Below are 72,089 nucleotides of genomic sequence, written 5' to 3'. Positions count from 1 at the left end.
TCCTTTTGTTGCAGTCTATGCTTGTCAAGCTAACATAATGAAACTTGTTTTGGTCAGTGTGTAATCATGAAATACACTCAAATTAATCAGTGTATAATTACAAGGTCAATTACTTCAGGTTGTCTTCTTTTTGTACATCCATGGCATAAAACAGATGTTTACAATTTTGCAGTGCAGATCTGTGCCTGTATAGGTGGCTTTCGTGGGAAAAAAAAAAAAGAAAAAGAAAAAGAAAAAAAAAGTTCAAGTGATTGAAAATTTCTGTGATTCTTTGACTTCATAGTGAACGTCCCTATGAAAAGTTTACACAGTTTTGGAAAAATCTTGCCTGGATGGGGTATTATTTGATAAGCTGAGCCTCTCACTCACTCACAGATGTTTCCTCCCTGGGAGCTCTCATATCCATACCAGGCTTGAGAGGCTTTGTTTTGGTACAAGATGGTAATCGCTGTGAGAATGAGGTTCACAGGAAGAGCTGGGTAGTGAGGGAGAAATAGATGACATGAGAAGAGATACAAGATCATGGAACAGATCCTCCTGGAAGAAGTGTTATGGGACACAGAGGATGAGCAAGTGATCTGAGTGATCATGCTTTGGTAAAGCATGGCTTTACCAAAGTAAGGTCATGCCTGATCAATCTGGTGGCCTTCTATGATGGAGTGACAGCATCAGTGGACAAAGAGAAGGCAACTGATATCATATACTTGGATTTCTGCAAGGCCTTTGACATGGTCCCAAGCCACATCCTTATTTCTAAATTGGAGAGAGATGGATTTGAAGGGTGGACTATTCGGAGGATAATAAATTGGTTGAAAGTTCACTGCCAGAGGGTTGTGGTGAGTGGCTCTATGTCCAGTTGGAGTCCAGTAACAACTGGTGTCCCCCAGGTGTCTGTCTTGGGACCAGTACTCTTTAACATCTTTATCAGTGAGATAGATGATGGAATCAAGTGCGCCCTCAGCAAGTTTGCTGATGACAGCAAACTGAGTGGTGCAGTTGATACAGTAGAAGCAAGAGATGCTATCCAGAAAGACTGTGATAAACTCAAAAGGTGGGCCCTTGTAAACCTAATGAGATTCAACAAAGCAAAGTGTGAGGTTTAGCACTTGGTCAAGATAATACCAGATATGTATACAAAGTGGGAGAATAAATCCTTGAGAGTAGCTCTGCTGAGAAGGACTTGGGGATCCTAGTTGATAAAAAAATGTGAGCTAACATTGTGCACCTGCATCCCAGAAGGCCAATGGTATTCTGGATTCCATCAGAAGAGGAATGGCCAGCAGGGCAAGGGATGTGATTGTCCTACTCTATTCTGCCCTTGTGAGGCCCCAGCTGGAGTACTGCATCCAAGTCCAGGGTCCCCAACACAGGAAAGATGTGGAGCTTTTGGAGAGGGTCCAGAGGAGGGCCATGAATATGATCCAAGGGCTGAAATTCCTCTCCTATGAAAATTAGCTGAAGGAACTGGGTTTATTCAGCCTGGAAGAGAGAAAGCTGCAGGGAGACCTCATTCCAGCCTTCCAGTATTTAAAGGGAGTTTATAAACATGAGGAAAATCAACTTTTTACAAGAGTAGATACTGATAGGAAAAGGGAGAATGGTTTCAAACTAAAGGAGGGAATATTTAGATTAGATGGTCAGAGGGAAGGTTTACACTGAGAGTGTGATGAGGTGCTGGAACAGGTTGCCCAAAGAGGCTGTGGATGCTCTGTCCCTGAAGCTGTTTAAAGCCAGGTTTGATGGAGACCTGGGAAATCTCATCTAGTACTTGATCTAGCAGCTGGCAACTCTGCCTGTGGCAGAGGGATTGAAACTTGGTGATCCTTGAGGATCTTCCAATCCAAGACATTCTATGATACTAGATGTTGTGATCTTTTTCCTATGTTGTTTGATCGAGGAAAATATTTTAAGTATGTCTAGAGTCTGCTATGCGTAATCTAATTTAGAATGTATATATAAGAACTAATGTATAAGAAAAGCCAGTGTAATGCAAAATTGTCTAATGACATTGTCTCTTGTGAGAAAGTGGTAGTATCTTGGCATGCTTAGCATCTATGTAAATTGCAGCTATCAATATTTCCCTTATAAATATTTTGTGTGTCATTCTGCCTCAACTAAAGAGAATAAAAAAGTCTGGGTTTGATGTAAACAGAAAAAAAAAAGGAACAGATAAAATTTAGCCAGTTGAGCTTTTCAAAGATGACTGACACTGCTCAAAATTTCAGATGATATATTTGAGCAACCTCTGTATTTGTAACTTTAATAATTCTATTAAGAAAAAAAAATAGTGGATGCTTTGAGCAATCATGACTCATGAAGAGTGGAGAGAACTGTTCATAGTAAATAAACTATGAAAAATAATTCCTTTTCTTTAGTAAATTTTTGTGAACAGTCCATAATTTTCTCATATTTATTTTAAATCAATAAATTAACTATTCATGTTAGGCTTGTGAAGGGCCTGGATTATATACCCTATGAGGAGCAACTAGAGGAACTGAGGCTGTTTAGTCTGGGGAAAAGGAGGCAGAGGGGAGACTTTATTGCTTTCTTCCAATACCTGAAAGGTGCTTACAGCAAGAGAGGGGTTGGTCTCTTCTCACTGGTGACAGGTGACAGGACAAGGGGAAATGGTCACAGGTTGTACCAGGGAAGGTTTAGGTTGGATATCAGGAAAAACTTCTTTACAGAAAGGGTTGCAAAGCACTGGAATAGGCTCAACCACCCAGGTAGGTGGTTGAGTCATCATCCTTGGATGTGTTTAAAAACCATTTGGATGTGGTACTCAGGGACATGATTTAGCAGAGGGTTGTTAAAGTTAGGGTAGTATGGTTACATTGTGGTTGGACCTGATGATTGTTTAAGTCTTTTCCAACCTGGGCAATTCTATGATTTTATGTACCTTAGTCTGAAAGAACTGGAAATTGGTGGTAATAGTGAACTGTGGGCCGATGACTGTCCATATCTTTTAGCGAGTTTATTTTTATTCTATGGTCAGCTGAATAAAATTTCAGCTCCAGTTTCCAGATATTCATGTCTGTGAATTTTATATTTGGTTGTACATTTAATGTATCATTGAACACTTCCATTAGTAAATCTGTCTACAAAACTATTTGTAAAAATCAAGTTACACAAGTAAAATAAAAAGGCTGAGTAAGCATGTAAGGAATATCTTCTAGAAAATTATGCTAAAATGAACTTTCTATGACAAAACAATTTTAATAAGCCTTGTTCATTCCTGAACTTGCACAAGAATGAACTACTAAATGGTATTAACATTTGGTAAGGTAGCATACACATTTATTATACTGTGATTCCTGATAGAATGACAAGTATTTTGGAGATGTGTTCAAGAGAATGAAGCTTCACTGGTGATAATTTCAGTATTGAGGACTGTAAGTCCCTGGCTGATACTCAACATTCATTGAAAGATAAGTTAAAGTCAATAAAAGATGGAAGAAAAGGGTAACTTTAATGGTTACAAGCATTAAGCAGTTGCCTTGAAGGAAAAATAAAATGCGACTTCATTTAGGAGAAGTCTAAAAGGAAATACAATTCAATTTCACCATAATGATAAAAGAGTAAGATCTGTGAGGTTTATCTAGTAAATTCCTAAAATCTAGAATTTCAGAGCTGTCACTGAATCTAGTGGGAGATAATCTAAAACAAATGGAAAAATATTTTTACTGAATAGGTAGTAAATCTTTGAAAATTGCTGTCATAGGAAATTATGCAAATAGATAGTATCAGCTGTTTCAGAAGGACAGTAACTCCATAAGCAGATATTAGAGACAATATGCAGGGATGTATTCTCAGTCCCATATCATTCACATGCATCAGGTATGGAAAAAGGCAGGTATACAAAATCACATATTCTAGATAAATAACATTATCCAGAGCCACTGTTAGAGAAAAGATATGGGGTAGGACACTGGATGTGATAACATTCTTCAGTGGAATGTTTATCATGTTCTCACTGTACAAGAATTTCCTAATATGCCTAATTCCAGTTGGTACACTTCTAGTTCCTTATATATCATCAATCAGTTACTTGTGATTAGGCAGCATGAGGCAGATATTACTAAAATTTCAAAATCTTGACACAGTAAATTGTTATATGTGTATATTTGCCTTACAGGTTTACTGGGACAAATTAATTTCACAATTCCTTTCCTCATATGAGCTCTCTACAGTTTGTCAGTCCCACAAGCCTGAATCCCTTGCTGTAAGTCTGCTGTTTGTGAAAGATCAAGTACAAATCAAGTGTGAATTCTCCTTCTTGAACAATGTTTCTCTTCAAGGATTGTCCCATTCTCAGCTTTCATTGTTGGGCATGGAAATCATAAATGAACAAGTCCTAAACAGAGTTATTGCAATGATGTAGCTTCCTTTTGTAGTAGAAATGAGAACAGACCAGAGAATTTCTGAACAAAACATGTTCTGACTAAGCATGAAACTGTCATTATTTAAATGCATTTTAAAAACATCATTAGGTCACCTGCAAGCTTCACGCAAGAAAAGAAAGAAGAAAGAAATTGTAGAAATATTTTTTAAGATCACAAGGATTGGATCAAGCTCAGTTATGTAAGCATTTGTAAAACAAAAAGTATTTCCAGGCTCCAAAATTGGTATTCTGTGATTCTATCTCATAGCTGACAGAAAGAGAGAGGAGGACTAAGCTTCCTTTCATGACCTATAATTTCTTCCTCGTGGCTTAATCAGGACAAACAAGGAATGCCAAAAAACGTTCTGCCACCCATTTCTCTTATGGTAGCAGAGGGAAAATAAGAGTGACTAAAAGTCTCAGTCTTCTACAAATTTCTGGTATAGAAATGAAAATCTCAAATATTTCTGAACAAAAAGGTAAAAAAAAAATCCTTTACCTATCACTGAGGAACTGATTAAACCACTCTGCTTGTGACCTGTAAAAGGTATTAATGACATTGCTACTAATGCTGCAAGAAAAACTGTTTCTTTCCTTCCTCAGCCAGGTGTAATGTTATGATGTTTGTGGTGGTGAAGCCCTGAATACAAAACTCCAAAAGTAAAACCTGATCCATGCAGTTACATAAATTTTCTTTCTTGTCACAGAGATGTTTTAAGTTTAAGGCATACATTTAGGCTATGTAGCAGCAGAGATGATCTCTCTGTGTTTATATTTCTTCAGAGAGATATTATAACAAACTTTCAGTACAGAGGTCAAGCATCAAAGACAGTTCCAGGTTGTTGGCATTCATTTGTCTTCTGGGTACAAAAGAGAGCTCTTACTCACTTTGAACATGGAAGAGCTGAAGCAGAGTTTAAATCAGCCTATGTTAGAGGTTAGTTCAAACAGCATGATAGAAATGATAGCACAATAAAACTGGTCTACAAACTGAGGGAACTACATAAAGGCAGCAAATAGTAATGTAGTGTCTGGGGAAATGCTGCCACAAGTGAAAGAAAAATTTCAAAACAATGAAAACTTTTACTCAAAATGTGAATAAACATATGAAGAACAACTCCAATTTCTACTTCAAAATTATTAGCTGAATTAGCAGAAAGCCTTTCTACTATCATGCTAACATGAGAATAAAAAAATGGAGAGTCATTTTTATTGTTAGTGTGTTAATCAGAAGTTGAAATGCATAGGTAACATCTATTTATTTGCATGGAAACTACAGCAGATATAAAGAGCACAATAGCACTACTTGATAGAGAAAACTCTCAGCTACAAAACAGTCTTTTTTAGCACAGTCACAATCAATAGCAATGCATTTTTACTAGCAATGAAAAAGAGCAGATGCCATTTTCTCAGACTGCCCCTCTGCTGCCATCTGTCACACAGCAACAAAATGTAATGGAATGTAATTGGTGGGAAGGTTCAACCTCTACTGCCATACCACCAACATCCACCTCTGATATTGTGGGCCAACAAAAATAGGAGGCATTACTTTTGGAGTAGCCCTCACATTTGGAAAGATGCAGTGAAAGGAGACGGTAAAGAATTGATTAGCCTCTGCCTACAGAAGAGAACATAAATCCCCGTACTGTCTCTTTTTCTCCCAGCACATTTCCTTACTCATCGTCAAGACAGCTCTGGAGCAGAGCAATAGAAACAGGACCATAGTTACTTTTCATTGAAAATAAGATAAATATCTTGTTCCGACCTTATGTCCAGGAATACCTGCATATCTGTGGCTCTGCAGTAGTGACTGTTCTGCTCACAAAGAAACAAAATTGCATCTGACAGGTTATTGGCAATACCAAAGTGTTCACAGGGAGGCCAACAAACACAAAAAGAAGAGCTGAACTCACCCAGCTGGTGAAGTACGTGACTGTTCCTGTATGGATAAGTTTCACCTTCACTTACTTCTTCCACAACACAACACAACACAGACAATGATTTATATGCAGAACACATTTTTGCTAGTACATTCTTCTTTATATGTTTATTGTCATATAAACATACAATTTTTTGTCTCCTCACATAGGATTTTCATGTAATATCTTTTCAATATAGCAGGTATTTTTTTGTTCAGAAAAATTACAATAAAACTTTGTCCTCCTGTTGACTATATGACAGTAGAGTTTTAATTTAACCAGCTCAGGTATCATGAATAAAGTGTTGGTGACATGAGATTGCCATTTTCTGGAATAAATAACGTCAGTGCCCTTCTCTGCTACACACTCATAGTCACTCACTTCAGATCCAAAGTTCACTGCACCATTCTACCAGCTTGTTTATCTCACTAACCTGACAGAAAAAAAATATGCATGAGGAAAAAAACCCAGCTGGATAGCATCTTCTAGGCTACAGAATGCAACTCTCTCATAAGCCAAAAAATGTTGCAGCTGGTTTAATAAAGGAGAACTGTGACCATGTGTCTAGAATCAGGAGAGATAGAAAGGAAGAGTGAAAAGTTGGAGAACAAGAAGCAGGAGAAAACAGAGCAATATCACCCACATCTGTCAGCCCCAACGGTCTGCTACTTGTAAGACCACAGCTTTGGTACATGAACTGCCCAAAACTGTGATGAAGTCTGCTGCAGAGTTTTCACAGCTGTTAGTCAAGAAAAAAAACTTAGGTTGCATTTACAGCTTTCACTTTTTGTATAGATACTGTCCAAGATGGAAGTTATAAGGTCTGTACTCAGTGAGTCAGCAGAGTGACTCGAATCATTGTTCACCATGACACTTCCGAGATTTCAGAGTAGCAATCAGAATTTTTTCTAGACATATTGTATTTCCATTTGTTGAGCTCAGAAACAGTTTATCTGATAAATTATCTAACATTTTGTGAATTTAGTAATGCTTGTTGTTGTTGCAATGTCTGCCACTAATATCACGGTGATATGCCTGATAACTTCACCAAAAACCTAAAGGGAACAAGAAATCCCGGTTAGTAGAAAATCCTGAAGATAGTAGATTTCACTCAAAATCAAGGACAATCTTGCCTTCATAATGAGAAGTAATATGATCACTGGAATATTAAATAAATCTTAAAGTGCTTATCAAAAAGCCAAAAGTTGGCCTCCAGCCAAACTAATGCGTTTGTATTTGCTAAGTGGAGGAAATCACCATAACAGTGCTCCTAGGTTAGGTAATCACCCAAAATATCAAAAGGAAATATATCTGAGCCAGAAAGTTATTGAGAATTTAAAACTGAAGGTCTGAAATCATAAAAACAACTTGCTTCTTCTTGTCCAGCTCTGCAACATCTGAAGTTTGTCATCCAGTTTCAGGATAGGAATAACAGCATCAGATAAATTATTTGAAGCTGATAAATACATATATCAATTAGCCAAAGTAAGGTGAATGGACTGAAATTCACAGCAACTAGTATGCTGAGCACAAAGATACTTAAACTAGTTAATAGGAAACAACAAAGAGAAGAATCTGTCTAAAACTCCCTTTTCTATGGAAGCATGTATCACTGACTTGTTACCTTGCCAACTTTTGCACAGTAGCTTACTTGCTCAAGCTCTTGTCTACAAAATGGAAAAGTTTTTCAGTCAGTGAAAAATGTTTTATCCATTTATCTAAATTATGCATGTATAGAGGTATAACCAGGTAATCTGGTGCTTTGCATAAAAAACTTTCCCTTGTTAGTGAGATACTCTGCAAATCTGAAATCAAAATTAATATGAGAATAAGAATTGGGTGACAGGACAAGCATAACCTGACAAGGTAAGCAGGATATTTTGTTTGAAAAGTACGATTTTAAGTATTATGAAAAATATAACAAAATCAATTTTCTACATTGAGGAATATTAAGCTCTGACATGTGTTTGAAAATTGGCTCACTTGGTCCAGTAGTCATATGAATAATAAGACAGTACTTCAGAAGAGTATCATCTGCACTCAGCTTCAAACCAAATGGCATGCTTCTGTGTTAAAGAGGACAGTACAGCAGCTAACATAGTAGCAGAAACAACGATATCAACACTAAAATAAAAGCTACATGTATAATTTTAAAATAAAGTGGCTATGGTGAAGAATTTATCTACGCAAATAGAACATGTAGTGTTTGAGTGGACAGAAATGAGAAAGATTACAGTTTGCAAGTGTGTCAAAGGAAAGAATTTTAGGGTTTTTTTTATTCAGGGAACAACAGGCCTTTCAGTCTGATCTCAGTTTTGGGGAAGGTGATGGAGCAGATCATACTGAGTGCAGAGATGTGTAGGACACCCAGAGGATCAAGCCTAGACAGCATAGGTTCATGGAAGGCAAGTTCTGCTTGACCAGTGTCATTAGCTTCTATGAGCAGATGACACACCTGGTGGATAAGGGAAAGGTTGTTGATGTCATCTACCCAGACTTTAGGAAATCTTTTTACACTCTCCCACAGCATTCTCCTGTAGAAGAAGGCTTGGACAGGTACTCTTTGATGGGTAAAGAACTGGTTGGAGGGCTGTGCCTAGAAAGTAGCGGTGGAGTTAAAAGCAGCTGGTGTCCGGCCACAAGTCATGTTCCTCAGTGGTCAGTATTGAGACCAGCCCTGTTTAATATCTTTACTGATGATCTAGAGAGGACTGAGAGTGCCTTAGTAAGTCTGCAGATGACATTCAGTTTATCTGCTTGATCGCAGGAAGGCACCTCAGAGAGATCTGAGCTGCTGGGCTGAGGTCAATTGTATGAACTTCAAAAAGATCAAGTGTAGGCTCTTGCATTTTGGCCACAACAACCTCAGGCAATGCTACAGATCTGGGGCAGAGTGGCTGGAAATCTGCAGAAAAAGATCTGGGGGTTAGCTGGCTGAATATGAGCCAGCAGTTTGCCAGGTGGTCAAGAAGGCCAATAGCATCCTGGTTTGTATCAGAAATAGTGTAGACAGCAGGAGTAGAGAAGTGATCATCCTCTTTTATTTGGCACTGATGAGGCTGCACCTCAAGTACTGTGTTCAGTTTTGGGCCTCTCACTACAAGAAAGATGTTGAGATGCTGGGGAACAGACAGAGAAGCTGGTGAAGGGTCTGGAGCATAGGTCTTATGAGGAGCCACTGAGGGAAGTGGGATGTTTAGCCTGGAGAAGAGGAGGCTCAGGGGAAGCATTATTACTCTCTACAGATCCCTGAAATGAGATTGTAGCAAGTTGCAGGTTGGCCTCCTCTCCCAGATAACAGCAATAGGATGAGAGGTAATGGCCTTAAGTTACACCAGAAAAGGACCAGGTTGGATATTAATACAAAATTATTCTCTGAAAGAGTGGTCAAGCATTGGAACAGGCTGCCCAGAGAAGTGATGGAATCACTGTCCTTGAAGGTGTTCAAGAAATGTGCAGGTGTGGCACTCAGGGACATGATTTAGTGGGTATGGTGGTGATGGGTTGATGACTGTACTAGGTGATCTTAGACATCTTTTCCAACCTTAATGATTCTATGATTTGTGAAATATCTCAAGTTCTGTATGGCTAGGATCATAACAATAGAATGAGATTTTAATGTCACGTATCAGGGCATAAAGAAGTTAGTTCTATTGTTCCAAAACGCATGCATCTCATAGGGAAAATTTTCCCATCCTACGACAGAGAATGGAAATCGGTTTTAAAGGCTGACAGCTCTGGAAATTATAGCTCAAACAGAGAAACAATGGGAATGAGTCTATAAGCTGGTCACCATTGCTGAAAAATACAGATCTCACATTTATATATAGACATGAATTAAAAAGAATAAATATCTGCCATTGTACTATAGTAGGAAGGGGAGGAGAAAATGTGGGAGAAATTTGTTTTTCTATGTTTGATTAATCAGTTGTTCAGGTAGGGTGCTTAAAACAGGATATCTGTTCAACACGTCCACAGAAAAAGCATTTTTTTCTTTTTAAATTGTTGATTGATTTATATACAGCAACTCCTACAAATCATAAGAAAATACAGCAATTATTTACTGCTCTAGAGATTATACTACAGTCTAAAGAAATGTCATTTATCTAGAATCTCTAGAGCAGTAAGTAATGGTGGAAGACTGCAACTGATAGCTCAAGACAAATTTGCAAAGAGTAAGAGCAGTTGAGTCAAAAAGACTCACAGTCCTCAGAATGGATGAGGTTAGAAAGGGTACCTGGAAGTAATCTGCTCATACTCCCTTCTTCAGACAGTGATATGTTGAGGTGCAGTACTCAGGACCATGTCCAGGAACCTTCTGAAGACCTCCAAGGAGATTCCACAGCCTCTCTGGGAAATCAACTCCATGGTTCCATTACCTCACAAAAGTTCTTCCTGATGTTCACATGGAACACCTTGTGTTCCAAGTTGTTTCAGTAACATTTCAGGAAGAGATGTGAATAGAATAAACAGTTCATAACATAGTTTGGGCCAACACTGAAATGTGTCCACCAGCAAATACAAAAGGGCATTGCACATTCATTGGAATGATGAACTACATAGAAATCTCTTTGAACCAACAGCCAGAAAACTACTGTGATAAAATGATGCTGGTTAGAATTCTTAGTGATGTGTTATATGAGCCGGAAGGACAATGAAATAGCCTAATGGAGAAGTACTATGACAGTAAATGAGGATGAAATTATCTCATATGTAAGGAGTGTACAGACAAATCAAAAATAAATTTTCACTGTCTAACAGTAAAGTATTAGGCCTCTGGACTAGCTCAGGACACCCATAACCATAGTACTGAATTCCTTTTTTTAACAGTCTGGTTTTACATATTTCAAACATTCCAGAAACACAATATAGCTTGTAAACAGTTATTATTTTTGCATTTGATTAGGAATAGAAGATGTAAATGACTGGACCTTTAAGAGGTTTTAGCAAGAATTTGGAGTTGACTACTATGTCATGCTGAGGCTCCTGCTATATGACATGGATTGTTTAGGAAAGAAAGATCCTCATTAGCCTCCTCAGATAAGAAAGATTTCTGAACAAACATAGCTTTCCCACATGGAATGATGGTTTAAAAATAGAAATATGTATTTACTGCATACAATTTTCTGTGAATGAAGTGGTGATATAAAACTCAGTAGCTGTTGGCTTATTTAAAACTAATTTCTTAACATAGGCTCTCTACTCAGTGTGACAGAACACTGTTAACTGCTGAGCAATAAATTTTTTTAAAAAAATCCATGTATACAAAAAAAAAAAAAAAAGGAAATTTGAACCATTCTGAAAATTAAACTCACAATTATTCCAAGCAAATGACTGCTTTTAACAATTACTTACTATATTTTATAGTACAGTGTTAACCTAAGCTATAAAACATAATGACTTGGACTGCAAAAGTGGCAGCATGGTTTAATTTTCATTCCAAAAATACTAATACATACTGTGCTTAGCTTTTTTTTCAGTGCTTTGTATTTAATATCCAGGAATTTGTTATAAATTGCTATAAAAATTCAAATTAATTTCTAAAACAAAATAAAAACAAATTATTTCCTTCTGACCCTCTCAACCATCTCTGGACTCATAAAAGTGATTCTTTTATTGAAGTATTCATGAAAAAGATATGTAGTCTTTTTCCAGAGCAAAGTTCTCCACAGCGATGTGCCAAGTGATCTGATCATAAAGAGAGAGTTGGGTAACCAAGGAGTTTGTTTTCCATCTACTTTATAATTACATCACTTATAGTTCATGTTTTTAACCTATGAAACTACTATGTATGAACTTCAAAAAGATCAAGTGTTGGCTCCTGCATTTTGGTCACAACAACCCCAGGCAATGCTACAGGTTTGGGGCAGAGTGGCTGGAAATCTGCTGAAAAAGATCTGGGGATGTCAGCTGGCAGAATATAAGCCAGCAGTTTGCCCAGCTACTATGAAACTTTTTCAAAGTGTTTGACAGCCAAATCAGTTTTTCTAGCCTTGGCCTCCACAGCAGCAGTGGTTGCTTGTAGCCTTTCTGATAGGTATCTAAGTGGTCTCAGGCACAACACCTTGTGCCTAATTGAAGCTAAAGTATTGTACAAGGTGAAAATCAATGTGTGGAGGGAAGAGAGAGCAGTAGAAGCTGTCAAATACCATTTCTGACAAGCACTTTGGGCACTAAAGGAAACACAGACCTCTCACAAGATGGAAAATTGTCCTTGTTTTTTAGATGGTCTCATTCTCAACCTTCAGAAAAATTAAATAACTAAAGCAGTTTATTTATTTTTAACAATGAGCACTGTCATCTAATGATTTGATAGAGACGGTAGCCTTTACTCAGACATCAGTTGAGAAAAGAATAAAGTAAAAACTAAACATCCCACTGCTTCTTGGAATTTGTTGACAATTTTTTTTTTTTTTTTTTTTTTTGTATATACAAAGAGTAGAGAGAACAAGACACAGGGAGAGAGGACTTTCTAGATTCTCTTCTAATCAACAGGGAAGAACTAGTTGAAAATCTGAAGATGAAAGGCAACTGTGATGAAACTGGCAACAACACAACAAAATTCATTATTTTTTAGGAAGAAAGGGAGAAGGAACAGAAAATTAAAGCAAGAAAGGGCATGAAAGCAGATTGATCAATTCAAAGCTTTGTAAGCTTGCTTTTATGAAAAATAAATGCAATTGAGAAGAAATAGTGTTCTGGAAAGTTAGCCATTGAGTTAAAAATTATATCAAGGCACAATTGTGAATTATGCTGTGGCAGATGAAGAATGGAAAGTGAAATTTGTGATCATCTGTTTTTCAACTACTTAAAATGTAAGAATGAATGATAGAGAAGTACAAGTTAGATAATTTACAAACTAGCATACAAAAATAGTTGCAGAGTGAGGAAAAAATTAAGAAGTCAATGGTCTTGCTTTCAAGAGACATAATAAGTAAGAATACTAACAAAAGAGTCCAATGGAGCAGAAAGATCAACATATGATATCATGAAGCTGAAGGTAAATTTAATGTCTTATTTTGCCCCAGTCTTTACTAAAAATGTGAACTTCAGTCACAGTCAATGCAATTCATGTTCGTGACAGAGAAATGAGAAATCAGACGAAGGGTAAGAACAAGTTTGAGACTGCTAAAATTATTTACATGATTTCAAGCCAGGTGAACATATCTATTTCCGCTCCAAGATACACAAAAAAATCATTTCACTACTGTTACAGGCATTAAATTGTCTGGAAAACTTGTGACAGTCAGTAACATTCCAGAAGAGTAATACAGGACAGATACTGTCCATCTTTAGAAATACGGGAGAAACATAGGAATTACATCTAGGGAACTCAGCATTATACAAATAAGTTACAAAACATGTAGAAAGACAAAAAATAACATGGAAACAAATGAAAACCAAGATGATAGTCAAACTGGTCTCATTTTCTTCTAGAATAAGATGATGATAAAATTTTCTGTGTAGAGAAGACACAACGTCTTGATGTCTTGGTATTGTATATTGATGAATAAACCACACATAGTCATAATACAGAAAACCAGAGACTAAATGTTCTGAAAGATTTTGGAAAATTGTATTTTCACTAGTAAGACAGAAGACATATTAAATTGTCAGTTTCCAAAAGGGTGAACAGCATACATGGAGATATAAGTAGAAGTTTTTTCCTAGAACATACAAGGTCTCAACTGGAGTGGTCATTTCTCTCATATGAGGCAGCGTTCAGTCAAAGCTTATGCAGGAAATGAAGAAAATTAACAGATATGAGAGACAGTTCTTGCAAAGAACATTTGTTGTTGGGGTTGTTTGATTTGAAGAAAATATCAGGAATAATAAGTAAGATGTACAAATTTACCAAGAAATAAGTTGTTCTCTGCAGTCACTGTGGGTAGGGAAGAAACAAAAGGCTTTAAAACTGGTCCAGTAGAGCCTGACAAGGGAATAAAACTTCCTGGTAGGAAGAAGACTTAAAAGCAGGAAGGGAATCCCCAGACAGACAGCTGAATTCATAGTTTTCAAAACAAGATTGGGCAAGCATTTTCCACACAATAATTTAATGTAACCAAACTTAAGATTAACTAAATGAGCTGGATAACATCCTCAGTTTTCCTCTAAGTCTATCTGTCTGACTTGAAGGGAATGCAGGAGGGGATGACAAAACCATTTTAAGGTGGAAGATCCTACTGAATTACAAGATTGGGTGAAATTAATCACTGTGCTTACTACAATGAGCAATTCAGAAAGTGAACTATTTGAGAACCACTTTAAACAGTTAACATTTGAGTGCTTTGAGACTTGGGGTATTATTTTAACTGTTCTCTCTATGTAAGTGTTTGCTTTTGGGAAAATTCCTTCCAATTTGCAATCACGGCTATTTCAGAGGACAACTAAGTATAAAAGCTGTAACACAATAGAAATTGTTTTCTATCATTTTGTGAATTACATAACCTGTATCTTCTTTTTCCAATCTGAATCTGATTTTGAAAGCCAATATGGTTTTAATCTGATCCAAATGTCATTCATTGTCAAACATTCCATATCTTTAATTTGAGCTAAAGAAACAACTGTTCACATAAAAAACACATTGCATGAAATAACTGTATGGGTTTTGACTCTTTCAAACTTAATTGTTTTATCTTGACATTTTTCAAAAATATCCTCATACTTTAAAATTATTGAATTATTCTTGCTAAATTGTTAGCATTTTTAGTATATTCTTTCTAGATAGTTTTGCTGGAGCATGGAGAAAATGAAAGTAACATTACAGCATTAGAGAAATGAAACTCATGATGGAATGCATCTACAATGTGAAAAGTTGTGTGTGCTCTAATTTGGAATCCATCCCACGAAAATATGCTGCATGTGACTTTTGACTTGTAATGTATGAGAAAATATAACAAAAAAAATTATCATTTTTGTTATAAATACCATTGCATTAATTCCAAGTGGTTTATTCTCAATGTATATTGCCTGTTTGAGAAAGTATGGTGCGATTTTTCATTTCCAATTTCTTCAAAAAAGTAATGATTTATGCGATCTACCTCCAAATTATATAGTTTGTTTTAAAATAATTCTTAGCATTTTCCCATTACAGACAATGTACAGTTTAAGTTTATATTATTCAAAGATCATAGGTTTTCATGTTATACTAACAATTTAATCATTCTACAGTGTATTGTAACTGTGTTTATGGTATTTCCACGTGCCTGAAATTTATGTTGTTTTTCTCTTATCCCTCTCTCCATTCCTTTTGGAATCAGCAGCCTGAAATTTTGCAGTGTTATAAATGTCTACTTTCTGTTTGTCAAGTTTTGCTTCTGATACTTCTTTTCTCAGTCTTTTTTTTTTTTTTTTTTTTTTTCCTGCTATCTTCTAATAGTAGGGATTAGGAGATCATTATATCTATTCTGGGATTGTTTATTTATGCTTGGATTTATGCCTATTCATATTCTCCTTAACTTTGGTGGCACTGTTGATGATCCTGATTCAGCATACTGCTTACACTAAGCTTGCTTTAACCTGCTTTGTTCCATAGGGATGCACTGATGCATTTTCATAAACTTATGTGTCTTAATGATATATTGAAGCAGGATATGTGAGCAAAGTTAACTAAAACTGTTTTTACAGTAAAGTAAAAACTTTTTCACTTCTTATTACCACTTTTCTATTGTATTTGTCTATGAAACAAAATCTACTAAAAAAGCCAAAATGAGAGATATCTGGATTCAGAGATCTTCAATTAAACTCAGTAACACATCAGAAAACATGATCATTCTCCAGTGCTTCTTCTTGGCTTGCTTATTAGTAAAAACATGTATGTACAAATATGAAATGTTATAACATCAATCTTATATAATTGATAAACGTAGAAAGTGGCAAGGTAGTCACAAAAAATATACGCTCTGAAGTAAAAGTATTTCGGAAAAATAGAAAATATTTCAACTGTTGACATCTCTGTTAAACACTGAAAAATGGCAACAACAACAACAAATATTTCACATTGTTTCATTTAATTTGATTGAAAGCTTAACTTTATGATGTATATTAATGGGTTGCCATTCAGTTACATACTTGAAAATTTGACCAAGTCTTATTTTTGTAACCTGTCTTATAAAATGAGTTTACTTCATTTTATATAATTTATACACATGTATACATTGCTATATATTATGTAATATAATTTTATAATATACAATAGTTTTAGATTTAAAAGTGTATGTTATTAGTTTGCAAGATAGTTTACAAAAAAACACTATATTACTATTTATTTGGTTTAAGTATTCTTAAAAGATACTATAATGGAGTGACATGGCATAAAATTTGTTTGTACATTACAGCAATTAAGAAAGATATAATGTTGTTGTTTCCCTTATGCAAATGAGAATTGAGATTTCCTTGAGATGATTTAAATACAGCCATAAATCAGACAAACTAAACAAAGTAAGCTTTGCTTTGCACAGATGTGACAGCCAGATGTGGCTCTGCTTTTTATTTCATAGCTGTAATCTGTACTGGATTTAAGTTATTTCCTGAAAAACAAGTCATGCAGTCAAAGCTGAAACATCACTAGTAGCTTCAGATCACTGCTTACTTTTAGCAGGGATCATTTCTCTGTTTGGACTCCTCTTCTCTGGGGAAGAAGAATATAAATTGTTGTTTCAGGGCTTTTTCTGAAAAGATCTTAAGAGAGGCCAGTACATATCAAGGCATTCAGATAGCACGATCATTCTGTTGATTTATGTTTGTTTAAAAGTTTCATTGGAATTATTAGATAGTTTTTGGCAAGGGACACACAATGTTTTCATTGTAGTAGGTTTGTTTCTATACCATGTTAATTTATTGCTCTTTTAAGGCATAATTGATATCTATATACCAGGGTGATTACATTTTATTGTAGAGAAAGTATACTATTAATAGGGTCCTTTGATTAAACAGGAAGCTTTTATGGGTTTTAGTTTTCAATTTTTTCACTCTGCATGGTTGGTAATGACTTCTTAGAATTAAGAGACCAAGCTTATCCTTGGTATGTACTCTTCCAATTAAAGGTAATGGTTGAAATGTCATCCTCAGTTATGTGAGCGTGACCTCTAACAACTTCCTAGTAATTTTTACACAAACTACGAATACAAAATCTAAAATCACAACTGAGATCACTGTACAGTCTTTATTCCTGTTCCCTTGTAAATGAATGCTCCATATGCCTGCAAGCCCTTGTTAATAGATGCTCAAAACCTAGTATCTCTGAATAAGCCAAAAACACCAAAGTGTTTGACAGGGGGAAACTACAACACTGCTGCCTTTATAGTCACTACAGTAGGCAAACACCTACTACAAGCAGGTGGATGAGGCAGAACAATGGCATTAACATAAACAATGCTTCATATTTCCCCAAGCTTTCATATTTATCTGCTTCCTTTTGGGTTTTCTCTCTATCAAGACACTGCTTTTCCTGGATTGCATGGTAGCTACTAGTCAGACCACACTTCTGAACCTGTCTGCTCTGTTTTGCTGTAAAACTATGATCTGAAATTACGAGTGAAAGGTATTGAATTGGATTCTGCTCAGCAGGGGTTAGGCACCCTAGAAAACCTCTGCTCATAGCACACAGACAACTTTATGGAGTCCTTATAGTCCTTCTCACATTTGGCATGTTCAAAACAAATGCTTCTCTCGTTATTATGTTTTGAAGTTATTACCTTATTTTCTATAAAAAGACATGTAATTCACTTTGGCTGTCAAGAGGCTATCAAAAAAACAATGCTGGTGTAGGACTGTGTTCAAGTGTAATGACTCTATGTTAATTTAAAACTAGACTTAGATAGTGATTAGTATAGATTGGCCTGAAAGCCTATACTGCTTTTGCTGTGCTCTTCCAAAAAGTGTCTCACTCCAGAACCTGGTAAAAAGGCAGTTCATGACTGTACTCTTGCTAGGACAGTACCCTATAAACAAAGCCTATTGTTTGTCATACCAAAGTCTACATGGCATTTTTAACTTGTTTATTAAATTTATATCCTAGGTTCATTTTGACAAGTCTGTTTAGATGTCACATAAGTTAGCAGCAGAACTACCGGAGACATCCTTGTGCTATACCTCTACTTAGTGCTCATGCTTTTTGCTTCAGTCTATCATTCTTGCATTCATTGCCATTATGCTGACCAATCCTCTCCATCCATTATCTCATCATTCAAAACCTTGGATTTTTTCTGTATATTTCAACACCAGAATTTCTGGGTTTTTTTTTTACAGATGACAATCCTGGATGCCAATGAATATTTTGATCTGGGTTTTATGCACAAAATGCAGAGTTTCAAAATATAGACATCAGAGAAAGAATCTGACTGGCTAGAAAAAAAAGGTGTGCTTTAAATACAGAATGTGGTTGTTTTAAGTCAGAGTATTTTTGAGAAAGACTACATGAGCCCTCTCTAGATGTCTTTATAATGAGCTTCCACATTAATTTTAAGAAATCAGTATGATGTGCTGCTTGCAGATTATAATGTAATTCTGTAATACAAATTAGATCAGCTTTGAATGTCTTTGAAATGTAGTGTGTTAAAAATGGTATGTACAGGTTAAAAGATACAGATTCAGAACACCGGGATTTACATGAAATTATCACACATGCTTTGATAGAGTCCTAGACTGATTCAAAAGAGCAAGTTTCATATGAAGCTGTCTCATTTTCTTTGATAGCCACCTTGATCTTTATGCAGTCATCTATTAATTATATTACAGATAAGGTAAATAAAAGTGTTGAAATATTGAGATCACAGTCTCCTTTTTTCTTGTGAAGACTAAAGGTATGCTTCTATGAAGTCAGTGAGCAATGGGAGATGATAAAGGTATTCTTTAGCTGTCAGACAGTATTTATTTTGACACGTGACTGAAAGATCTAGAGTTCAATAGCTAAGAGCATAAGTGAAAGGATAAAACTTATATGTGATCTAGACCAAAGGTACTATAAGACATTGTACGGTTTTTCCAGCATTGTGAAGGTTCTCCTGGTAGAATTATATTTCATTATGTTTACAAAAGGTTGTGCTGTGAACCCAGTCAGTCAATGTACTGATCACATCATACGACTGCCATTAATATTACTGCAAATTCAAGCTTGTTTCTTCTTAGCATTGTCTTCTCTGATTTCCTCACACAAGCAGCTTTTAAGCTTTAAACCTGTTGGTTATAGAGGAGATTATTGTGATTATTGCAGACTAAACGTATGAAATTTGCTTATTTTGTCAGCATTCAGCATTTAGCAATGTGTTTTTGATGAAGTAATTTTTTCAACAATTTCTTTAAAGCAGCAACATTTAGCTAATAAGCTACAGAATCAGAGTTACACAGCTGACATTGCAGATTGGACTGTCTCAAGAAATTGGCTTGTCTGCTTATTATTTGATTCAGAACTTCCAAAAGCAAAGTCTTTTGCCTTGAGTAAGTCTAAATAGAAAGGTCTATAAAACCTATTTATCTCTGTAGTGATGGAATTTTCAGCTGAACTAAATGCGCTTAGTCACTTTAATATTTAATTTAAATGTTCTGTCCTCTGCAGAGACAGACAACAAAACCTGCCAACAAAAAAAAAAATAAAAAATCAATTCATTAGTATATGCTAGAACAATAGCACTCACAAGTCCCTACGCAACAGCACCTCACAGTGCAATAGTTTTAATTCATCACCTGCATCAGCAATAGTCTTGTGAAAAGATTCCAGATGCCCTTCCCTTCTTCCCCCACCCTTTCCTTTCCCTTCCACTTCCCTTTCCTTCCCTTTCCATCTGCTAACAACAGACTTTAGAATCTAGGAACAGTGACTTCAACTATTTTATCATTGTTAGTTTTTAATACTTATGAGCATTCATTCATGCAATATTTCTCCTTTAAGGTTTTTTTTTTTTCCTAGTTCTGCATGTTTCAGTCGCAACCTTTAAAGGCTTTATTTTCCAAACATGCATATCATTCCTACCACCACTGATGATATTTATGCTACAAATGTATGAAGAGGAAAAACAGTCCTTATGCTTTTAAAAGTAGTTTATATAAATACTGTGATAATAAAACTATTCAGAACCCTGTCCAGTATTTTTTGTACTAAAATTCTTTTGTAAACTCACTTTGTAGTCAAGACAGATGAGTTTTTTTGTAAGTTTATTTTTCTCAAACTAAGGAATGCAATTAGGTGACTTTTATCTAAATCTTAAATCTGCTGACCTTCTGTTAAAGTTTTGGAAAAAGAGGAAGCAGGCAGTGGTTGCAGCAACAATCCCCTGCACTGAAATCATATAGGTAATTATTCCTAATTTTGGCTCTTGCTGGACAGATTCATTATATGGGAAAATTGCATGAAGTGCATAGTGGTTAAATACAAACTGGAGAGAACATAGAGGATGACAGGGAAGAATGATGTAACCCAGTTCCTTGCAGGAAAATACATAGAAAGGTATTAAAAAAAATCTTCTTATGTGATGACCAGGATGAATAGCCCTGCTATAGAGGTTCTCACTGGGGACAGTGTGAAGATTTGGATGTTAAGATTATCTTTGGTTCAAAAAAAAAGAGTTGCAGCAGCTGTGCTCAGGGGAAAAAATATTATAATGTACCAATGTATGAATATAAGAAAAGGAGATTATTTGATAAGTATGCATTTTTTCTTTAAAATGAGACTGGAGGATTGCCAGCTTATGATGGGCTGATTGGCCTGTAAGAATGTAGCTTCAACAGGTTTCCTTTCCTAAGCTTAGATAGCTGTAAAACGCATCTTCTAGTGGGCATGAATGTCCATTTATGTTTTGGCTTTGGGGTGATTTTTGTAAAACTATCAAAACTACTAAGTGATGTGGGCTTACAAAATATGTACGATTGATATTTTTGAAAACTACCCCTGAAACTACATATTAGACTGCACTATATATGCCTGTGCAGATAAATTCACCAGGAGCTTGCTATGCAGCAAGATTTAGATTTTTGGTTTTGCTTTGTGGGTTTTTTGTTGTTGTTGTTTGTTTGTTTCTTTTTTTACTTTTCTCTGAAAACAAAAGTCATAATCCATTTTCATGTTCAAACACTTAGATGTAGGAAAGTAATAAAATCTGTATTCTTATTATGACTATTGAACCAATTCATTTAAACATGAATATATTTTGTCTTTCTCCCTTGGATTAATCTACGTATACTGTATTTTCCAAAGGACTTCAAAGATCATCCAGCTCCAACCCCTTGCCAAGATCTGGTTGCCCAGGGCCCCATCCTGCCTGGCCTTGAACACTTTCAGGCATGAGACATTCATAACTTCTCTGGGCATCCTGTGCCTTGTCAGTCTCACAGTGAAAAAAATTCCCCAATGACATCTAATCTAAATCTCCCTTCTTTTAGTTTGAAACCATTGTCCTTGTCCACCTACCTGTGTAAAAAGTTGATTTCTCTCCTGATTATAAAAGCTACCTTTAATTATTGGAAGACAACAATGAGGTTCCCCCATTGTCTTCTCTAATCCAAGCTGGACAAGCCCAGTTCCCTCAGCATGTCTTCATCTTGGCAGCCCTCCTCTGGACCCAAAACTGCTTAGCTATTAGGTTTCTGATTTCATTCATTCATTCATTCATTCATTCATTCATTCATTCATTCATTCATTTATGATGTGTGCTTTGATTTGATTTCTGCTCTTTAATTAGTAAAAACAAATAAATAAACTCTGATGACAAGTCTAATGAAGAGTATGAAATTCAGATGCAAAGACTTTACAGATTATCTCCAAATGAATCTGGATTGTAGTCTAATATAATTCAATATCTCACACTATAAAAGCCATGATAGACACTAAGAAAAACATGATTCACAAACTAAATAAGGTCACCAGAGTTGTAGCCACAAATCTTCTGATGTTCTGAATTGATTTTTGCTCTCTCTGCAGCTGTGAGAAGTGGCACAGGCATGCAACTTTTTGACATGAACAGACACTAATCTTGTGATAACACTACAAGAATCAGAAGAGGGGGGATGACATCAACTGACCACTTCTAGATCAAGTAGGATGTGTGCCTTTGGGGACAAATAGCAGATTTGCAAAAGGGGTAATTTTTTCCAGTTCATAGTTCTTATTCCAGAACCTCTTTCCTATCTTTTCATTCCAGTTCTTCCATCTCTTTCAGTCTATATAGAAAAATAAACAAAATCCACTTTTTTTTTCTTTTATTGACTACAGCTGAGCCCTTTGAAGTAGAATGCTGTTTTATTTGTTAGCTTTAATATAGAGTTTTTTTCTCTACTAGTGTTTTCATTCAATATGCCTCATTGTTTCAATGTTAAATGTATGTCTTTCACACACAAATATATTACAGAACATATTTTTAAAGATAAGCTAAGAATTATTCCTTTCCACTTGGTTAAAAAACTGTGTGCCTTTGTTTGAGAATGAAATTAAGTGTTTTCTTGTGGGAAAAAGCTATATTCACAGGATAAAGACACAGAGAGATACAATATCTGAGATCAGCTGGAGAATTCTGAGACAATACTGTATTGATAGATTATTAGAAGACCTTGACTTATCATATTTTTTGAAAGGTCACTTCCTTACAACAACAAAGGCTGGAACTTCAGATGGCAGCCTCCTCTTCCAGCTACAAAGCATCTGACAAAACCCAGCAGTATAGCACACCAGAGACTACTCAACCGATGACTGTAACCGGTGTCCTCAGATCAAACTTCACCTATTTTTGACATATCTTACTCCAAAGCACTTGTGTTTGTATTTACATATAGTGTGTTCAACAATAGCATTTCTGTACATGTTTTTCAATATGAAAGGGAGCTTCAAAAGGAATCTAAATATGTCTCGCAATGCATATATACCTGTAACGTACAAAGAAGATGGGAAACTGCCCATCAATCTACTTTTCTGCCAAAATCTGCAGAATGCCATCAAATACAAAAAGAACTTTTCCTGTGGGTTATAGATACATCTAGAAGCCAAAAATAATGTCCCTAACCATCCATAACAATTAAGCCTTTTTTACTGTATTTCATTCTTGTCCTCATTTTCCTGCAAGCTAGTCATAGGATGCCTTTGCAACTCCCATTGTTGTATTAACACAAGGCATTTGGATAGCGTCTTTCTCTAAAAATACTCTTGAACTAGCTGAACTTCCTGATCTACTTCTCTCCCCAAAATAAACAAAAAACAAATAAGAACTCTTTATGTTTGAGAAGAAGCTGCTGTGAAAACCATTTAAGTGATTCTGTTGACGCACATTTAACTGCATGTAATATTATAAGTTTTTTATTATACACTATTCTAAATATGAAAACTCCAAAGGATTTAATTGAAACATAAAAGGAATAATGTTGTTAATCTGATATGTTAAGATTTAGTAATTGCATTTAGTATTTTAAAATGTATGAAAATCATGAATTACAACAGATTATTTTGGAAAAGGTCCTATGTTATTTGTTCCCTAATAGTCCCAGAGATGCTACATTTTTTTCCAAAAGAAATATAAATTTTATTTTAAAAGCTTGAGAAGGTAGGTGTATATATGTCTAGAGATAGGTTACTTTCCTTTTCATCTTTTTTTTCATCCAAATTCTGATTTCTTTGCCTTTGTCAGTTTAAATTAGGCTTTTAGTGTTATTTTAACATTTTATATTTAATATGCACTGAAAAGGGTCTGTGCCTAATGTTAGCACAGCTGTGAAATTTGATTTTTATCCTCTTTGCTAAAAGACTTGCGGGAGTATAAAGATTTTTATAGCAGTGCTTCCTAAGGAGGCAAAAATAATCAATATAATACCACTTTAAAAAAGTAGATAATTTGCACAGTACTCCTAACCATAGTAGTGATTAAATAAACACCAGGTAGGGTCACCTGTTGCTTGTAAGCTGGTAAGTATAACTTAAGCATTACCATCCACTCTCACTTTTTATGTATCAAATTCTGGCACTGTGACAACTCTGCTAATGCATTTCATAGAGTCCTAAAATAATTTAGTGGAATGAACCTCTGGTGGTGATCTTGTCCAACAAGGCCAACTAGAATCAGGTTGCTCAAAGATTTGCCCAGCTGAGTTTTGAGTATCTCCACAGACAGAGAATTCCCCATCATTTCCCATGTTTGAAAATACTTGTAAAAAAAAAAAAAATTCTCACTGCCTAACTTATACTGACTAAGAAAACCAAGTGGACAAAGTCTTCCCCAGTGCTGTGCAGAAGAATACTAATGTTTCATTTCACCCGTAACTGCTATAGACAGCTTACCATTTCCCTTTGTCTAGAAATTCTCTTCATTTTTCTTCAAAAGTGTTTTGGTTGCAGCAGAATTGGCCACAGAAGTATGCTGCCTGCTCCAGCATGGGACAAAAATGACCATGTGGATGCATGCAGAGATTGTGCCTATTTGTGATTACGTTTATTTCTCTTCATCCTACGCTCCTAGCTGGAACTTGGCCTCATTTGTCTCTAAAGCAGGCACTTGGAGCATTCAGTTTCTCTGGGATGATGACTAACTTTTGCTAGCTCCCTTCAGAAATAGAAGCCTTAAGCTGGAATCAAGCCAGAAGGCTTGAAATAGCAGGACTGAATTTGTGATCATAGGGAGACAATGTTCAGTTTGGCAAGCCTAGTGCCAGTGTTTCCTGCCTCCAAGGGACCTCTGTGTCCCCCATCCCAGCTACCCACTTGCAGCAGTCTAAGCCACTTTGCACTACTTCAAGGGATGAGGCCCCAGAAAAGTGAGACTGTGAGCTACACATGCTTTCAATGCCTGTAGGAGATTGGAAGTAATGAAATTCACCCTTCTGCAATAAATTTTCTGCTTATTTCTCTAGATAAATTCAGCCAAGGTCATGTACATAGGCAGCAGATTGTCATGGTTTTGTGATTTTTGGTTTCTGGTATTCCACATCATAACATAATGTGGGGCACTTGGAGTTTAACTGTTAATGCTCAAGTTCTGGGTACCGGCCCAGAAGAGAAGAACTACATTCCACTGGGGACTTTGCAATCACAGAGAGGAAATATAACTCCTGGCAAGATCACCTGATGCCCTCTTCTTCGTCCGCTCTTCTTCATCGGCTCTCCTTCCTTTTCTTCCTGCTGCTCAACTGGACTGCGCATCTCACCTCAGCGTTGTGGTGAGGCCTATCCACCTTTCGGACATTCTTTCATTATATTTGATTTATTAGCTTCAATTCTAATTATATTGTATTATAGTGTGTTATCTTGCTTTCTGATACTATAGTTAGTAAATTAGTTTGTTTATCCTCAGATTGTTGCTGCTGTTTTTTTTAATTATTTTGGGATCCCCTGTTTAATTTTTTCCGGAGGCACAGATTTTGCGAAATCCCTCCGCCCCGCTAGTCACGGAACCAGGCCGAACCAGCCCGTAAACTGTTGACACAGGTGCACCTCCTGGAGTCCCCTCAGCATCTGCTGTAGTCATATCATCCTCCCAAAGTCCAAAGGCCCCAGTGACCTGGTACAGCAAAGCTGTTTTGCCCCACATGTTCTCCGCATGTGCTCTCCATATCCTTCCTCCTCCAGTCTTTTTCTTTTCCATGCATCCAGGCTTGATAGGCAGCTAGTTGAGTTGGAGTCACTTTTCTAGGAAGTGTTAGAAGCCTACTGCTGCATCCCAGGGCCTTTCTCCCACTTCTGGTGGAATTGTTTTGGACACTAATCAAGCAGCTTTTTGAAAGACTTCATTAATGGGGTAGACACCTGCCAATATTTCCTGAGCTGGGCTGAATCTCTGGGAAAATTTTCATTCTTCAAAATGTTGATGCAAAGTTCTTCACACTCCAATCTTGCAATAGCTCCTTTTCCCCTCTTTTACAATCCTGCCTGCTCTAAGATCCCTCAGTGATCACAGGGATGACATACTCAGCAAGCTGAGGGATCAGTCATGGATGCAGCTTTCTTTTAGGGGCTGCAGAATAATAGGTTACCCAACGTGGGTTGTCAGGAGTCTAGTGACAGCAAGAGCAGAGGTGGAGCATCTCTATTTCCTGCCTCAAGGATTTGAGTTCTCTGTTGAAGACAATCACTGAGTGGGTTTAGAGTCAAAACCAGGACACTGAAGAAAAAGATGTTTTACAATTATATTTTTAACAGCTCTGATTTTAATTCATATCACTTTTATTTGACAATGTATTATTATCATTTTTCTCAATGAGAAAATACTGGTTACTCATGATCTAGACTTCTATATTTTCATATCTCATTTTGTACTGGTAATTAACAAATGCTCAACATAAGACAGACCAAATTTATAAGTGTTTTTTCATTTTTGTTTTTGTTTTTATATTAGAGTGTAATGTATTTAACTATCAATATCACTTGAATCAGTAACATCCAAAACATATTTGGCATCTAAAATGTTTCATATCAATGGCAGAAACTTCTTGAAAGCAAATGTTGGATAGTAATAGTTTGTTTCATGTAATAATAAAAGCACATTCTAATGAATTGCAATATATTATTTTCTAAATTAATATTCTACCTTGTTTGATAAACTGCATAAGAGAAGTTATACAACAAGACTCCAACTTCTAGAATCAGAACCTTACAAAACTGTGTTTTAAATGAGGTAGAATAGTGGAATGATATAGTTTCTATCATTACTAAGAAGCAGAAAATTTAAAAATCAGTTTTATGCAAACATACAAAGAAACATAGGTAATATATTTGTTGTAATAACAATGGGAAAATATACTTTAATTATTATAACTGTATATTTGCCTATTGCCATGGAATTTAAAAAAGAATGGATTTAAAAAGAATATAAGTAAGAGGATATTGCTGCAATTTTTGGCAAATTAAACTGTCATTCTATTTTCTGACCTTTTATAACTAAAAGTAAGTAAGTAAGACTTGTAAGTAGATAGTTGTCAGTAGCACTCTAGATTGTTTTCTGATAGAATTAAGATACATTTTTACTAAAACCACCTCGGCTAAGCTTATATCAACAACTAGCTCTTCCATGTTACTATAAAACCAATGTATTACCTGTCTGCATCAGTTAGTGACATGTCAGATATTTCACAAGCAACGCAGTTTAATATTTTGCAACTAGCAACAGCAGTTTGAATATGATTTCTGTATTCACTGGTCTTGATTTTAGAGGAAAAAAAGTTGTCTGCTTGTGTGTAAGCTATTGATTTGCATGTAAAGCAGATGTATTTGGTGTAGTTGGGAAAAAAAAAAAGGAAAAAAATCATTCTGAAAATATTTTTATCAATTATTTTTGGGAAGTTTTAGCTGAGGAACAAAAAATGGAACTTTTGTGAGCCCATCTTCTGTGATCCAAGGATTTTTATGACTTCCTGTGTGAAAAATGAAGGGTTGAACAGAAAGAAGAAATTGCCTGAAAGAACATGGTAGAAGACCTAACAAGAAGACCAAATTTAATTGAAGAGACAGAAAGAACTCAATTGAAGTGTTACAGTACATCTTTCATAATCAAAGAATTTCCAGTCAAAGCTCTTCATAATTATTCATGCTGATATTACAGCAGCTGTGAAGGTAAACACATCAAACAAAGTATTAACAGTTAACGAAAACTAAAATACACATAGCCATTCTTCATTACAATCAGTTCTTTCTCTAAGAAAACCTGAACCAATATGATAGAGTTCTTCTTCCTCTGCTTTGACAAACCATAGAGAGCTCTTATTTTCTACCAAAGGGATCTCCTTATACAAGCATAAAAGAGATATATACTTAATATAACTGGAAGGGTTTCTTGAACCAATAAAGACATGCAACATTGCCCATTATTCCACTTCACTTTCAGCACTGAGTTTCTTCAGTTTTGAAATGAGAATTTATTTTCTGTACTAAAGAGAAATTATATTGGAATGGAAAGGAAAACTATTGACATACACATTTGTTTCATGTGCTCAGAAATTTCTGAATGCACTGCACTTTTAAAATCAGGGAACTATCTTCTTTCTTATTTAGGTAGTCATTATTAAGCCATATTTCTTAGAATACAGAAGGGATTCTGTATGTAAAAGGATATTGAAATATGTCTGTAGGAATATTTTTTTCCCCATTTAAACATCTTGAAGGTGAGGAGGAGAGATCTGGAGTTTACTCCCTCAACAAAAACAAGATATTTTTAACATCAGGGACATAGCTATTCATGACTACCAATTAACAAATATTTTTATGTGATCTTACCATCAGCATATACTTAGTCAGATATATACTATCAAGTTAAATCTTCAGAAAAGTTAAAATGTCTATCTCTCATAGACTTGTGAATCAATGTTTGAAACCCTCAAGATTAAAAATGTATGTAGCGTGAGTACACTACTCCACTTTTACACAGAATATATTTCATTGATTTCTGGCATGAAAGGAAAGTACTGTAACAGTAAATCAGATTTCTGCATTTCCTGCAGGTCTAACATGTTGTTTTCTAAGGCAAATTTGGGAAACAAACAAACAAACAAACAGAAGAACATAAAATAAAAAATGTTTTGCAACAACAACAAAAAGATTTTATTCATATTCCATACATTTAAAATGCATCTCTTCAAAACATCATGAAAGTGGAAAAGAAATAAAAGTTCTACTTATTTTGTAGTGACCTGAATTTAGCATCAGATGTTAAAATCAAGACATGAAATTTTGGTAGAGAGATAAAAGTCAGAACAGAGACCTGACCACATGCCGGATGATATTAGTGGCAGATGTGATCGTCAGAAGTGTGATGGCATTTCCTCTGAATAGGCGAATGTACTCTTCAAACTTTGATGTTAACATGATTAGCAATGAAAGTATGCTTTGTTCCTTTGCCTTCACATGGTCTCAATATTGGCAGTTATCGTTTACTTGTATTTTTAAATCAAATATTATCCTGCCCTGTATTCATGTGCAGATGCTTTGCACAATGCCGCTTTTTCTGTTGGACCTAAAAGAAAACTGTGAACCAGTGTACTGAACAGAGGCTAAATACATATATATACTGTTTCTCTTTTTTTTTCTCTTGAACTAAGCATTCATATTTCATAGTTTTAAACCAGAAGTCCCAGTACCATGCTTTCAACTTTGCACCATTATTTCTAAAATTTTGTCCATTGTCCCCCTGACAGCCATTAATTGACTACAAGCACAACTTAACTGCAAAATTATTGCCACTTTATTAAGCAACAGGATTTGCAGGCAATAGTATAATCAATATAACATTAATATGTCACTTAATTAAGTAAGATTACAAGCACTGCCTGTGCCCTGAATATATACATCATTTTGTCCAGCAATAGCAGTTGCAGAAAAAAGATACAGATCATAATTTCTGACACGGGAAATTGCATATTTTCTCTGAAATATTGGTAAGATGTCCTGTTTATTTCACGTGTATCACCATCAGCCAACTAAAAATCCTCCTTTATCTGTCTTAAAATATAAGAGTTGTGGAAGAATGGTCCTATACTAAAATTTAAAACTGCAAGATATGCTCGAGTGCATACTGGGATTGGCTTTTCTATTCAAACTTCTATGAATGCTCCTGAAAGTCAGTGACACTTGCTATATCTGACATGTTACTTGTACGAGTAAAGATGGCATGCCTGAACTCAGAGTGACTGTGAATGACTAATAAGGGAAATATGAAAAAGAACGTCAAATGTTTCACTAGATTGCAAGAACAAAATAGATAAACTACTGTTAAGTCTTGCACTTTAGCACACCACTGAATGTCTTTCAGCTGCAGCAGTAAATGTGTGTGTACTTACCAAGTTCTGTGAACCTAAAATAGCATTTACTATTTCCATGAACTTTATCTGTACTTTAATGAATGACACTTGAGATGACAGAATCTATTCAAATAGTATGGACGCTGAAATGCCCTTGAACACTTAACTTCTCAAAAAACATGCACAGATAGCCTCTGATATTCTTCTGTGGCCTCTTAGCAAAAATATTTATTATTTTTAACTGTAGCAGAGACTTGCCAATCTGAAAATCTGTCTGCACTATCCTGTTGTAATTTGGTTCTCTAGGCAACCTGACCAAATTCCCTCACTGCTTCTATCATGATGCATCCATCTTTTGGAATGCTCTCTGATGCATGATATATATGCTGCAGCTGGAAAAGGAAATGGCTGGGAGAAAACCATGGGAGTGTTCATTGCCTCTAGTACATTCCCCCATACATCTTCAATACCTGTGCACTGTACTGACCTTTCTGGAAAGCCTACCTACACCTCCCTCTGAAGGCTTTGCAGCACAATATCATGAAACCTACATTCCATATCCATCCCATTTTTTCTTTCTCCACACAATATATGTCTTCAAAAAGTCATGACATACATAGGCCTCTTCTCTGTAGATATGGAGCACAAGAAAATGACAGTATACTACCTCTGGAAAATCAATAAATCAGAATAAAATCTGGAGAGATTTAGTTTATGAGTATGATCCAGAAAAGTCAGTTGTAACAATTGCAATTCATTGGAGAGCATCAACAAGCTGGACCAAGTCAACTTAATGTGAAGTGGAAAGTAGTGATGCAATAAAGAAGAAAAGCTGACGGAGGTCTAAAACCAAAACAAAGACAGTAACTGTTTGGAAAGGAGCTACAAATAAGGAGGTCCATCATTATAGACTACTGTGCAGGTCTATTTTGGGGATGGAAGAGTGAAGACAGATCTCCAAACTAGTAACACAAAATATGAAGAAGGAAAGTCAGACTGAAGATAATATCTCCAAAAGAAGGATACTTCTAGACACAAAGTAAAACACTGACATGCATGCAAGCCTATGAGTGACCTCTTGCCACAGGTTCCAACCAGTAGTTTCATAAATACTTCCAATAAAGCAAGGCACATCTTACAGTAGTCACAAAGATGCTCACTTGTCCAGCAACATGCTTCCAATGCAGCAACCAGTTCTCTCATGCTCATATAAGATATTCTTCCTCCAGTTTATCAGAGGGCACTATTCACAAGTGAGACATGAGTTATTCTCTGAGACTGTTCCACAACACCTACATATACATCTGAAAAACTCATATTGCAAACTTTCTCAACATCTCTAAGGACGTAAGATGATCAAATCTTTAAGGGAGTGGTGTCTAATTATAGAAAATCACAAGACAGTGCCAATTATGCACAAAAGAAGGCAGAGGGAAGGATCGAGCTTACCAGACCAGACTTCACTCAATTTCCTCATCCTTCAGAGGTACTCTTGACGTACGTATACCATACTTCCACAACTAGTCCTTTCCCTTCTGTCTGAACATGAGGATGAACATGGACATAAGCCCAGAATTTTCTCTGGCAAAGAACTGTGGATTATCAAACTCAACGAGAAATAACCAGATCAAGAGCTGTGTTCCGGGAGAATCTCACAACCTTATCCATTCTGGACACTTTCTTATGAATAACTGGGCAAACTGCCCAAAGCCTGATCTGGTTAGAATTGCACATCAGGTTTATACATTTGACAACAATAAAATATTTTTGTGCTTTCCAACATATGTTTGTTCTCTGGCCTTGAGGTCCTTTGGGACTACTCTTAATTCTGCTGCAGTTTCCCCTGTCTTCCTAGTGAGATCTGTATGCACATGCTATGATCCTGGGAGATGAGAACCTCTGCACATTCAGGTTTGTGAATGGTCTCTCAGAGACAACCTGCGAGACAACCTGTGAGCCTCATGTCTAATTCCAAGGACAGTTTAGAAAGAGGTGGCAGTCAAGTGCAACAGAAGTTCTCTCTGGGATCAGGGATATGAGAAGCTGTGCTTCCTTCAACTGAGAGGACTAAAAAACAGCACCTTCCTGCCAGGCTCTGGAACCGATGTAATGAGCAAACACTGTCAGCCAAAGCAGCAGTATTCTTTTATTTTTCTGCGTGGATCAAGACTAGCAGCAAACTGGCCAAGTTGACAGGCTGCTATGCCTGCAGAATTGGTTTGGGAGCAGCATCCTATTAGTCATCCTCTCCCCAAAATTCCATCAAATGACATCCATATACTTTCAATAGTGAGATAAAGAGTATGTTTCCTGATGTAGAGGGATGATGGAGGCCAGCAGTCAGTGGAGAATTTTTTTTTCTTGTGGCTTCAAATAAAGTTTTAAAATGCAATTTGTTTCAAGAGAGGAAATAGAGACTGTTTTTAGTTTGGAGCAGGGAAAGGAGAGTAGGAGCATGTAGATATGAAGGCCTGGTGTAGAGGACAGAATGCTGTTCTTACAGTAACAATGGAAAACCTCCTATCTGCTGAAAGGATGCAAAGGAGGGGTAGGTAGAAAATGAGAATATTATCTGAAAGGGAAGTGAAAACTGAGATAGAAGTCTTAAAGCTAGGAATTGGCTCCAAAGAAAGGTAGTAAAGTTGATCAATAAATACTTACATGAACAGTCTTTAGCTGCAGTTCTTCCATTTCAGAAGCTGCTACTGAAGCAACATCCAAGGTCAACGAACATAAAAATATGAGTGTTTATTGTCAGGAGAAATCTAAGCAGACTGTAACTTTGAAGGTAAGAGTCAATGCCAATAATACAAGTGAGAAACCTTGCATTTTATGTGGGTGATTGTGCCCAAAACCCGAAGGACCTGCGTTGCAGTATGGATATCAGATAGTATCCAAGGGTTCTTTCTGCAGAGATGAGATCAAACTTAATTGTTTTCTCAAAGCTTATAAGTTCATCAAACAAATGTAGATAGACTCAATACTATAAGCCAAACTATTAATTTTAAAAGGAAAAAAAAAAACAACCGTGAAACCAACATCCAATGGTGAGGATGAGAATAAACACACACAACGCTTACAAGGTGAAAGCAATCAACAGAAACACATTTGTTAGTAAGAACAGCAATTCTCTTACATTTCTCTTACTCTATATATAGCTTTCAAAAATTAGTAAGAGGTGGGTCTAGGCAGACTGTCAGCCTTGCTCTTCCTAAGAATTGTACATGTTTGGGCATTCTGAGGAGCTCACCAATCCTGCTTTCACACTGCTTTTGAGACAACCTTCATATCCAGATAGCAGTCACACAAAATGTAAGGCATGATCAGGCTTTGTGAGCTTCCTAGTGGATTTACCACGGATTACCAGAAATATACAAATTTCCTGTGTTCACAGTAAATCATCTCCTCTTACCTCTTGTTCACATGTAATTGCTTAGACTCACAGATAAGTTATTCTGAGCAAGGCCTGAGGGAATAATTTCTTTCCTCTCAAACATACACATATACACATATACAACAGTAGAAGACTACATAAATTAAAAAAAAAAAAAAATAGTTGGTGTCATGAATCAGTTGTTTCCTCTTCTGTTTTACTGTTTTCATTTCTTGTATACAGAGAAAATGGAACTTGAGAAGGAACGTTTATGTGCCCTCCAGTTACTACTCTCTAAAGAAGGATGCTGAATGAAAGCATCACTACGCCCTTCAGGTTCTAAGATGTAAGACACAGAAGACACAGAGGTTGTACGTGTCCATAACTAATTCCTTTCAAAAGATGTTAATCTCTTTCCTTAGCATTCCACTATTTTAATTCTACCTTGAGACATCTTCTCTGCTAATTTCTTCATTGTATCCCACTCTCTTTTTCAAAATGACACCGTTTTGTTCTCTTTTGTTCTTAAATTTTCTTTCTGATAAAAAAGAAAAGGAGGGGGGAGAGGGTTTTGTTCTGTTAAATTTATCAGTATTATTTCATTAATTTTCTCAAGCAGATTCTAAACTGCTGACAATCTGAGAAATAGCGATTTTTTTAATATCTTCCTAAACCTCCCACGTCACACAATCTAAAACATGCCTGGCTCAGATGAAGAAAGCACCCATTTTCCCTTTTCCTCTGTATGTACAGGAATACCACATGTATGGACATAATTATCATAACCTCACTTGGCAACAGGATTTTTTTAAAGGTTTAAAATCTCTTCTAAAACAAGCTTTTCATTTTCTAAAGTGATATTATTTTACATATAGCTCTGCATGTGAAATAACAAATTATTTATACTTTTATTCAAAAACTGGAAGGATTTGTTTGGCATTAATAGAAAATTGTTCATTAAAAAGCATGTTTATATTTTTTAAAAAGCCCAACTGCATCATTTTTTAAATTGTAGTTTCACTCAATATACAACACAATTTTCAAGAATGAGACCAACTGTAGTTTTCTCGGTCCATTCATAATCACTGAAATACCTACAGTAATTTCAAAAACATTCTTGAAGGTCTGAAAATAATAATAAAAAAAAAGTAAACAACTTGAACATAAGACCTAAATTTAAAGGAAATCCCTCACACTGATTTCAGTAACAACAAGCACAATTAGTAAATATCAGATTCCTTTTGCTCACATCAGTTGTAATGTTTGAAGCTATGTTTTGGGAGCTGATGATACTGTTGTGAATATATTACAAGGCTGATGGGTTCAGTTTAAAGGTACTGGCTCTGGCTCTGGCTCCACTAGACAGCTGCAGCCCCTGCAAATCTTTGAAACATCCCCTGAGTACCTGAGTCTCTGTGGACTGAAAATCCTAATTTTCGGGCTCAGATTCTCATTTCTGCCATAAACAAATGAGGTAACTTGAGGAAACCACTTCTCTACCTCTGTGCCTCTGTTTCCTGCTAGTATAACAGAGGCAGTATTTCTTTGCTACCTTTTGTTCAGATCTCATCTTATAGAATTTCTCCTCTTCTAGGACAGCAAATTTCTTCTATGTTATACATTGCCATTTTTAAGCAGATTCCAGGTACTGTTGTTGCAAGACACAGCAAAATACTAATCATTCCCCCTGGGATTGTATGTCAGAGCTGTTTGGTCTTTGATAGCCTAAAAAAAAAAAAAAAAAAAAAAAGTAGAATGTTTTTATCTGGGGAAAGTGCTACTATTATAGCAGAACCAAAAACTGATTGTTGAGAATGAAAAATAATGGGGGGGGGGGACAAGGGGGGGGGGACAAGGGGGGAAATTCTGAACTTAAAAATAAGACATTGAGACATTGTGGGGTAGTTTATGTGTATGTCTTGTCTTTTGTTCTGAAAGAGCTGGTAAAGGACCCTAGGAAATGCAGTGTGGTAAAACTGATTCACAGTGTGCAATCATGCAACTTGCATATTCCCACTACTGCTTGCAGTTAACGTATGGCGTTTCTTGAGATCATGCTTAACAAACATATTTTTAAGGCCTTCAGCTACAGTATTTCTATCAGACAGACAATAATCTGAATTTGAATAGCAGAACTGCTTGTTATTTATTTTTTATCATTATTTTCATTTTACTTTACAGCACCTAGAATTAATACATACCAAAATCCCCTTTGCAGTCACAGACGATGAGTGCAAACATTTCTTTCCAGCCAAGTGCCACAGTTCCTACGTTATATTATTCTAAATGGATGCTCATTCTTGTGACTGCTGTGAGGTGAATCGCTAATATTTGATTATCAATAGTGATGTCACTAGGCAAATGCAACTGTATCAGAGGGATCAGCCCAAAGTCAAAACTGAAGTTTACAAGGAATGAGATGAAAGAAATCGATCTGAATAAAGAGAGGGCAGCACTATGAGGCTCTGCTGTGGTGGACTTGCTAACCCTAAACCCTTCCACCTGAATTCTAACAAGTAAATCAAAGCACTTGTATCTGGATCAAGGCACTTTCCAGCTTTGCTTTAGTGACAGGGGAATGGGCATTACCCAGAAGCTGCAGGGTGATGTTCAGACGCAGCTAACAAACCACCAGCTCAGCTTTTCTTTTCCACAGGGCAAGCACTCTAAATGCTCCTCCTCCCCTTAACTTGCTGAAACTTGCAGCTGTGATTCACAACCTGACCAACAGTGATAGATAACAAACCACTGACCTTGAGGGCGGCTTTGTGTGTCAGCCTTCTTATTGCATTGAGTCACCGCACTCCTCGTGTGTGTTATTTTAAGTAGCACATTTATCAGCCAGTACCAAACGGAATACGTGGCCATGTGTATTTTATTAGTAGATTTTGAGTATTCAGGGGGAGGAACAGAAAAAAATCAATTTTTTTTTTTTTCAAAAAAGGCTTTAAGGTTCTGACACACTTTAAAAATCTCCTTGTTTTCAGCTACAACATAAGGAATCTATATGGATGCTAATATGTTTGCATTTGTAGCTTTTCCAGACTTTTTTTTTTTCTCTCGACAAACTACAGTATAGCAATGTCAGAAATATACCATTCCCCATAACAGGACACATCTGTGGTGAATCTGCACAGAAGCAATTAATTTCCTTGTGGTATTTTTACACTGGAGGCTTAATGCAAGTCCCCATTATACAAACAAAAAGCTCTAGACAGCTCCTGCTGCCTGATAAAAAAAATAAAAAATAAATAAATCAGATTGAGAAGGGCTGTTTGGCCTAGGACTGCTACAGGCAATGACTTGTAATGAGGCATCCCAACACTAATTATGAAGCTTATTAAAGAGAATTGTCTAAGTTGTACTAAAGTGCATGCTATAATCGCGTTAAGGAAGACATACAGACCGAACTGGGGTCCTCCAGTTTCTTAGACAAGGGGACCCACTGCTTAATGAAGCCAGTTTGGGTCTCCGTTTATCACAGCAGCGTTATTGTGCTTGGCAGACTGGTCAAGATGAATTTGATGGAGAGGCAGGTGAGAATCCCAGCAGCTGGGTGATAATTCACACATCATAGCCTTCCCAGCTAACTAACATCTGCGAGGGAGTGGGCCAAGGGACTGTCAAAAACAAATACTTCCAAATGAGGATTTTGCCATTAAACTTCCCCCAAATCTTTGCTAAGGTTGAAAAAGTAATATTTCAGTGCACTGTTTCAGAAAAAAAAAAAAAAGAAAGAAAGAAAGAAAAAAGATTAATAAAGATGTTAGGAGGCTGAACTGCTGTGAGATTTGTTTAATTATTCCCCACAGTACTGCCCCAGCAATCTGCTGACATTTAGCCCCGACCTTGCAAATCCTCAGTAAATATTAATATATCAACTCAAACAGGGACCGTTGTTTTATTGGTTCACGGAGCTCAGAGAGATTCGCCACAGCAGTGAAAAATAATGTGCAGAACTGAGGAAGAACGGCTCCTTTGATATCACCTTCTGCTGCACACATGTGCTGGGAGCATCAACAAAATGGAAATTCTGTTACTTTGCCACAGCTGTAGAGTGACACTTCAGATGCCTTTGCTTCCCTTTGTACAGCCTGCTGGAATAATCCCAAAACCACAGTGGCAAGAGATTAGAAAACACACACGCGCGCGCACACACACACATAGGAAGACAGAGAGAGAGGGAAGGAGAGAGAGAGAGGGATCACATTTTATTATCTGACACAGTGGAAATTTTAATAATGGTAAACTCCCATCTTAAAACCTAATAAGCTTTGCTCAGAACAATGAGTGCATTAATAAGAGCCAATGAGAGCTAGGCACAGTCCACTGGCATCTGTTTACTATGGCAACTTTACTATTTGCCACATAAACTTCTTTTTTCTCCAAATAGTTGCCCCCATTGGCTGCCTCCTAATGTATTTTACGTGCCTACCAGTCCTCACAAACCCTGACAAAATATCCCCAATTTATTTTCTCCCTTTTATTTGCTTGCCTCAAATGTAAATGTACATTATTAAAGTATCTTCTCATAACAACACTGCCATTACCAATTGGCAAGTGTTTGATGTGGGTCAACACTGCATCCAAAATTCTTGGGTTTAGGGGAAAGGGCTGCTGTGCAACATTTGGCATTCAGATGTATTGAGCTGCAGAGTTAATGCGTGATTAATTTTATTCATAAAAATGTTAATCACTTCATTGTGAGATCTTTTTAGCATTCTGCGTACTGAGCACCTTTTAACTTCTTTTTCACACAAGCCCACAAATGTATTTAATATTTTCAAACATTCTGTTATTACCAATAACACTGCTAATTAAACATACATTTAAAATGTAATAAAAAGCTGGCAAATAACAGCAGGCGCTAAATACAAATGGAGGCCTGCTGCCCACTGCCTCTCCTGTGCCCCCTCCCCTTTGGCAGCAACTGACCAGTTTCTTTAATGTGCACTTGTTTGCACAGTCCCCGAGGCATTTTTTTTTTTCTTCAAGCATGCTTCATACTCCACTGACACAGCCAAATATCATAAAAATAATTCAAGCCCATAGCATGCTATAGACAGCGCTAAAAATACCTCTGTTCTAAGGGAGGGTGGAACCGCAGGGTTGGGTGCACTGCAGCAAGTTGGGCAGCTGTTTTGGGCCAAGATGGGTGTTTTTTGAGATGAGCTCTTGAGCCTCATCTGAGAGCGGTGTCAGGCATTGGTGGGTGTGCCGGCTGCACTCACTGACTTCTTGTTTCCAGCTGGGCAAGGCTATTGTGAACGTATTCAGCCAATGCACTCATGAAACTGGATAAATGGATTAGTGGATCAGAGACACCATCGGCATCTTCAAAAGGAAAACAGCAGCCTGCAAAAAGACTGACATTTGTGCACTAGGGCAGAGGGTGTGTGAATGCTCTGCCTCTTCCAAAGGGACAAGACAGTGATAAACTTTCCACACTGACCACCTCACTTTGTGCTACAATTGACCAACAAAATAAATGGATTGCTTCATTGTTTTTGAACCGTAGGCAGCACAGGGAAAGCACTACTTGCACAGCAACAAAGGACAATGTATTGTGTGGGGCCAACAGCTCAAAATAAAACCTTTAATTATCAACGGGTCAGCCATAAATCTGGAATAAAAATAAATGTTACTTTTTAAACTCGCCTTTAATTCTGCAAGGAGTTTACGCTGGCTCTTTCTCTTCTCTCCGGAGAGGCAAGACCAGTGTTCAGTGTGCGCCTGAGTGTGCATTTTTGCATTAGCTTGATTCCAAATTAACATGTTGGGAAACAAGTTCTGCTGTCAGAAATGAAGGATGTCTGTAATGCTAGTTAAAGTAAGTAAAAACAGATAAAAGATGTGTTTTTTCTCCACTTTTTTTTTTTTTTTTAACAAACACTCATGCATGTATTCTCTTCATATACACAAAAGAGAAGCCAAAACTAATATTAATAATGGTGACGGGACTCGAGTAAATTAATTCCTCACAGAAGTACATTGTTTAGTTTTAAGAGCTCATATTTTCTGAGTCTTAAATTTTGAATACCTATTTCTGTGGGGTTCTCAGTCTCCTGGTACTTCCAGCGATTCCTGCCCACATGGCCAGTTTTATGGGCAAGCTATGAACGAAACTGCATGGTGGCACCACACAATTGGGAACACCAACCTCGCTGGGAGTCATTTATGTAACTTTTCACTGGCAAACATGTCACGCAGGCCATGTTTATTACATGTTCCACTGTTTTACTTGATTTGTTAGTCCCAGGTAAAATTTACTGCTGAAACGTAAAACTTTGCAGTTCTAAATCTGGAATTGAGCCTCACATGCCTCCTTGCCAGGCCCCCATGGCAGCTCCTGGTGGGGACAGGGAGTGTGGCCTGGTGTGCCCGCACCCACCTGGCATTCCATGCAGGGACACCAGGACATGTTCTGTCCATTTTGGACCGTGATGGCTTAATTCAGGGAGAACAGTAGGATGGCACAGAAACATAGAATCATTAAGGTTGGAAAATACCTCTAAGATCACCTGATCCAGTCGTCAGTCCACCCCTGCCATGCCCACTAACCACGTCCTTTAGTGCCAGATCTACACATCTTGAGCACCTCCAGACTCCATCAGTGACTCTACCACATACCTGGGCAGCCCGTTCCAATGCCTCACCATGCTTTCAGAGAATAAATTTTACCTAGTATCCAACTTGAATGGGCCTCGCAACTCCCCTTTGATCTCAGCGTTGCAACTGGCATGGTGGGAAGGCAGGTGGTTCAAAATGTGAGATTTGAGAGTGAAATCACAGAGTGGGTCCATCACTGAAGTCTGACCAGTGACAAGGGGCACCACACAAGACACTTGGAGGCTCATGTTCAGGCAATTCCTTCTCAAAGCACTCGTTAGTTCTCTCCCCATGATGTCTGAGTGCCTGCAGCCTTTCCAGCACGCCTCTGCCAGCTCCTTTACACCTCGCCTTTTAAGGACATTTGGGAATTAAAAAATAAAAATACCGATATATAAATATATAGAGAGAACAACACTAGAACTAGAGTCTGTCTTTAACGCCTTATTCCCCGAGCCGCAGCAGGGACCCGGCCTCCAGGTCCTGGGCTGGAGCACTTCGGGGCAGCCCTGTCCCTTCCCTGGGCCCGTAGGAGCCCACCGGAGCCGGCCCGTCGCGTGTCCCGTGATCTAGAGGCTGTCTAACACCGGGCAACGGCACAGAGCCATTTTCTCCTCGCCACAGCCTCCCCGCCCCCTCGGCTTCGCACTCTTTGTAATAGTCTCATCCGCAAGGACGATTGAAACTTTATAGTGCATGATTCATAGAGAGGGTCTACGCTCGGAGCCGCGGTGCATATTACATTAATCAGTGTCAGGCCACTAAAACAGAGATATGAATATGAATTCTCCATATTGCAGGGGAGATAAATGTGCTTCTGAATAATTGATCGGCGCCCATGAAAAGGGGGGATGGGGAGAGAGGGGAAGGAGGGGGGGAGGGGAGGGCAGGAAAACACAATGAAAGTTATCGGGCGATCTAACGCGATGAGGACTCGGCTCGGCCCGGCTCGGAGCGGCTCGGCACAGCATGGGGCTCCGGCCGAGACCCCATGGCCCGGGCCGCTGCATCACGGAGCGTCTCCGCGGGAGTGCCTTGCGGTTGTCGGCAGCGGCTCCGCGTCCCCGGAGCTGCTCGAGTTTCCGAGCGAGCACGTCAAAAACTCGACGAAAGCAACAAAAGGGATGACAGGAACCGTGAACGATAACGATCTGAGGGCTTAAGCACACGCACACTGCTAATTTTCTCTTTCCCTTTCTCCAGGTTGCTAGTTTTGGGGGATTTTTTTTTTTTTTCCTAGTTAAAAATAGACTTCTTTTCAAAATAAAATCGAAAAAGAATAAGAAATGAGGCACGCATACCAACGAGCACGTTCCCTAACTATGTGTGACAAAGCCAAATCCCGGTAAAGCTCCCGTTTGCTTTCAGCGTGTTCTAGCAACTGCTAATTGCAGAGTTTGCTGAACTCGGGATTCTATCAACTTTTCGGCGTTGTTTCCTCACAGATGTCTGTCATTCTTCTGCTAAGGCGAAATGACGAATAACAGCAAGAAAGCCAGAGCGTTTTCACTGGGGGACGATGGAAGATTTGCAAACGTATAAAAAATGCCTTCTGCCGCCCGTTTAAATAGCGAGAAAATGTATCCTGGCACTTGGTGCTTGTTCTAAAAGAAGTATTGCCCATCCAATTCCTATTGACTTTGTGATCAGATTCGGTCCCGTCATGGCGGGGAAAGAAGGAAAAAAAAAAGTAGAACCGAAGACTTTCCAATTTACTCTTATCAGCCCGACGCATTCCCAATTAAGGCAAATCGTTTAGCTTAAGCTCTCCCTTTGTTATTCTCCCAACCCCGTGGTATTCGCTGGTGTGCGGCTGCCAGGGCGGATCTCGATGAAAAATGGAAAATATGACCGAAAAAACTACAAATTATTTTCCTGCCAAGGTGACGTCAACGATCATTCCTCGCATCTCTCACATGACGCGAGAAAGCCGAGAAACGCGAATCCCACCCTCCCGGATCCCCCTCTCGTTTCCAAACGTGCCGAAGGGCCGCCCGGGCGCACACCTGCGGAGAGGGAGAGCTGCGCCGGGCCGGGGCAACACGGCAGCCCCGCGTCGGGCGTGGGGACACCGCCGCCCGCAGCCCACAGAGGGCGCTGCGAACCCATCCAAAATCCGGAGCCCGGAGCTCGGCCCCGCGCGGGTGTTAACCCGGCGCGCACCCGCACTCCCTTGCTCTGCGCCAAGTTCCTTCTTACGTTAATGTGCCGCAAGGAATCGCCTCTCCTCTCCCCTCAAGCTAATTTTGCACCGCCGTGTTTGCTCGGCCTCACAGAGAGCCACGGTGTGCTCTTTCGTTTCGCCCTCCGGACGGAAAGTGCCCGCCGAGAGCTTCAGAGGGGCCCGATCCCATCCACAGCACTGGGCCGAGGTTGGGGAAGGGCCCCAAGGAGGTGCGGGGCTGCTCTGCAAATAATAGGAAAGAGAGAGCGCTTCGGTCACGTTCACACCAGTACCGATCCGACGCGTGGTTCGGAGTTACGGATGTGAGATTTTTTTTTTTTTTTTTTAAGAACATCTTCTCTCTTCCTTTTCCCGCTGGAATCCGCGTTATTACGGTTTGCTTAAAACTGCACTCTGTTCTTTTGTTGGCACCGTTACCACCGCAAAAGCTGCCTGTGATTTAGGAAAAAGAAAACAGGTCTCGTACAAAAAGCGAAGCAGCTGATGCTGTGCTGTCAAACGGGACCTCCGCAGAACGGCAGCGCTGAGCATCTCAGCCCTCTCCGTACAAATCTCTCTGCTCTATGCCCCAATCCGTGTGAAAAATGCGACTGCAGAAGTCCACCCCTTCGCCAACAGATCCCGCAGTGATAGCTCACCAACACCCGTCCGTACTTGCGAGGGCTGGGAAGCTAAATCGAGATCAATATTTGGATCTCCGAGCCGAATTTTATTAATGCTTTATTCGACAATCTCATCTTGTTTCCGACAAGCCCTGGTTTGAGGTTGGTTCGGTTTGGTTAGGGCGTCACCACATTATTTCTTAATGACTTTCCCAGCTGCTTCTTTCCATTTTCCACCATCAACAACCATCTGGTATCTTATTAGCACCTCAATGCTCATTTAGTGTCCTCATTTAGGAGAAAAAAAAGAAGGAAACATTCAAAATATTACACATTTTAACGGACAGTCCTTGGAAGATTAATGCCTTTATAAACTGATAGATTGTCTCAGCCTCTTTTTAACCGACAGATCAGAATCTGAGAACTTTCTTCTGGAAAGTGCCAGAGCTGCCACTTCTCTATGCTACGATCGTGCTTCATCTCGCAGGGAAAGATCTTTCACCGTCACATTTCCTCTGTATTTATGTAATGAGTAAATCGTTACGAATTATGTCCTAATCTATTATTTTATGGCTTCGGTCAGAATGTGTGCTGCAGCACTAGAGCTCTTCATCCCGCACAGAAAAGGGTCTGGACAGCAAAGTTATATATGTATGGAACTGTGAGAAGCCTTCTCCTTTTCGTTTTCAAGAATGCATTTTACGGCATAAGTGGAAGTAGGGTCCATTTATATCCGAAAAATTGATAGTGTGGAACATGCCTGATTCATCATAATGGACAAAATAACTAAATTCACTACTCAGGGGTCAGCTTCGCTCTGCTTAGATTTACGTGGGTGAAAAGGGAACTCGCAGTTTGCTGTCGACAGGATAGCTGGAGGGCTACCAACAGATGGGATTTGGCATACTGAGTTTCAGCTACCCGAAGGCAAAAAGTCTCGAGTTTTAAGAAAACAAGTTCGAAATGTTTGACTAGATTTGTAATATATTTTCAAGAATACATACCTGAAAGAGCTCATAATTTCATTTAGTTTATTAGACAAAAATATATGATTTAGACAAGTTTTGCTGACGCGCTATTTACAGTCTGAAATCACTCTATATACAGAAATAACACAAACACATGGGAAACATTTACCAAACAAATAATCCAAGAATGGTTAGAATAACACGATCTGAAATGGTACAGTGAAGGAGGGGATCCATCTACAGAATTGTTCAATCGCCTTTATGGATTTGCACCACGTTATTGCAAAAAAGAGATGGATGAGAGTCGTTTATATCGTTTCCTTTTTTTTTTTTCTCTCTCTCTTTCTTTTTGTTTTGTTGTTTTTTTGTGGTTTTTTTTTTTTTTTTTTTTTCTGTCCTTAAGACCAGTCTCTGTAATATTTTGTTTTTCAGCAAACCATTTAATCAAGCGGAAGGGAGAGCTGTTAAAATTCTCGGTGTTCCCTCTTGCTGAGGCAAAGAGCTGCGGGGGTGGGGGGAGGGAGGAAGGGGGAAAAAAAAAAAAAATAGACGTAATAATCTTTCAGTTAAAAAAAAATCCTTTCCTATAACCACCTGTCTATTGCTATAGCATCCTACTGTTAGTTAACTGCACAGAAATCTTTGTCGTTAGTGTTATTAACACAAGCTCTTTTGAGGTCTGTTAAGTTCCAGAAAAGTTACAGGCTGGCTAATGTACAATTGTAATTTAGCCTAACTTTGAAAAGATTACAGCAACTTCTCTGCTGCTCTTGTTCTCTGTATGTATTATTCTGGCGCTGATTAGGTGCTATAATTAGTCTTTATTATTCAAACGCTTTGTTTCGCATAAGTAACATTCCTGCAGTGAAAACAAACAAACAAACTCACTTGTCACGGACAGGCTGGAAGGGCGATTTGAGTGGCTGAGGTGGGGAATCGTTTCTTGGGACATTTTCTGGAAGGAGAAAGAAAACAAAACACACACACACACACAAAATAAGAATTGGAGAACCAGTTGAGCATCAAACTAATTAACATCAGTACAGTGTACAGAAAATCAGTACAGTGCGCAGTGTGCACCTCCCTCTGCCCCCCTTGTTCAGACCCATGTAGGTGTGTGCGTACAGCACAGGTACACAGGTGTGCACAACTATTTTCAATATTTAAGGAGTATGCAAGCTTTTTTTTTTTTTTTTTTTTTTTTTTTTTTTTTTTTTTTTTTGCCACATTTTGCTCTATCATTGATAAGTCATGACTTGGAGATAAGGATCAGGAAGGATCCTCATCATGTGCACTGATGACCTTTAATGTCCCTTCCAACCTAAGCCCTTCTGTGATTCTAAGATTCTATGAAGGAGGGAAGGAAAGCAAAGCTTAAAGAATGTGTTTGGCAGCACTGTTCTGGCATTTTTAAGTTGTCTGATGGGCATACAGGATGAGAATGTAATAGCCCACACAAAATGGGCTTAATGCATACCCTCTACGTGCTGCAGGAAAAACTGAACACTAAGCTAAACCCTGTGCAATGCTGTTAAAGCAATCCATTACACCAGGGCTGCCTCTGACTCTGTCTCTCAAGAAGAAGTTTGTGTGTGCATGGTGGGGCAGAAGGGAGTTGGCTGCCAGGGGTATTAGGGGTATTACCTATGTGTTTGGGACTGGTCTTCTCTGAAGGCTTTTCACTGCTTAGGGCTCCCAGGGTGGCTGTTAAAACAGAAGGCTGCTGCTGGGCCTGGAGGTGGTGGTTGTGGTGAGTGGCGTGGTGGTGATTTACTCCCAAAAACGACCTCACGTTTAGCAGGGAACTCTGTGTGAGGAAAGCCCCATTTGTCCAGTTGTGAAACTTGCCAATCTGGCACGTGTAGAGTCCATGGCTGGGGAGAAAAGCGGGATGCTGGATCTGTGGCGAAGTGTGGGTGACCTGGGCAGGGGGAGGTGGCGGGGGGGAGGATTTCAGGGCACCATCAGGGCTGGTCGCAGTCTCTGCCAAAGACCAGATCTTGGGTTTGCTGTGAGATGGCATCTGTAAATTGCTCTGTCCCCCTGGGCTGATGATTCGCGTGCTGTTGTCAGAGGCCTCCTTCACCATGGCCAGAGCATCTTTGGGATTCAGCCCTTCAGATCCTGACAGTGCCAAATCCTTGTCTTTTTCCAAGCGCTCCTCTTCACTGCTTTGTCTCAGGAGCTCGGGCTTCTCCTCCTCTTCCTCGTTGCTCTGTTCCCCATCATTTTCATCAATTTTATCTATGTCTATGCTCTCCAGGTCGATCTCCTCATCGTCCTCGGTCTTCTCAGGGTCCCCCTCATTATCACTGCCAAAAAGGTTGGCATCTTCTTGGTCCTTACTCCTGGAGCCCCAGGTCACCTTGTTCTCCTTCTTGAGGCGGCGGCGGGCATTGGCGAACCAGGTGGAGACCTGAGTGAGGGTCATCTTGGTGATGATGGCCAACATGATCTTCTCACCCTTGGTGGGGTAGGGGTTCTTGCGGTGTTCATTGAGCCAGGCCTTGAGGGTGCTGGTGCTCTCCCGGGTGGCATTTTTGGGTCGACCCGGGTCCCCGTACTGGAACTGTCCGTAGGGATAATAGCCGGGGGCAGTGTGGGCTGCGAAGGTAGCAGGGTGGACACCCGGATTATCTTTCAGCTCGTACTGGGAGCCCTGCAACACATTCAGGCAAGCGGAGAGGAAAAAGCACATCAATTATCTCGTTAGCGTCTCTCCCAGACCTGAATAGGCTGCTCCGGGAGCCGGAACGCGCTTCGGAGAGGGGCACGGGGGCTTCACACTCCAGTACGGCCCTCCCCACTTCAGGCTCCCCCACGTTTGGAGCAGGCAGAAGGGTTCCCGAGTGACCCCTGCTTCTTGCAGAGAAAGTAGAAGAGGGACCGAGCTGGGATCTGTCGGACAGAACGCGGATTTTCTCTTCAAACCAAAGCGAACCGAACGATAGGAAGGCACTAAATTCCACCACGACAATTTGCTGTGCGCTCCAAACGACCTTAGGAAGGGAAAGCAGGTAGCACAGCACAGCTAACAACTGATGCCCGCGCTCAGCGTTGGGTTTATCCGCCAAATATCCGGGGGGATATCACGCAAGCAGAGCAATCTCCTCTGGCCCCGGCTCTGCCTTTAAAAGGAGTTGGTGTGAGAGGCGGCCGGCGTGGCAATGCGCAACTTCAGCGCGGAGCCACTTCTCTGCGAGGGCTTTGCACACACAAACCTTCCCCCCAACACACCGCGATGGTGCCCCGAGAATCTGGCATGAAATAGTAACTCCCAAGTGTTGGGAGAGCCCTACCTCCGCAATGAAAGGCGATCTTTGCAGCGCGGAAAATGCATATGCGGAGACTTTATCTCCTAAGTTTTACTTTGATGTGAGCAGAGCAAACACGAACTGTTTACAAGCGTTTAGAGACGGTGATTTATTTGCAATCAATATTCTTTTTATCATCGGTAGTAAAACACAGCAAGTCACATTATCCCATCAGGTGTTTTGGTAAATAACATTTTATCTTTCTAGCGAGCTCGTTAGGCCTCATTATGACCGCAAATTGCCCAGATATTAACTTCATATTTTAGCTCCGGATTTCCTAACGCTCGGAATTTTAGAATCGATTTCCAAATATCGCCACCATGGTGAATTACTGTAGTAAAACACCGGGATGCCTTTGCAAGTAGAAAAGGAAACTGTTGCTGAATATCTGACACAGCCGTTTTCTTTCTTTCTCTCTCTTTTTTTTTCCCCCCCTTTTTTTCTTTCCCATCACAATGTCGCTTTCTTCTGGTCCAGAAATACAATCGCAGGGTGAATCTTACGAAATGGTGTCAGGCTTAAAAATGACCCCTTCAACAGTGGCCGCAGAGAAACTGAGCTAACTTTGTCAAACATTTATAAATGAACGTACATTTCAATTTCAGAGGCAAAGCGTACACACGAAGAGAAGCCCGATGTAATTTTTATAATGTGTTACAGAGCGGGCTTTCTGCACTTCCTTTATCCCTTTTGTTATTGTTGCTGAAATTATATATTTTTTTTCCCCCGCAATCTCTGCTGGGAATTCTTTTGAAGGAGCCACTTGTAAATCACTCGCTGCCTCTGTGTCAACTTTTCGTGCATCTCCAAAATCAAGGTTAAAAATAAAAGAGGGGGACGCGTCTGCTAACGCTGCCCTCGTAGGAAGTGTTTGTAGCACAAACTGATCTGTGTTCCACTGCTGACCTCGTTCAGCAGCGCATCTGACTGCCGACCTACACACTTATATGCACACACGTACTGAAGCCCTTCACCAGCCGTGCCTAGCACGCACCTCCACTCTTTTCCTTTTCGGAAGAGATCACAGAGGGGCATTGAGAGATAAAGTGCAACCTCTGCGCACCGCCGCTGAGCAATCCGCAGACACGGAGCAACGAAAACGCTTCAGCGGCGCCGAAGAGGAAAAGCTGTGAGTACAAAACGTTTCAGTTTTTTTTTCTCCTATCATAATCTAAAAAAGAAAAAAAAAAAAAAAAGAAAAATCCGAGGGCGATCGGGAGTCATTCGCTTTAAGGTTCATGCCAATATGCTTTTCTGCTCCGAGATGGATAATGGAATGTAGATGCCCTCCTTCGCCGGATGCAAATTCGCCGTAATCGGCGGATGAAAAGTTGAGAGAACTGAGCGGACCGGGTTTGAGGCTTCGAGAAAACGCCTTAAAATAAACGGACACCGTGGCTCCCTTCTGCGGCTCCCTAACGCACTTTGGCCTTTCGGGCGGAACCTGTTCACGGCTCCGCGGGCAGAGAACGAGCAGTGGGGAAAGCCGAGCCGCCAGCCCCAGCGCTATCCACCCCCAGTCCGCAGCCGTGAAGCCGAGTCGCCGGGCCGATCTCACGGGCGCGGCACGAGCAAACTCGGCGGAGTTCCGCTCCCCCGTACCCCGCACGCACCCTTCGCTCCCACCCCGCTCTCAGCCCGGGGCCCGGCGGAGCGCACTCACCATCTGCGAGAAGAGGCCGAGGTCGGCGGTGTAGGGCAGGAAGGCGCTGTAGTTGGGGGCGCTGTAGGGCCCCGCGTACATGCCCAGCACCGAGGTGACAGCGGCCGAGCCGCTGCCCAGTTCGGCGCCCGTGGGCCGGCCCGAGGCGGCGGCGGCGGCTGCGGCGGCTGCGGCGGCGGCGGCCAGCACCCCGGGCCGCTCGCTGCCGTACACCGCCTGGCTGGCGCTGAGGTACTGCGGGTAGCCCAGCTGGGGGAAGGACATCTCCGGGGCGGCGGCACTGGCAGCACTGGCGTCGGCGGCAGGAGCGGCAGAAATATAGAAAAAAAAAAAAAAAAAAAAAAAACGGAGGGGGAGGGGGGGAGGAAGGGAGGGGGGAGGAATTATACCAAAAAAAAAAAAAAAAAAAAAAAAAAAAAAAAAAGACAGAGAGAGAGAAGAAGGGGGAGGAGGGAGTCTGAAACAGCCGGGGAGGGGAGCGGAACAAACCCGGGCTCCCTTGGATCTCTTTCTTTCTCTCTCTGTCTCTCTCTCTCCTTTTTTTTTTCTTTTTTTTTTTTTTTCCTCCCCCCCCACCCCCCCTCTCTTTAATGGAGTCGAGAGGACAGGAATCAAGCCGGTAATTTTCTTTTTTCGTTCTGATTTCTTTCTGTCAGAGAGATACTGCGCCCTAGGTGTGGAGGAGTGTGGCGGGATGCAGTGGGGTGTCTGTCCTCAAATCTCGGCTCTTCTGTGCTCCTAAATCCCTTAGATGTGATCTGATCAACAATTGAGCTCCAACTGATGTGTCTGCCCTTAGGTCCTAGGCTGATCTTTCAGATACAATTTGAAGTTGATGTTTTGATTGGCATCCACTTGAGCCGCAAGCGCCGCCCCGTGCCCCCCCGCGCCCCCCTCGGCGCAGCACGTGGTGCGCAGCTCAGCCCGGGCCACTTTCCTCCGTGTGTGAGTGCGTGTGCGTGTGTGTGTGTGCGTGTGTGTCCGCGCAGCTGCCGTGCCGTGTGTGTATTTAATGTTTAGCAATGGGCTCCTTTCAGAAAAGCCCCCACTGCTGTATGACAACCTGTCTACACGATTTTACAGCTGTCCAACATTGGGGTTTTGCTGTTTCGCAGCCTCAGTGTGTCCCCTTTTAACAAAAACAAGTGTGTTTCTGTTTTCTTTCTTTCTTTCTTTCTTTCTTTCTTTCTTTCTTTCTTTCTTTTTTTTTTTTTTTTTTTTCTTTTCCACCACCTTTAACATTGAGTCCCCCTTGTCGCCGTTGTTGGACTGGGGAACAAATGAGAGCGACCGTGAGAGGAAAAAGGGCTTTGTAGACGGGCAGCCTGGAACAATTTACCACCAAAAAAGAAATTACAAAAAATATATGTTAAAAAAAAAAAAAAGAAAGAAAGAAAAAGCAGCAAAGCAGATAAGTAAATAGATAAAGGGTGGCTGCCTCTAGCAATCCATCAACGCCACACAGCCCCTATAACTTTGCTGAAAGTCGAAAGGCTTCGAGCTGTACTCCATAGAAATCTTTAGTTCATAATAAAAAAAACAAAAAACAAACGACCCTCAGTGATGCCCCTCTAACCCTAACCCCACCTTCCCCCGCCGCTCCTCTCATGTTTTGCCGACCGACCCACACTCGGGGACAACTATCAGAGGCATTGCGACAGTCCCCGCTGTCTCGCTGAGAAATAATCCCGCAAATCAACGGTGGCGACGTGGGCGCGGAAGGCTCAGAGCACCCCCAGCCCTCACCCCCGGGCGGGGGCGTTTGGAGGGCTCGGGGCTGTCCGAACTTCCAGAGCAAAGGAAGTGTTGGGCCGCGGGGGGAGGACCCAGCGGGCTGCTGCCTCCGTCATTAGCTGCAGGGATCAGCGGCGGGGATGCGTTTTCCTTCTCTTCCCCCTGTCCCTGCAGCGCCGGGTGGAAGGTGCAGCGGCAGACAAAGGACCCCTCGAGGAGGGACCGAGGGGCTCGGCCTCCCTGAAGAACACGAGCTGTCATTGTGACTTGCCCTCTTGTTACGCCGGCTTCCTCGACGTGGCTCGCCCCAACCGCGCTGGGGCCGGCGGCTTCGCCAATTTTTCAACCCTTGGATGGGGAGCGCGGTCGCCCCGACCCTTTTAGCCTAGAGGCGCTGCCCGGGGGAAGCCCGGCGGAACAGAACGAAAGGACGAGGGGCGATTGTCCCCAGCCCGGGGGCTTAGCCGCACATCTCTTCCTCGAGGCACGGGGGAGGGGGGAGGGGGGTAGCTTTAACACTGCCTGCAGGAATCGTTTCCGTCCCTGAGAGTTAGCTCAACTTCTTTCCCCCATCAGCTGGACGCAGCGAGCTTTCACCTCCGTATCCCCAACAGGGAGAGAGGAACCACCCCCGCACTGCTCTCCCCTGGTTCCAAAATCTCACCCTCATTGCAGGAGAGCGACCCTCACACAAAGCTGAGAGGGGCATGAGAGCTGCAGCGAGGTTTGGCGGCCGGCAGAGTCACGTTACAAGGGCTGCAGGTAAAGGAAGGTGGGAGAATGCACTGCCGCTGCCGAAATCTTCTTAGCGCTTCAGATCTGGGTGGAATCCAGAAAAGGTTTCCACTCAGAGGCTTAAGAAATGTGAGTCACCCCCTCCCCCATCCACTCCCATCCCGCTCAAAAGAAAAAAGAAAAAAGTATCACTTGCTTTTCTATCAGCCCAGTATCTTTTGGGGGCGAACTGTGCTATTCTTCACCTGGAAACAGAGCAAGTAAAGAAAGTGCGGTATACCTGGAGCAGTGGTTTGGGAAAGAGGAAAAAAAAAAAAAAAAAAAAAAAGAGGGCAAAATAGGAAGGATGAAATTAAGAAAGAAAAAGGAAGGGAACCCGCCGAGGAGGGAAAAGTTGCAGGGCTGGGAGGAGACCTTTGTTTCTCATTTGCAAAGTTCCCGGCGCGGGGTAAAGAGCGGGGTCCTGTGAGCGCCATTCATTAAGCTGTGCTCAGTAAAGGCGAAGCCCTCAGCGTGCAGCTCCCACTTCTGTATTGGACAGTGCCCGTCTTCCTGACGGGTTATTAAGTCACTTTCTCAGAAAACCTTTCGAAGCCTTTTTAATTTTTTTTCCCCCTTGTGCAAGTAAGCAGGGACTAGAGCCGCTATACTAAGCTACTTAGGTTGAAAATCAGTTTAGCGAAGTCTGTAGATCCTGGGTTTATTCCCCCTCCTTTCCCCCCCTTACTCCTCCTTTCCCTCCCCCCCGCCCCCCCCCCATACAGGAGCAATAGCTGGAGCTTAATCAGAAAAGTGTGCAAAGAACTAAACTGTACGGAAAACTGAAAACATCAGCTGCTGCCGGAAAGCATGGGGAAAACCTTTCCCTAAAGCTAAACAGTCCAAAAGGTTGGTGTGATCACTCCTCTCCCCATAAATTCGCTTGAAATTTTCAAGAGATGGAATACGTTTTCGAAACGGTGATTTTAAACATAATTCGGGTTATAGATATATATGCAGCTTCTTCCTTCTAATTATCATTATTTTTTTCCTGAGCCCCGTGTTTTAGATTCTCCAGTGTCTCCTTAACTTTCGGCAGATTCTAAAGAAAAGGAGCGCGGTGCCAACTCATTAGCTCCGAGGAGTCCCGTAGCGAAGGAGGAACTGGGATCAGAGTGGGACACTGTCACCTTTCCTCTGGGGAGCGGACGCCCGTCTGAAAACAAGCGGGAGAGAAATAGATAGCGGCGCTGGGTGTAATGTGATTACACCTAAGGTAATCGCTTAAAATAAATTGTATACTGTTTAAAGTAAATCGACCTAAATGGCCACGCTCGTATAATTCAGAGATCATTGGGTAGATAAAGTTCTCCTTAAAGAGCCTTTCTTGAGAAGCGGTTTGCTAAGACAGTGGGCTCCTTCCAGTTTCTTAAGGCGATGCATCTGCTGCCAAGAGATTTTCTTTTTATTATGAACAAATCAGTTGAGATAGGGGTCCGATAAGAAATGCAAATCCAGACATAGGGGTCGCTGCTTGGCCGAATTTTAACCAAAGGCTGGTTCTGCAGGAACTGACTGAAGGCGATGTCTGCGGAGCTCGAACACTGACTCTACTAAAAAATGAAGTCAGTGATTTTGATCTGCTCCAGATGTCCTAAGAGTGGATATTGCAGTGCTGGGAATCCGCACCAAATATCTCAGGGCACTGATGGTAATCAGCACAACACATCAGCCAGAGGGGACTGGCAATTGTGATAACCTGCTGCAAATGTGCAGGGCTGGAGATGGCAGTGATAAACCGCTGAAAATATCTTCAAATGGAGATGACAGAAACGTTGAAAGGAGACACCTAACTATGGGGAGGATAAGATACTGAGCAGAGCACAATTTGAGAATGGAACTCTGATATTTATTAGGCTACGCTTCAGCCGCGTAATTTCCACGCATTTTGTGCTGTATCTGCATAGGGATACACGTGCTCACGGAGCTGCGAGCAAAACGCGGCGCTCTTAATAAATCGACCCAAAAAGAAAGAGAAGCTTAAGCACTACAGCGCCTGGTTTAGGGCTGGAGAAGAAAAAAGTTTTCCTTTAATTCTTCTTTGAAACATCCTGGCAACGAGTTCTCCTGCAAATCCTTTCTTGATTTTGAGCTCGCACCGGTAGCAGAAGAAGAGATTTCAGACGATCGCTTCAGTTATTGGACAGTTTCAATTTTCTTTCCCGTGGAAAGAACGCGCAGGAGGAAATCTGCCAAAAAAATAGATTATCCGTGCGATGCTCATTTTCTCACTGTTCTTACCCCGGAGTTTCTCTGCCCTTTTCCTTGCTCTCTTTTTAATGTGTAAGTTTAAAACAACTGTACCATGTTAAGTATCAATCCTATTCATTTTAATGATACGCCTGTGCAGGAGTGAATCCATTAATTTAATATATCTCTCCTAGATTATAATTACGCCCCGACTGTCGACTATTTGGATCACTTGACTGAATTTTCATTAAGAAGAGCGCTCTATCTGATCCAGCGCGGGACCCGGCCGCATTTGTCGGCTTTTGGGGTGCGGGCAGAGGCCGCTCCCCCCGCACTGCCCTCCGGGGCCGCCCGCCGCCAGGCCCCGCTCCTCCGAGCGCCCGTCCCGAGTGCGGCTCATCAGCGCTGATTTATGAGCCTTGTTAAACACTCATTATGACTTTGCACCTTTTTTCAGCAGGGTCTGGAAAACAACCCCACTTTGTGACAACAGGGCATGTGTCAAACAATTATAGGCGCAGAGGCGATGTGTCTCCGGAGCACCGCGCTCCCCCTCCCTCCCCTTCACGCCCAATCCGAGGGACATTTCTGTGAAAAGATGGGGAAAAAAAAGAAAAGAAAAGAAAAAATCTCGCTCCCTTTTGGTAAATTTAACTCACAGCATCAGCAGCCTCCAGCCCTCGACCGTGCAAACGAATGGTTTGGTTTGTCCAGACAAGCACAAAGTTGCATACCTGGTGGATTCCCTAAATGGAAGCGCGTAGGTACGAGTAGTGCAGGGAGGGATCGAAGTCCGAAACGTTTGACTGCAGTCGGGGTAACAGCTGATAAGGCGTTTAACAAAGATGGTGTTATTCAGACAAAGAGGGCATTACAAATATTCGTATTTGTATCGGGCATTTCTCTCTCTATCAATATATTTTAGCAAACTAAGAAAAACTGTTCTCCTCCCCCCCCCCCAGTATCTCGGCAGTGTGTTCTGGTTAATCCTTTATCGGTTGCAACTCGTATTTATTTCTGATAGCAAAGGGAACGCGGAGCTCTTCCTTAGCGCTTTTGCATATGAATTGTTCGAGCTCTGCACACAGGCCTGTATAAACAAGCCGACAAATCTATAGAATGAGTCATCCACCTCTCGGTGTCTGTCTGTCCGTCCGTCTGCCCACCTATCTATGAATATTTTACGGACCCGAACTTAATTAACAACACGATTTCCATTTTGTCTTCGAAATGATCAACTGCAATTACGGGAGATTTTTAAGGTTTGTAATTTGATGTCACCAGACTGTTGCTCGGGGGCAGAGGCACAATTGCTGTGCCAGCTGCAGTTGTATTTATTTGTTTTTCTGTCTTGTTCCTGTAGGGCCGCATTATGCAGGTTTTAATTAGTTTGTGTTTGTATTTCGCCCGTCCCAAATCAATGCCATCCTGGAGCAATGCGATGTAAATTCCTGCGGTACAGGTGTAGCTGCTAGCTCTGGAACACTAGGAAACTCGTGTCTTACAAATGAAAGCAGCGAATGCCATTCAGCCAAACTGTCAGCTTTAAACAGCCAAGAGGAAGGAGATCAAAGCAGAGAGCAGGAACTTCTACTCTCCAGATTAGTCTTTATGGTCTGAACGCCTAATGCTATTAAAGGGAACCAGGACATACAGCACATCGTTGGCTACAAAGTTACTTCTAATTTCTCTAAAGTCCTGCCTTCTTTTGGCCAGTGTAAGCCTTCAGAGCATTTCGAGATGCACTGTTTCCTTTGAGGCCTAGTAGCTACTCATCTGAAATTATGCAGAACTAATACCTTCAGAGACACATTTCTGTTTGTGCACATATTTATATAACTTATCGCCTTTTGAAAGATAATTTTGATTTCCTCCTAGGTTCCACAAAGTCTTTTAATAGAACTTGCAGCAATAAAACCTGAAATTCTAGTATCTCCAGACATGAAAAGTCCCTTTATGTTGTGTTTGGTGTCTCTTCTTTCTTGAAATGACCTCTGTATGGTGGTGTATAAATCTATTATTCCAGTCACTGGGGAATTCTTTTAAAGCTTTCCTTTTTTTTTTTCTTTTCTTTTTTTCTTTTTCTTTTTCTTTTTTTTCCAGGAATAAGAGATTGTTCATCTTTAACTAGGCCACATAGAAATTATGATTCAACAGCAGTGTATATTTAATTAGAGTAATCTCACTTGAATTTAATTACCTAATGAATTATTTGTTTAAAAGGTAAAAAGCCTTGTTTGCCAAGTACAGTGCAACCCACTGATAAGAACTTCCGTTATAAGAACATTAATATTTAAAAAAAACATTTTGCTCTTTTATATTTTAACTCTTTGGTTCAGCCAGCCGACGGTGAGCAGCAGCGGGCAGGGCTCCTAGCCTCTCCCCTCGTCTCCCTGCAGTGGCCCCGCTCAACCAACGCGCACCGCCCCAACGCGGCGAGAGGGGCCGGGCGGGGGAGCGGCGGTGCGCGGGGGCTGCGCCGGGTTAGGTTCGGGGACAAGCGCTGGTGAGGCTCGGAAAGCGGCTCCGGGGGTGCAGGAGGCTGCGGGAAGGTGCCAGAGTGCACCAGGGTGCAAAGCAGTCACCCTTTTGCTTTATTTATTTATTTATTTATTTATTTCTCCTTTTCCTCCTTTTTCTCATGGACAGCGCAGCCAATGACAACCATTTGATTATTTATAATTCTTCGGCCAAGAAAACAAAAAACTGACCAGCCTCTCCACCCTTGACCTTTCTCCAAGTTTTCCAGCCACCGCACTGTTTGTTTCTAAGACACAACACGAGCAGAGGTGAGCTGCAGCACTTGTCAGGGTTGTCTGAAAGCACCCCGCCGCACAGGGGCTATATTATCATCGAATCATTAAACCATTAAGGTTGGAAAAGACCACTAAGACCATCCAGTCTAACCATTATCTGCCCCAGCAAAATAGATAGATAGATAGATAGATAGATAGATAGATAGATAGATAGATAGTAAAATGCATAAGTAAAGAAATAGATAAATATATATATTTTTAATTCAAGACAATCTCTCCTTAGTGTATTCTACTGAATTTGTGCAGCAAAACTTGATCCCTAAAAATAGATACATTTTTCTCTCACACATTTTTTCCCTTCCTTCCTTCCTTCCTTCGTTCGTTCCTTCCTTCGTTCGTTCCTTCCTTCCTTCCTTCCTTCCTTCCTTCCTTCCTTCCTTCCTTTCTCTCTTTCTCTCTTTCTCTCTTTCTCTCTTTCTCTCTTTCTCTCTTTCTCTCTTTCTTTTTTGTCTATAGGATTTGACAGTGTGACCTGTAAAAGGGAGCTCTGTGAGGCTGGCTACCTGTTGCTCAGAATGGGCACTTTTGATCCCTCCTCCCCTCAGCACCACTAGGCCCACACTGGAGGTCAGGGAGAATCAAGGGCTCAGTCTCATCTCTCCCCACACCGCAGCGATGCTCTGGCACTACACATTACACCTGATCACTTTGAGAATAGGGAATAGGCATTAAATGGTATCTCTGGAGGTAGCCAAGGGGGTATTTCTCCCTCTTAGCTACCAAGTGTTTCTGTTTAGGAAACAGCAGTAATAGGGAAAGCACACTGTTGGTACTTTTAAGCCATAGGAAAAGAGAGTGGAAGATCTTCAGTAATGTGGAGGCACTAGTTTGAACTAGGACACACATAGTGTTTGGGGGTCCCCAAGAAGTGCCACTGAAGATCTTGGGCAGTTCCACATGACTGGTTAGCCCAAGGGTGCATGTACCACCTGAGAAGAAATGCATCCATAGGGGTGAGGCTGGATATTCACATCCACACCAGTTGGCCAGCTCACTGCAGACACGTCTGCTTAAGTCCTCTGTCCACTGCAGAGCTGCTTGTGCAGTGATGAATTACAACATCTTGCAGCTATGCTCAACCTCGGCCAGGGCAGCAATGGGGCAGCTCCAGAGACCCTCGATTACAGACTGTGCTTGGCAGTCTGGGAGTGCACTGTATGTCAGGCAGGAACAGAGTGGAAACTCCTGGCCTTCCATTTCCAAGGGTGTCCTGATTTTTGAAGATCTACTAAAAAGAACAGGATACATGAACTAACAGCATCATGGCAGCAGTGAAGCTTACGTGCTCATCAGCATCTCAACTCAGATTTATTGGTGCCAGAAGTACATGGGTCTAATCCTTATTTCATGTTTTCAAGTAGCTATGCCATGTCCTGAACCCAAGAGTCATCTCAGGTCTGTTACATGTGGTGTATAGGCCTCAAAAAACATCAAATCTCACTATTATAATAAAAATGTATAAGGCATTCAAAGCTGACACTGCAGTCATTTCCAAGTCTTGCAGCAAAACTATTACCATTTCTCACAGCCAAAATGCAAGTGAATACATTGCTCTCCTCTACTGTGTGTTCTTTGCACACGGTGTCATTAGAATCAACTGGCAATTCCACCTGAATTTTTGTAATGACTCAAAGATGTTATGGGCATTATAGATCTGTAGGCCTGGCATTTTAATTCTTGAAGGCCTGTGCTTTCCTTAAAGTTATGAGTATAGTAGTCACAGCACATCCACACAATATTGCTTACTCCATTTATTTTGATAATGAAACACATATATTAACAGATCGTATTTGGCTGTGTGTATTTATTCTTGCCCACTTTGGAAGGTGTGTGCATTTCCACTGTATTATTACTGATAAAATACAGCGCTACCATTTAAATCATGCAGTTATGGAGGACAAACTATTAAATAAACCTTAAACTGGAATTTGTTGAATTAAAATTCTTCACACAAGCTCATTGGATTCTTTTTAATATTCTATAAACAACTTAATTTACAACATCACTCCACTTCTCCTATAGCTTTCTTCTTACATTTCAGCATTAGTAGCAGTTGGTGTATTTTCTTTCTTTGCTTTGCTTTCTTTTTCCTTAGATGTATAGTCAGTCTTTTGACTAATATAATTGACTTACGCATCCACTGATGTATGCTGCATTTTAATGATGACTTTTTGTTTTATCCAACAATATTTTTTAATAAGAATCTTGGAATGTATTATAAGTGCAGGTGTGAGCTGTTGCTTTGTTTTTTAATGATCAGTGTAGACCTGGGCAAGATTTTTTTTCCTCTGAAAGATCTACACTCAGATCAGACTATTCATTTTTAGGCGTTAATACGCTTGCATGAATTCCTTTGTATAGGCTTGCTGAACTGTAATTAGCTTTCCTATTCTGTTTCTCTTCTCTACATTAAAATGTTGAAGTCCATGAAACCCATACCTTTTGGATTTGTTTTTTTCTAATAACACAAAAATATATTTTAATGTCAATGCAGTTTAAGCCTGGTCTGTATGAAACAACATTAGTCCATTATAAACATTGCATCAGGATAACAGTGAGGTCAGAAATAAAGGAGTTTAAAAAATAACAGTAATTTAGTGAAAATACTTTTACTGAAATATAGCATTGTGAGAAAATTCTGACATATTTGTTGCTTAGAACAAATATTGACTGGTGGATTAAGAATACAGTTTTTCTTATCAAGAAAGTCCTTTGCTGAATGATTGGTTAGCTGCTCTGAGAAACAGGAAACCATACGGTTCAATTTTCATTTTTTTTTTTTTTTCTATTTAGAACAGGTTTTCCATGGTAGTGAAATTACTGTGGCAATGACTAGAACTTAATATGCAGCCACAGTCTGCAGCATTGTATTCTACAAAGTATCACTGAGTTTACTTTATTGATTCATTGCATTTTTTTCTTTCCTGAAACTGCTGTTCCCCATCTCATGTTACACTTTATTTAAGCACGGTACTACTCTACCAGAGATGGCATTTTTAAAAATTTTGCCTGGGGTTGAGAACACTCAAATAATAATAAGAGCATCACATCTCGCGTTAATTTTTCATGCATAACTAGGCTGCTTCAATTTACAAGACAGTATGGATAGATATATAGTAGTTGTTATGATTATTTTTTTCCACATGCATTCTACTGTTTTCTCATATGTTTTGCATTGCTCCCAGACAAGATAAATTTTAGAAGTCTAAATCATGATGTTCAGAGACTTACAGACATTATTAAGAACAGTCAGAAATTATGAGCGTTTATAAACACAACAGGCCCAAATTAAGACCCTAAGCTTAGCAGCTGGAAGCTTTCTGAGGTTAATTACCACATGAAAAGAGAAAATATGTAAGGAACTATGTACTCAATGTATGCTGCACCCTCAAGTTAAAGAGGCTACCAATGGAATAAAATATTGGTCAATGTGAGTATAGATCTGGACCTCTATCCTTAAATCCAAACAAATAACACCTGGGCTTTTTTGGAAGATTGTGAGATACTTGAATAAAGCCAGGTAAAAAAAAAAAAAACCCTAAGCACAGCAAATGTTTTGAAGGTAAGGAAAGTAAAAGGCCGTATCCTGCAGAACTGGGCTGATAACAGGTAGGAAAATATTTACTTTTGTTTCTTTTCTTATTTATTTCCTCAGCTTTTCCATGAGTATCACAGACAGCAATAAGATCATTCAATTTTTCACAGGTGTGTTTTCTTTTCTCTCTCTCTCCTTGTCTAGATCAACAAGTGCAAGTATTTACAGTAGTTCATACTGTGCTGGCATCATTGTTGCAACTGCACTAACATGGAACACTGTTACCATAAACATTTCTATAGTAACCTTAATAATTCCAATACTTCATGGAAGTAGTTGCACTGGTGTAGTAGATAGTGCCAGCATAATTCACAACAATCTCACAATCCTTACAAAGCCTGCACTGTGCAATTTCCTTCTTCTTCATATAATTTACTTGTTCTGAACCACTTCTTGTTTCATATAGTGATGAATATCAGCTCATTTAGTTCAAATAAAATAATCTTTCCAGATATTGATTGGAGCTCTGACTAGTCCCCGCTCCATGAATCTGTTTTAGGACCTGTTGGGAAGCTTCCCCATAATGCAGTGCCACTGAGTTTTGATAAACAAACTTCTGTGTTAATATAACAAACAATTTCCAGAGAGTGCACAGAGGTTTGCTGAGACTTTCTTGCACTGTTACAAGTTTATTCACTCTTTTAAACTGTGAAAAGCTCTGTGGATGTGAAAAAAACCTTTCTAGCAGAAACTGAATTATTCACTGGAAGAGTGTGGTCAAGATTCCTTGCCATCTCAATTTCACTCCTGTTTTGTTTGCTTGTTTCCTTTTATTGTGAATTGTTATGAGTGAAGCCTTGAAGTCCTGGAAGCAGAACACACAGATTATTTTCTTTCAATATGGCACAGAAGCAGAAGAATAGTCCTTTCTTGGGGGAAGGAACAGCACAGCATTGAGAACAATATTGGGCTCCTGGTTTTTACTGACCAATAGAGCTGCTAATAATGTCACTTGCAGTGACAGATAAAACTTGAACATTACTAGTTAGTTTCTTCTGGAATACAGCATTTTTCTCTTAATTGTACTTTATTTTTCATCATTCCTCTTCAGGCCTTCTCCTTTCTAATCCTTTGCCCATGTATTGCCATTTTTTCCTTCCTTCTTTCCATCTTCTGTGTTTCTATTTATCCGTCTCCTCCAGCTCATTTTTCTCAACTCCATATTTGACTCTACATTAAAACCACTCATGCCTTTTTGGCTGTTTTTATTGAAAGCGGCATCCCCATATTCTTCACGCTTATAATGTGGAAAGAGAGCTGGAGGCACTGCAAAAACCACTCTCCGGTTCAGATCCTAAACCCAAGAAGTCTCAAGGTGAGCAGACCACTGACTGGCATATAAAGTTCCAAGGGTTGTGACTGTGGAAATAATTTCTTTTAGGAGAAAGTTACTAGTGGAGACACCCATAAGTTCATGGGAGAACCCATATTGTTTCTTATCAACCTAGGAGCTCAGGAAGAGTGCATCTTTAGCAAAGTTTGCAGATCACACCACCTTGGTTGGGAGTGCCTCTCGCACCAGAGGACAGGTTGTTATTCAGGAGGACATCAGTAGACTGCAGAAAGATATTCTGAGATACAGGTGAATGCAAAGTCCTAGCCCTAGTCTGGGAAGACATCCGTGATCAAGGCTTGGCATCAACTGGTTGAAAAGCAGCTTTGTGAAAAATGACCTGTGGACCTAAGTGGACAGCAGGAGGAACAGAGCCAGCAGTAAGCAACAGCTGTAGGGAAGAAGGTCAACTGTGAAATGAGCAGTAACAGTGTGAGTGTAGCCAGCAGGTGGAAGGAAGTGACTCTTCTCTATTTTAAACTTGTGAGATCCCGTACAAAGTTTTTTTTTTTTTTTTTTGAGGTTTCCTAGTAAAAAATAGGTGTTGCCATACTGCAGTCAGAGTAGTCGAGGGATTACCAAGACGATTAGAAGACTAGTGCACATGCACTAGCGAGGTTGAGAAAATTGTGGGTGCTGTACCAAAAACAAGTGAATGACAGATCTTATTGCTCTTCTTGGGTACCTCATGGTAAGGTGTGAAAAAGATTGAAATAGACTCTTTTTAGAGGTGGCAGGACAAGGAAGAGAAAACACAGATTGTTGTATGGGAAATTTTGATTAGATTTAAAAGAAAGTACTGACAAGTCTCAAAAAAATTCATAGTTGGTCTTTCTTTGAAAGGAAGGTGCAAACAAACAAACAAACTTGATACAAATTATTGCATAATTTTGTAGCAGATGAACTCATAGCACCATAAGAGTGGAGCTAACATCCTTGTTCGCATTACAGTAAAGGATGCAGCAATAATTCATCAATTGTATTGATTATTGGTATATTTAATTCCTAATTTTGCAGGGTCATCAGAATACGCTATGTAATAGCACTGTTACTTTTTTGTCATAGGTATACAGCAGAACTCATACATATATAGGCTTGATAGCTAAGAAAAAACTTGACAGATACAGTGAGATCTGTAGCAAGCTAGTGAAATCTGGCAAGAACTGTGCCATCTTAATCAGAAAGTCATTTCCATGTCCAAGAAAGAATGAAGAGAAGGGAGGAAAGAAGTGACTAAGACCTGAGGTATTGTCATCATCCAGTTGATTAACTGGGTTTCCTACACAGATGATTCTTTAATGGCCTGCTTCAGGGAATATACAAGAAGCAAATTTGCTTGTAGATGTTCAGGAAAGCATTGAGAAAGTGAACCAGTTATTATCATGTACTATACTTCTTAGTATATACTTTTTTTCTGAGCACACAAGTAAATAAGAAAAGGATATGAAAAAATAACTCTTTCTAGAAGAAGAGCTTTTGTCTATGGTAAGGCTAATACAATTTATCTCTCTTGGCTTGCAGTGTCCCAGGAGAGCCTCATGGCCCATTCCAAGATTACGATCCTTTGTCATATGTTACAAAAAAACAAAGAGAAAGTCAACAAATATCAAATGCATGAAGGGGCAGTGGGAACAGGAATGGATTTAAAAGTTTTTGTAGTGTTGAAATGGGAGTGTTCTTTGACCTTTCTTAATCCTAATTATTGTTTATGAAAGAACAAATGCTTCTAAAAAATATACGCTTACTTGTGGAATTAATCATAATTACATGGCATTCTGAAATATTTCATAATTTTGTAATTGTTTAATGTAATGGTGTTTAGTGAACATAATTCACAGTAATTCCCTTATTCTTTCTTTGTCTAACCAACAATCATCTTTGTAATATGTAATAGAATCATGAACTAAACAAAACTGTACATGTAAGTGTTCAAAACATTTCCATTTGTCTTTTGTTTCAGTAGGAATCCAAAACAAAGTTAATCTGATCAGCGGGGATCAATAGAAAAGTGAGTGAAGATTCTTATTTCTTTGAAGCCAGTGAAGGCAATGAAATAATCCTCCTAAACAATGAAGGCCCTTAATTCAGAGTCTTGAACACTGAAAGACATTGTGAAGTGGGATTTGCAGTGTTTCTGGTTTTAATTTAAACTGTACAAACAGGTGCAGTAATGGCAGGTGAATTGCTCTTATTACATTGTTGCAAAACTATAAGGCAAAAAAACACAGAAATGTCCCAGACCTGATTTAGTAAGGATTGGAATAGTAAAAACCATCTGAAAAGAGCTTCTGAAAATACTTTTTTTTTTTTTTTTCTGTCTTCTCTTCTCCCCTGTCCACTTCTTTCCAATTTCAATGTATCTGTGTTCTTCCTTTCTTTGTGATTTCCTCATATTTACAAGCAGAATGACAACTGCATTTTTGGGACTGCTTACCTGTGTGCACTGACCACCTGTGGGAACCAAACCAGGCAGTCCTCAGCACTCTACAACAGGATGTCTTCATCTGAAACACTGATAGCAGACCAGACTGCTGAGGGTGTTCTGTGAATTTTCCAGTCTTATGAGAGCACTAGGCACTGTGAGATATGCCCACTACAATGAGCCACAAGAACTGCATCAGGTGGGGAATGGCCAAGCACAGGTGCAGAGCCAATGGGGTGGGGATGTGTTTTCCAAGGAAAGAAAACTGGGCAGTCCTGGTCATGGCAGTTAGGGTCAAAGGAGAGTCCAGATCATCATTCAAGCCTGAAGTGGGTCTCAAGTTGAGACAGAGATGTAAGTTAGCAATGTAGGATCAGGTCTGGCAGCAGTAACCAGGGCTGCAGTTAGCCTGTTGACCTCTGGACAGAACCATAGCAATAAGACAACTCTGAAGTTAAGCTGTGAAGTCAATCCTTGGGTCAGAGTCCATATTAGCAGAGTGCATGGCCAGGCATGACCACGACAGCTGGAGATCCGCATTCTACAGCATAGCTCAGGCAAGGACTGACTACTCCAAGCTGAGCCCCTGGAGCAGGGGTGTGAAGGAAACCTACTTGAGGACCAGGATATCAGTGCCCTCAGGGCCTTGGTAAGCATATGTGACAGTGGCTGATCAGTAATCTGAGAACAAGAGTAACTGATGGATATTTTGCCAGAAGGTGCAGCACTTGACAGGTAACAAGATGCAAAGAGGGGCCTTCAGGCTCATGATTAGGCAGCAGATCAAGCTGGGCAAAGGAAAGCATGAATGACTCTGATCACACTGAAGTTGATGGTTGTGCTTTTGTGGACAGCAGGAGGAAGATGATTTCACTTTCTACATTTCTTTTTACTGCACAGGCCTGTGAAAATGCAACATGTGTCTGGGCCACCACTGGGCCACTGTTAGCATGTTGGGAAGAAAAGGGTGATTTTTTTAGTAATATTTTCCTGAATTTATCAATCTCCTTATTCCATTACTTTGTACTCAGTCACTGAGCCTAGTCAGTAAAGAAAATATTTATATCAAATATTTATATTCACTATTATCATTTCTGTGTCTCTTGTAGAAGGAATTGAGGGTTGAATGACTCCTCTCTGTATCTTGGCCTTTTGATTTTTTTTTTTGTCTCTTCCCTTTTCTTGTAATGTAAGATGAAAATAAACTTGTGAACCTTGGGGTAAAATGTTTATCTTTGCCCAAGGTGGATTTGCCAGTCTTGACACTTTATGCATTTGTTTGAAGATTCTAGACAGGTAAAATATAGCTAACCATGGACTCACAACTTTAATCATGATGGCTGCAATCATTGTGAATGTCATTTCAAATATATTTAGTTCATATATTTTCTCCTGCAGAAAAATTTCTCCAACCTAACTACCTCCAGCAACTCAGGGATCCATAACCATCAAAACTGCCACAGAAGATTATTTTCATGGCATCAGAGGAGAGGCATGATGCCACAGTCCTGTACATATCTTCAAATAGCATCTCCCCAGATAAGATCCTCTTTGTTTCAGAAAACATGGGCACATTTGATATGTACTATTCATTTACTTCTTCAATAGCACATTCAGAGATAACATGGGTTACACTAATTGGCTAAACAAGATTTGGAATTTAACAAATCCTAATGTTCAGAAACATCTTTTTCTTTAACAAAAACAACACAGGTAGTGCTTGCCTCGTCTGACAGCACTGTGAACTGGAGTCAATTCAGAAGTGTAAGAATGAGATTCTAACAACGTAAGAAAATAAAACATGCTATTTATCATTGTTGTAGTGTCATCAATTTGTAATTTCTATTGTTCTTCAGAATAATGGGATTTATTGAGGCAGTTTATCCTCAAGTCACATGATAGATAATATGTGTGAAGAATGAAGAGGATTTTAAATAGCAAAAGGAAAAAAAACAAAAGAAAGGAAAAGAGAAAAAACACCTTAAATTTAGTAGAAAAACACAGCAAGGAGATCTATACTTTAGAAACTATCTTATTTATTTCTGGAACAAACAGAAATCAAGTACACAGAGAATAGAAAAAGTTAAGTTATAAAAATCCAGATATTTACATATTTATTGCCATGTTCAAAAGGAAATAAATATAATTGTGTGTGTGAAATGCTTTCAAAAGCTGTCCTTGGAATCAAAGGATTAGATAAACATGCTGGTCACTATGTATCTGGGATATACACCAACACTCAATATTCACAAATCGTTACATGGCTGTTGGACACCTGAAATTCTATTGATTTCTAAAGCTCAATAATGTATGAAAGACAGATTCAAAAGAGCAGGCAAGCAAACAAGCAATTACATAGTACCGAGTCTCTTAACATGCACAAAAATCACTACAATAGGAACAAACGTTCTGAGCAGATAAAGAACCTTAGTTCATTATGGCAGCAACCATAACAGGAAATCCTTCAAACGGTGATTGTATAAAATTAAGGATGATATAATGAAAAAGAGCATTGTAAATCAAGCAGTAGGGAATTTCAAGGATCACAAATTTTTGTCTGATATAAATTACAACAATCAATTCTAATGTATATAATTTCTTTTTTAATGACTGTTACCAAGAAAATATGAATTCTAAGATAAAATTCCAAAAAGTTTAAATCATGATAGTGACTCGAAGTTTAATTCTTATTTAGTTTCCAACTTACTGGAAAGTGAACATGAACAATACATGTAAGGTTATATGATTGTCTAAATAAATGTTTGCTTAGATTCTAAGTCAGCAAATAACACTCTTAAAGTAATTATCATGGTAATTGGACATAAAGAATTTACCTCATTATTTGTCTCACAGATTTTTAGCATGATTTGAGTGACATACATTCAATTCAACTGAAAACTGTGGAAAGATACTAGTACAAAACTGATGTGTGTGTGTCTCAACACTTTGCAGAGCTTATTGTTCTCTGGATCTTCTCATGATTACATGAGAAACACTTCAAAAACAACTGCCTGAAATATGAGAAATGTAATTTTGAAAAAGGGTATCTTAAGATTTACTCCAGGAATGCTGTGCCTTGTTTTTCACCTCACTGGAGTTATCAGTTATCTCTTGGATGGCTTAACAGAGATGGCCAGTGTAACACTGGGCTCCATTTATGGCAATATCCATATGTCCTAATTAGAGAAAAGATATGTCAGATAAAACTGTAATATAAATATGAACTGCTCTGTCTAGCATTAACCTATTTTGATACAAACTGGTCTGGCATCACGGGCAGCCAAGGAAGATTTTCTTCTTTTGGTTTACAAACAAAAGACGAGCACTGCAAGACTACAGGTAAACACAAATCCAACAATGCTTATAATTTGGCCTAGGGTTGACTCTAGAGTACCTGCAGGCAATCTCATGCAATGTTAAGTATGCCTAGTGCATTCCAGTTCCCCCTAGGAGGCAGCTTATAATGGATATTGGCTAATAACTTTGTCTTATGACTTAGTCAGATGCCAAACCAATGTTTTGCATAAATAAACCTAGGTTGTCATACATTTCTGCTGCCTAAAGAAAAATTCCCATGTTGCACACAGATTGTTCCCCTCTTGTGAGAAAAGTCAGAAAAAGGCTAGATGAAAAGTGCAATAATTTTATCTCTGTTTCTGGGATTAAAATTTTGCTGTCCATACTATCTTCAGTGGGTTCTGTTCAAAATCAGAACTTCAACTTTGTATCCTCCTATATGAAATAATGAATAGTAAACAGTTTTGGCAGTTGCCCCACTTTATGGTATTGGCATTGGTGTGGGAACAGTCTGAAACTACCCAGTTCACAGAGAATTGGAATGTTGGGTATGTAATTGGCAGTACCATCCGATGTCACTGATTGTGTGATATTAGTGATCACGTATGAAGATAGATTATACTTAAATGATGATCTTAAATTGTTTTGCAGATCTTCAAGAGACTGTAAGTGAAGTTTTGTGTCCACTCTTTATTGGACTTGAGTACTTTCACAGCATATTCTAATTTATATCCTATTCAACATTGAGGTTTCAGCTAAAGCAGAGCCATTCTTGGAAAAATGTAGCATTAATAGAATCTCCAATGCCTTTGCAGTGAGGCAGGAAGGAAGTATAATTTCCATGAATCATGTGATTTCTTGGTACAATACTGGTTGTCTTCTGTGTGACAGATATGGTTTTCAATATGTATTCTGTTTAGATGATAGCAATGTTGTCTGATAATAAGGGCACATAAAAATCTAATCTCTTGTCTTCTTTTTATATGATTGGAGCTAACAAAAGTGTTAAGAGGAGAGCAATTTCTTTGCAAAGAATTTTTTGGTTATTTCCATTATAACAATAAGATTATAACAATAAGATTTTAATTAGTTATTAAAATATATTAAGAGATAAGTAAGTTATTTTCTCCTCTGATTTTCCAGCGTGCCATACATTCACTGTGTTATTCAGACAGAAAAGACTACATCCATTACATTGAAAGTGTTCTTTTGAGTAGTCACTTCTTATGAAATAGTAAGGTTTGAGCATAGAGATGAAATAAATATTGCATTTAGGCTGGTAGAAATGTACTACATGTTTTACAATGAATTCGTTATTTACTTTCCCTTAACCTGTTATGATTCCACAAATACAATTTCATCAATTCTTGTATTTTTTCTATCATACACTCCAGGTCAGGGCCTTGATAGAAGAGAATTAAGAACTGCACTGCTGGCTAGAGTCTTTTCAAAAATCAAGAGATCGTATTTTTCGACAGTTCTCCAGTGAACTTGTGATGCTGGATTCTGGTGATTATCCTCAATGTCTGTGCTTTTACCAAGGAACTGTGGTGAAACATGGAAGAATGTCTTCCTCAAATCCTGTCTCTGTGTCTGAGCTGACTGCCTAAACACTTGCTATTTTCCACAGTTCTCACTTGCAGAACCTGACAAAATTCATTCTTTCTCCTGTGTTTTTTTTTTTTTTTTTTTAATTTTTTGGAAGGGGGGACAAAGTCAATCTGCTCTCCACTATAAATAGCTGCATATGGTAATAATAGCTCTGGTAAGCAGCCAGGTGAATACCAAACCTTCCTTCAGATGCCCCAGCCTTTACTGATGTGAAGGTTTGCATGCAGCACCATCTGTCAGGGGTGTTCATTTATCATTAACCAACTGGGGAGACAACATGAGCTCAAATGCCACCGGGAGAGAGACAGTATCTCTTATTTAAATGCTATGCATTTGTTTCAAGGAAAATTTGTAAGCAGAATGTAGGGCTAAATGTATTAAATAAGTAATTTGCTCTGAGTCAGATTCTGCTGCTTACTTATAAAGATAAATACTTTATTTAGCAACTGACTAAGCATTTCAAGTGGTGTGAAATATTACCTGCACCAGATTTCAAGTTCAGAAATTTGTATAATTTTGTGGAAATATCAGAAACTGTTAAAACATGGGAGACAGTAGCTATTAAGACTTCCAGTAACAGTGAGAGGTCATTTCATTCTAGTGTTGTCCAGGCAGAAGGACTGTCTGGAGAGCTTACAATTCCATTTTTAAGAATCTCAGTTGCTGATATTTAGTAATGATTTTCAGAGCCTTAAATCTCAGCCAAGCTTAAATTAATTTTTTAAGGGGCAGCAGACCACAGTACTATCCCCTTCTGCATTCCTTTTTCCTACCTCAAAACATATTGGAGGATCCTGTAAAAGTTGACACCATACAACCAGTAAGAAGTAATGTATAAACACCATGCAGGTGAAGGATAATACAGGCTTTGGGGATCTCAAGAGATCCATAGTCCAGATTTCTGCTAAAAGAAGGATCAGTAGTGAGATCAAATCAGCCTGTTTGAGGCTTTATCTAGTTAGGTCCTGAAACCTCCCAAAGAAAGAGCCTCTCTGGGTGACCTTTTCACAGTCTTGACTGTATTCAAAGTGATAATGTTTTCCTGATGTCAAGTCCAAATTGGCATCTTTTTTTTTTTTTTCTTTTTGGCTCTTATTCTCTCTAATGGTTGAACAACTTCAACTGAAACTAAAAGAGGTATTAGTTCCCCTGGCTTGTGTTTTGTCTTTTTGATTCAGAGGGCATTTTCCCAAAACTTTTTAATCTGAGCCAAATGAAGTATACGGATATATGTTTAGGCATATGGGACATTTGAGTACCTCTGTGGTAGGATGGGGGTAGTAGAGGTTTTGAGGATCTTGATTCTGGAGGAAGTGCATTTTCCTGTCCTTAGGCAAGTAAGACTTATTCTCAGTAAGAATATTCACAAATTTTGTGGGACTGGCACTCTTAAGAATATGTTTGTGATTTGAACAAAGAGACATTTGGAACTGTTGGTATCTTGTGTATTTTCAGTTTTGTGATGGGAATCACATTAATGAGAACATCTGACTCAGAATGTTAATGCTAATTCTCTTATGAGATAAAACAAATAGATAAATTGACAACAGCATCACATTGTACAGCTGATCTTTTCCACACAAAGTACTATTTCCAGGGAAAACAACAGCATCTACTGTAAACTGTAAAACTTCCTCTGGACAGTTAATTAACAAATCTATATCAGTTAACTTTAAACCATTATTAAGTGCAAAAAAACCCCAGAAGTTTAAATCAGCCATGAATTCAACTGTATGTTCCATGCTAATTATCTCCATCATGACAATCTGTTTCTAAGGTGTGCTAATGATAGGTGATACAGAGGGTTAGAAAAGTTATGTAGCACTTTATCTCACTGTTTCTTCTGAATGTGGCATGAAGAACTGAGATTTTATGAAGGTCCAAATAAAAACTTCTTAGATTCTAATATAACAGCCACCATGTCCCCCTTTTTACTACTCTTCATTGTCTATCCTCCTGGAAATCAGCTCTGAACACATTCTTCCAGGAAAATTGCACTCAGACTTCTTTTGCAGTTTAAAAATGTGCCATGCCAAGTCATCAGTCTGTTTAGTGACCACAAAAACACGACCTTCTGAAAGACCTCCCTTGCATTGGATGCAATTTTCATTTCTATTTTCATGAGTCTGTCATTGTAGTTGAATAATCTAACATCTGGTTTTGAACAGATAAATATATGTAAATGTGAAGACATTCATACATGAACTGTAAACTGCTATGATACTTTATTTCATTTAGCTGCATTATATCTGGTTTTGCTTAGAGTAATGGATGCCAAGAAGCAGAAATTCCTCGGCTTTTATTTACAGTTGCTCCTCAAATCTTCTCTAAGCTATCACTTTTGCTAGACATAACTGCATGACACTCCTTCAGAATTTCAATGCAAGAAATTAAAAACTTAGACAACCTATTAGATCAGACTTCAGTCTAAGCATGGAAAATGTAGAATTTGGAAGATACATCAGGTCCCAAATGTTTAATCTGGCCCAGTGGTTGAGAGGCAGCAACTACTTGGCTGTATAATACATAAATTGTTGCAAATGCATTTGGGTTGGCAGTGCAGTGGTTTAGTTTGTGGTAGCAATGGTAATGAGAAGACGGTTGGACAAGATGATCTTACAGGTTGTTTACAACCTTGTGATTCTATGATTCTATGATTCTATGCAAACAGATGTAAGCATGGAGCAGTACATGTGTTAGAATCATAGAATAACACAAGTTGAAAGGGACTCAAGATTCATTGAGTCCAGTTCCTGCCTGCACACAGGACAACCTGAAAATCAAGTCAAGCATGGAGAGAATTGGCCAAACACTCTCAAAACTTCAGCCGCTTGGGATTGTAGGAGCCTGTTCCAGTGCCTGGACCACAACCTCTGGTGCAGACCCTTTCCCTCACCCCCAAATGCCCCTCCCCTGACACAGCTCCATGCTGTTCCCTTGGGTCCTGTTGCTGTCAAAGGGAGCAGAGCTCAGCGCTGCCCCTCACTCCCTGTCAGGAGCTGCAACTTCCATGAATCACAGAATCACAGAATCACAGAATTGCCAGGGTTGGAAGGGACCTCAAGGATCATGAATCTCCAACCCCCCTGCCACATGCAGGGCCACCACAACCATTCCACCTAATGCTAGACCAGACTGCCCAGGGCCCCATCCAATCTGGCCTTGAACACTTCCAGGGATGGGGCATCCACAACCTCTCTGGGCAGCCTGTTCCAGTACCTCACCACTCTCTCTGTAAAGAACTTCCCCCTGACGTCCAACCTAAATCTCCCTTCCCTCAGCTTAAAACCATTTCCCCTTGTCCTGCTGTCACTCACCCTTTCAAAGAGTTGATTCCCCTCCTGCTTGTAGGCTCCCTTTAGGTACTGAAAGGGTGCAATGAGGTCACCCTGCAGCCTTCTTTTCTCCAGGCTGAACAAGCCCAGCTCCCTCAGCCTGTCCTCATAGGGGAGGTGCTCCAGTCCCCTGATCATCTTCGTGGCCCTCCTCTGGACCCTCTCCAACAGCTCCCTGTCTTTCTTGTACTGGAGGCTCCAGACTTGGACACAGTACTCCAGATGGGGCCTCACAAGAGCAGAATAGAGGGGAACAATCACCTCTCTGTCC

At 39.6% G+C, this 72,089-nt stretch overlaps 1 protein-coding gene and 2 long non-coding RNA genes across 5 annotated transcripts; 1 reads left to right on the top strand and 2 right to left on the bottom strand.

The window, feature by feature from the left end:
- Positions 1–7,299: 7,299 nt before the first annotated feature.
- Positions 7,300–10,638, bottom strand: LOC149918498 (uncharacterized). Its single transcript, XR_016465526.1, has 3 exons — positions 10,538–10,638; positions 8,284–8,366; positions 7,300–7,355 (listed from the first exon to the last, which is right to left on the bottom strand). It is a non-coding gene; the product is annotated as an uncharacterized LOC149918498 (long non-coding RNA).
- A 33,473-nt stretch (positions 10,639–44,111) lies between these two features.
- On the bottom strand, positions 44,112–48,975 carry IRX1 (iroquois homeobox 1). Its single transcript, XM_031589443.2, has 4 exons — positions 48,712–48,975; positions 45,379–46,393; positions 44,623–44,689; positions 44,112–44,236 (listed from the first exon to the last, which is right to left on the bottom strand). Exons 1-4 carry the CDS (start codon positions 48,973–48,975, stop codon positions 44,179–44,181), a joined length of 1,404 nt encoding a protein of 467 aa, XP_031445303.1. The 3' UTR covers positions 44,112–44,178.
- Positions 48,976–49,950: 975 nt separating this feature from the next.
- LOC116226535 (uncharacterized) lies at positions 49,951–57,684 on the top strand. 3 transcript variants are annotated; one of them, XR_004166346.2, is made up of 5 exons: positions 49,951–51,207; positions 51,945–52,068; positions 52,259–52,435; positions 56,059–56,198; positions 56,682–57,684. It is a non-coding gene; the product is annotated as an uncharacterized LOC116226535 (long non-coding RNA). The 3 variants fall into 3 exon arrangements; XR_016465067.1 differs by having other exon boundaries at positions 49,951–51,217; XR_016465066.1 differs by having other exon boundaries at positions 49,951–51,309.
- Positions 57,685–72,089: the final 14,405 nt, after the last annotated feature.

The sequence above is a fragment of the Phasianus colchicus genome, chromosome 3 (assembly GCF_987193195.1).
Source record: "Phasianus colchicus chromosome 3, bPhaCol1.hap1.1, whole genome shotgun sequence".
Classification (NCBI taxonomy): Eukaryota; Metazoa; Chordata; class Aves; order Galliformes; family Phasianidae; genus Phasianus; species Phasianus colchicus.
The sequence above is the reverse complement of the archived record's forward strand: the minus strand, read 5'-3'. Positions and strand labels throughout refer to the sequence as shown.

Bases quoted from the DNA above. Each gene is read 5' to 3' on its own strand.
- IRX1 (XM_031589443.2), bottom strand. From the start codon at position 48,975: ATGTCCTTCCCCCAGCTGGGCTACCCGCAGTACCTCAGCGCCAGCCAG. The intron at 46,394-48,711 runs GTGAGTGCGCTC...AATGTGTTGCAG, and splicing joins TCGGCCTCTTCTCGCAGATG to GGCTCCCAGTACGAGCTGAA. The intron at 44,237-44,622 runs GTGAGTTTGTTT...CCACCCCCGCAG, and splicing joins TTCCAGCCTGTCCGTGACAA to CTCTTTGCCTCAGCAAGAGG.